This window comes from Tetrao urogallus (assembly GCF_951394365.1).
Source record: "Tetrao urogallus genome assembly, chromosome: 1".
In the NCBI taxonomy this organism is placed as follows: Eukaryota; Metazoa; Chordata; class Aves; order Galliformes; family Phasianidae; genus Tetrao; species Tetrao urogallus.
In genome coordinates this window covers 190,673,473-190,745,561 of record NC_136813.1, presented here as the reverse complement: position 1 = coordinate 190,745,561, position 72,089 = coordinate 190,673,473, and the positions used below count along the sequence as shown (strand labels likewise).

Genomic DNA, 72,089 nt, shown 5'->3' with positions numbered 1-72,089 from the left:
CGGCCTGCAAGCAAACAGCATAGAATTATAGAGCCATAGAATGGCTTGGTTTGGAAGGGACCTCAAAGGTGATCTAGTTCTTCTCAGATTAATCCACTTCAATCACTGTTGCAGGGATACCTGTAGGCTACATGGCTCAAAGCCTTTGCACCTAGTAGAGCATGACAGAGGCCTTGAGCCTGACACTGCACGGTGCTCCCCAGGGAATGTTGTAGTTCAAGTGATTCTCTGCCACCAGCACAGCTGCAGTGGTAGTTTACTCCAAGGTACTCAACAAACCATGACTCTGAGCTTGCCGACCCACCCATAAACACTACAGAATCACTCCAAGAGCTTGCTCCCTAAGGAAATGTGCTTCCCTTACCAGCAAAGCTTTTTTCACTGACAGAGCTTTGCCTTTGCAGAGGACTGAGAGGTGCAGAGCCAGATGCAAACACCGCTCACCTTCCCACCTGAGTCTTCATGGAGAAAATACTCTCCTTGTAACATTCTGTATTCTTGTGCAGAAAACCAAACCTTTTCAGCTTCAAAGTGCAGCTCCTTTTCTGAAGCAGCCAAGTGCTTCTGCACGGAATGACACTAGTAACATGTATATTTCTAAAACTCACCTGTTTTATTCATGAGGGGAACAATTTTCAGAAGCAGGCATCCATCTGAAGTGTTCCAACTAGACTGCTCTCAAAAGTCACATCCACAGAAGTAAAAAAGGGCAGAGGGACATCAGCAGAGTCCATGAGAATATCACAAAACCAGAGTCCTAACTCCTGGAGCAATCACTGATAGAGAACACAGTGTCAGGAACTCCAGGGTAAATATCATAGAATCGTAGAAAGGCCTGGGTTGAAAAGGACCTCAAAGAATATCTAGTTTCAACCATCCTGCTGTGGGCAGGCTGACTAACCACTAGACCCAACTCCCCAGAGACACATCCAGCCTGGCCTTGAATTCTTGTTTCTTCACCTATATAAATAAAAACCAAGGACCACGTACAAAATAGTCATGAATGAAGAAGAGCAGCAAACACTACCATATTGCATCAGAATTTGCTGGAAACATCATCAATGGGATTTCTAACTCACTTTCCCCATTCTGAGCTTTCATAGAGCATTGCCATAGAGTTTGATGCTGTCTGGGCACATGGATCACATTCTGCTCCCACGTGCCCTAAAAGGCAATGCGAGATGAATTTGTTCTTAAGATCAGGGTGCATTTTGAGTTTAAAAATATGGTCCAGATATTGCTTCAGTACCTGCCCTTTCAACAGGCTATCGAAGGATATACAATCTTGAAGGGTTTGCTTTTTTTCTTGCTGCTCTCTCTGTTCTCCATCATACGAAGTCTTAATTGCTCTATATAGTGTCAAGTGCTGCACTGTTGCAAACACTACTGCAGGAGAAAATTGGAAGAGCTTGCATTATTTTAAAATGGAAAAAGAAGCCAGTGATGTAGGTTTATTTGCCTGTTTTTACTACTCATCATGCTTGTTTTATGCTCAGGTACTGATCACAAGTCTATGGGGATGATTAGATCCAGTTCTTGTTTCAGATGCTTACTTCCAGGGATTGGAAGTACCAACATCACAGCTACAGTCAATGTGGATAATAAACTGGTAGGTGGGTGTTCCATCTTTTTGGGTATAATAAACTACTATTACTATTTGGAAACATCCAATAAGGCCCCACTATGAACACCCTTGCTGCCAAGCTTGTTTTCCTTACAGACCTCTTATTCAGCTGGCTGTTCAGCCTGGAACCTACTGAGAGTTCTGACATCTTTTGTAGTGGAAGCTCACACCCTCATTAACTGAGAGAATGAGAAAATACAGCTGTCTTCTTGAAAAGAGACCTTCCATACAGATCTTGTGTTAACAGGAGGAGGAGGGAGATACCAACAGCTGCATGAAATCACTATAATTAAAAAAAAAAAAAAAAAAAAAAAAAAAAAAAAAAAAAAGTGAAGAGAACTTCCCTTTAAATAGATAAGCAGATAGCTGTGGGTGTTCTAAATCAGGGAAAGGTTAATTCCAGCCTCATCTCCCAGCTGGCTCCATGAGGATAGAGGTTAAAGATGAAATTATAAGAACCACGTGTCAACACAGCTTAGATCTCTGAGAAGTATCACCCGGACATTCTCCTGGTGTCAGCCCTAATTAAACCTTTCCCCTCATGTGATGAAGAGAATTTACCTTCCAGCATCCTATAATGAAGTGAAAAAATAAATATTATTAATTATGAATGCTTAAGAGATTGCATCTCTACCTGGAATGACTAATCTCACACCTTAGAAGATTAGTACTGAGAGATCCCTTGGGAGCTCCTAGCTAGACATACCACTGAAAATAACTGGAAGCTGGAGAATATCTGGTAGAAAGTATTTATTATATATGTTTGTCCCATTCGGTCCCCTCCCTTGAGATCTGTTACAGTCATTCTTCTATCAGCTTTCCTCCTACAGAGAGTCAGGCTGCTCCACCAAAGCCAAACAGCCCTTCCTGGAAAGGGGTGAAGCTAGAGGAAGAGGGGAACAATCTGAAGGAAAAGAATAAAGAATGGTCAAAGTGCAGCTGCTCCTGGATGTGACTAAGAAAGTGTTGGGGGTGGAGTCCTGGAAGTACAAGGGCACAGAAATCATCCCTGTCATCACTGGGATCTCCCATTCCAGTAGGCTTGCTTGTCAAGGCTAACAGAGAACATTTGTGATTTGCAGGAGCCTTGGAAAAGGAAAGCATAACAAAAAAATTGAGGGGAAAGCACAACCAGGATCTCAACTAGCAGCTCTGGAGGACAAGCTGCAGCCTGGATCATCTGACATATTGTGGAACAGACACAGAGCAGAGGATGGTGTGAGGCCATAGTGAAAATGCCCATATCCCATTCTTGTTGCAGCTTTTTCCCAATACAAGAATCTTCCAGTGTGCTTGAGTTCACTTACACAGCTCACATATAGCTAAAACCTCCTGGATTGTGAGCTAGGCAACACTCCCTAAATGCTTTAGTAAGACAGAGCACTATTCCCTACTTTGCCAGCAATCACTTGCTCTCATCCCCTGTACTGAGTATCTTCACTATCCACAAGCTCCACACCTCATCAGGGCCTCATAATCCACTCCCTACTGCAATGAGAGGAAATGGCCTTAAGTTGTACCAGGGGAGGTTCACACTGGATATTAGGAAAAATTTCTTCTTAGGTAAGAGTGGTGAGGCATTGGCAAGGCTGCTCAGGGAAGTGGTGGAGTCACCATCCCTGGAGGTGTTAAAGAAAAGGGCAGATGTGGCACTGAGGGATGTGGTTAGTGGGCTTGGTAAGGATGAGTTGACCACTGGACTAGATGATCTTACCAATCTTTTCCCGCCTTAATGATTCTATGGTTTCTCTCATGCCGCCCTTACTGAACCTGCTCTTCTGCCATGCTTCACCACACCAGAAGGTTGCTGTGTTAAAGCAGATATATCAAACCATCACTGCACAGTCTGAGGTATGAGAAGTCTACTGATAGACCACGGGAGATCAGAGAGCTGCCCTTGAAATGACTGCAAGGAAAGCAAATAAATCAGCCACTACACAGGTACAATTGGTAACGGCTGACAAATCAGGGATGCCTATAAGCTGATCTTGTGTTCATCCTTTACAGGTGCTGGATTTTTTCATTTGTGTTTTGTTCTGCTTTGTATTGTGTTTTTTTTGTTTTTTTTTTTTTTTCCAAGAAATTTAAATGGTTCCCTCAATACCAATCACAAGAAACACAATCTAGGTTTGGAGTTTGCAAATCACACTAGAATATAAACACCAGTAGTCTGCAGAGCATAGTGTAGGCTGTGGGGCAGAGTGAAAAGGCATTTACCTAATCCTTACAAAAGTGCAGAGCACCATAAATCCTGTACTTACTTGAAACTTGATACCCTGCATGGGAGGTCTGGGTGACCTTTATCTCTGAAGGTTTCCTGTAGGCTTTCAAGCTCTTGTGCTTTGAGCTTTGGATAACACTAGTCAAGGAGTTGATTTTTTTTTGTCTTTCCTAGAATTTTGTCAAAAATGTTCAAAAATGTGAAGCGACGTTTCCCTTGAAAATGTGTAGATGGTTCTTGAAGAATGATTTGTTGCTGTGGTGGTTTTATGGGTGAAAAGGTTTTGTTGTAGTGATTTTTTTTTTTAATGTGTTTTTTTTGTTTGTTTGTTTTACTGAGATACTGAGTAGGAGGAGAGGGGGATGTTTTTCAACCGAAAAAAAAAAAAAGGCTGAATTCTTTAACTTAAAGTTTTCAGGAGACAACTTCTGATTTCCAAAGAGAAAATCTGAAAAGCTGTGGTTCTAGTGAAGACTATGTGCAAATGTATGTGTGTTTGTGAGTTTGTGCATATGAATGTGTATGTGTGTACATGAGTGAGCAGCCAGATGAAGTAGAGCTGTCTTTAGGTTTATGGCTTCTCAGAGATGTTTCTGTTCCTGTCTGTAGGGACAAGGACAGCCAGCTTGCTGGAAAGTAAAACTCAAAGATACATTCTTATAACATTCCCTTCTACAGCCTCTCAGCCTGTTTAGCCCATCAGACTAGACTGAGGATGTGCAGTTGGGGTTTCTGAGCCTCAATTCCATGTCTGGATCTTTTCTTTCATCCCTCGAATGGAAGGTAGCACAAAATCCAAGGAAAAAGCGCATCCTACTGTAAAAGCATCAAAGGAAGAGGTTATGGTGGATGAAGAAACTGTTTGAAAGACTGAGGGGTGAGCCTGATGATAAGGAGTTAGAAACACTCCTTTTTTTTCATCATTTTGATAGATCTGGTATCTCTACAAAGCCATTCACATTGTAGTTGTAGGTGGTGTTGGCCCAAAAAGCAAAGGAAGAGCCTAAGAGGGAGTAACCCTTCCGGATTACTTGTGATTGAAGAAGTTTCCATGAATAGAAACCTATATTGGGATAAGTTGTTAAAAAATAGAAAGCTATCCCTTGTGGAGAAACAGTTATGATGAGAGAAAAGCCCTCTACATCATCGTCAGGAAAAGGAAGACTCAAGCACTTATACATGGTAAAAAACAATTGTTTCACATGCTACTTGTAGAATTTCTCTCTTAACCCCCTTCTTCCTTTTTTCTCTTCGCTCAATCGTTCCCAATTGTCTGATTCGTTGTTTCATTTATTATTTTGCTCTTTCAGTGTCTAGACAGCCTGATGTGGTTGGCAGGTCTTGCTGTACTGATCAATATGCCTCATCGATGTCTTATAGGGAAGAATCCCACCCTCCTCCTCATCCACATACCTCAATGCCCAAAATATGCACTCTTCAGGGATTGATAATCTTCTCACAGAGTCATTTATCTACTACTCTGGACATAGGAGTACTATGAAACTACTCATGTGTTCATAGGAAAACACCATGTTAATTAGTCTGACAAGAGCATCTGACCTCCACTGCTCAGCTTTCCCCTGGATTCAGATGGTCATTGAGTCAGAAGGACCATGTTAACAACACAGCCTCTTCTCCAAGACTTACCAAAAAGGGTGTGATCTTAACAGAGGACAGAAGAGTTGTGGCAACATGCTCCTTCCTTCCTTCCTTCCACTGGACAACCTGATCCTGCCCAGTCTGCATTATCCCCTCCAGTGTAGAGCTTTAGCTTGGAGAATTAGATAGCATACACTCAGTTTGAGACATCTCCATTGTCACTCTGAAGTGTAGATTTAGAAAAAATGATGCACAGAGTTGTAGTAAAACAACTAGTCTGAGCTGAAGACTGCTGTAGTGCAATGAAGAGGCAATAATCCTGCAACCTCTTTGCAATGCAGTGTAGGGATGAGTACAGTTATGTATCTTCTGTCTTTCATCACCAGCCTTAATCTGTAATATCCGAACCATTTTCATTTTTTGTTCAACTCTGAGTCAGTGCTGTTGTTTTGCTTCAATATAGGAAATATAAATGGTTTGCCTTTTTTTTTTCTTTTTTAATTGAATCCTCAGTAGCAGCAAAGCGAGAAATGAGAACTTGCATCAGACAAGCACACTAATGCTGAACAATAGCAAAGATCAATAAACAATTCAATCCTTTCTGAGAAAACAAGTCTGAGGCAACCTCCGGGAATCAAATAAAGTACACATGCACTAAAACAGCAAAAACCAGCCTTGCTGCATATTAATTCAAGCCAACTGTAGAGTAGAACTTGAAAAATACAAAAAAGTTAATATAAAAACAGAGGAAATTGGCTGGCTTTTCCCAGTCTTCCTTTCACAGCTTTTGAAGATATTTGATAAGAGATCCTCTAAGTCTTTTTAAGTCAGGGACAGTCCATTTCCAATTGGAAGGCAGAGTTGTCATTTTCCAAGGAAATAATGGTTTCCATCCCTGATACATAAAGACCAAATTCCATCTTATGGATCACAACTCCTCTTCCGGTGGGACGATGCAGATCAGAAGATATCTGAGTCCACAGGCAGGGCTTTTCTGATCAAAGGGACTGGTAAAAGAACGTATGCCCAGAGGAAATGGAGTTGTGCACTGATAAAGTGGCCTCTTCTGAAGACAGCTCTTTCATCATGGGCATGACGTATTCAATACTTAGAGCCTCTTTCATCCTCAAGTCCCATTGGCAAAAAACATTTTGAACAGAAGTCTGGCTCCACAACTTGGCTATTTCTATTGATTTCCCTTGGCAGTTACATAGATATTCCAGGGACTGGGGCCACTGAAAGGGCTTAGCTCAGCAGTTCCCAAGATGTAAAAAACCTTAAGGTCATACCCATGCAGTCTGAAGCCATGCATGCAAATGCAAAGATATTTAAACCTGTCTTGGCATCTTTTCCTGAAGCAAGCAGGCAGCTGTCTGGTCACAGACAGCTCAGACAGAACCTGGATGTCTCAGCTTCTTCCATCCTCACTCACAACATAATGCTGACCCAGATGATCTGTCAAGATGCCATATCTTTGCCTTTATGGAGGATGGTACCCTGCTGAACAGCTTAGCTAGCAGAGAAAGTGAGTTCAGGGTTGGAATTTACCCTATGAAATATCTCCTTGTGGCTCATAGCAATATAGAAGAGCTCAGCAGGGAAATTATTACTAGCTATAAAAACTTTTTACCCAAGGTGTGTGCACTCTTAGTAGACCATACCTGGCCAGAGCTGAGTGACCTCTACTCCTCCACTCTGTTCTTAAGAGAACATTTGAACTGCCATGAGGACAACAGTAGGCGTTGCTGATGGAGAGAATATAGGTGTCCAGAAGTTAAAGTTTATTTCTGTCTGTGTAGACAAAGTCTGTTCTTCCCATTGTAGGCAAAGCTTTCAGTGACTATTCTTGAAAAGCATCTGTGCCAGGCTAGCTAGCACATGGTTCCTGGGGAACTCCATAGAGAAAGCTCTTAGAAATTGCCCAGATTCTTCCTAGGGACAGCATGGGCCTCTTAGTTCCCAGTGGCTCGAGTAAGATGATGAATAAAACATCCCAGAGGACCTCCACTTTGTATTGTTAGTATGTGTTGATTTTTCTTCTAAACACACTGTGTTGATTTTTCTTCTAAAATTATTTGCTTCTGATGGTGTGAATGTTGCTCCTGCTGGCCACTGAGCAATTAAGATAATCTTCTGAAGAAGTGGTGACTTTTCATTCCAGCTTTTGCTGTATTTGTATTTAATACACTAGTTCAATTTATCCGTGCTTTGAGCTCATTGACAGAAGTTCTGTTCTCTAAGGGGCCTGTAGAATTAATCATGCCACAAGGAAAAGGTTGAGAAACTCCACAAGGTCCACTTCTGATTGACATACCAAGACTATAGGAGAACTTGCAAGTCACTTGCAATGCAACTGTTGGAAACATTCACTAGGCAGAACAAGACAGAATATTTTTTCAGTTTGAAATAATTTCCATTTAAAAAGAAATGTCTGTCTTAACTGCTCTTGTAAGAGCAAATCCATTTGTTTGGTAAAGATGATGGGGAAGCAAAGTCTCAAGTCCTTATCATAAACTGACCCTCATGCTTATCTACCTTCTTGTCAGGAACTGGTTAAAAGAACACTGGAGGCTAACAAAGACATAGTTAGATGACAAAGATCTTTCACTAGGGTGAATCATCTGCTTTAATAGGGACATATCCTTCCCAGTAGCCCTGGGAAGGACCTGTGTTCAGAAATGTTTTATTTTTTGAGGAAGTTTTTAAAAACAAACAAACAAACAAACAAAAAACAAGGAAAACAAGGAAGGGTAACTAGTGGTAACTATAGCAAGCTATGACATTATAAGTGGGTAAAACTTCTCTCATCAACCCATCATTCGATCTGTAGTAATTAACAAATTGAATGTGTAGTCTTACTGAGTCTTTCCTGAATTTGGCAGGGCTGGCACAGGGCATTCACATAGGCACATACTTGGGGTCATATGATGGGTTGCATTGCTACCAATTGCTAGATTTCCTTATCTCGTTAACACTTCTGTTCTTTTAGCATAATTTTTCACCTCCCCTTCTATGAACAATATCAAAAGCAGTAGAAGAACACTGGCCCTCTTTTTCTGCACTTCATATCTCCATCCATTTTCTCTTGACATTTGCTGTGAGTACCTTCCAGTCAGAAAGGCAGTGTCCTGTTGTGATGAACAGCATTTCATTCTGTGTATGTGTATGCTGTGCCAAAGATACAGCTCTGAATTGGACTATGAGCAACAAAGAGCCCACAAAGGAGATAATTTATCCTTTTCTTAGACACATCCATGGAAGCAAGTTATCTTCCCCTTTAACCGGCCAGAGTCAGAATGTGGCTCTTATCTGACTATAAACCAGACAGAATGGAGTGTGTTGTGCTTTAACTTCACCCCACTGGAAAAAGGAAGGGAAGGGAAGGGAAGGGAAGGGAAGGGAAGGGAAGGGAAGGGAAGGGAAGGGAAGGGAAGGGAAGGGAAGGGAAGGGAAGGGAAGGGAAGGGAAGGGAAGGGAAGGGAAGGGAAGGGAAGGGAAGGGAAGGGAAGGGAAGGGAAGGGAAGGGAAGGGAAGGGAAGGGAAGGGAAGGGAAGGGAAGGGAAGGGAAGGGAAAGAATAAAGAAGTTGAGGAAAGGAAGGAGAAAGAGAAATGGTTTTAAGTTGAATTTTTTTCCTAGCAGCCTGAGGTGTTGGACAATCTGTCATCATGGCAATCACAGGGGAATGAGAACTCAGCCTGCCTTTCATCCTCCTCACAGAGTGACAATCCCAAGCCACAATGAGGGCACTGTTTGCAGGCAAATCCATTCTGCTGCCAAACCAGTACAGCATTTGGAGGGGTTTAGCTATCTTAAGGTTGACATCCACAAATCTACAATTAGCAATGCTAGACCCCTTTTGCACAAACTAAAGAGCTGACCGATATAGTCAGTGGATGAAAAGGCATGATGCATCCTCTGCTAACAGAAATGTCTACCGTGGATGAGATGAATCATATGCCTGCCACCCCTCACTATAGTCCTACTGACCATAATTGGAGCCTTGGTCTCCAGCTGCGAAATGGCCCCCAGCATGAAAGGTGCACAGTTCAAGTGTATGAATCCACTCTTACAGCTCAGTCAGATGAATCCCACCCTGGTGACTCAGAGATAAGGAATTGCATTAATACGTGCATGTGTGATGAAATATTTCCTTTCTCTTGTTTTCTCATCTGACTCAGTAGTCATTTTTTCTCAGTGCTTCCTAGTTCCTGTGTTATGAATAATAGTGAGTACACCTTCTCCATTCCTCCTCTATTGTAAGTCCTAATGTGGTTCTAGAACAGAAACTATAACAATGACATACAAAAGGTATGGATACACCGCAGATATAAGTAGCTCCATGATGTTGCTTTCTATTCTGCTCACTGTTCCCTTCCAGTAATTCCTAATATTCAATTCTCTTGAGCTTTCAGCTGACATTATCCACTCTGATGCTAAGATCCCTTTTCTGAGAAGAAATAGCTACCCCAGAGACTATGTCTGTATATAAACCTTTAGGGCTGCCTTACTTTGCATTTACTAGCACACATTTTCACCTGTCTCTTTGTTGGGTGTTGTCTCAAGAGCTCGAGATGCTCCTGCAGTTTCTGATGGAATATTAGTCACAATTATCATTAATAATTCTGCATCGTCAGTGAGCTTTATTGCTTCTTTATTGTCAATCTTTTCCAAAGGATTTATGAGTGTACTGAAGAACACAGCCCTCACTGGAAACTGCTGCAGGTCTCACCTGTCAATTTTTTTCACTATCAAAACAGCAATTTGTTGTTCCTTACCTCTTAATCGATTAGTAATCCATCCCACAAGAATTTCATTCTCTGTATCCTTTGTTGAAAGATTTTACCAAGAACTCTCCCATTTCCCCTACATCAACCGCATCATCCTAAACCACATGTTCACAAAGTTCCCTGGAACATTTCATTTCCATAATAAAATTTATGGAGATTTATTCAGAAACCAATTGCAAGGGACCAGGAGTTGGACTGGATGATCCTTATGGGCCCCTTCCAATTTGGGACATTCTAAGAGGTGCCTTTTTCCGTCATGAAACTTCTGGCATTGCCAGGGTTATTCATAAACTTCGCAATGACATTGGCCATCTCTCATTCCCATGGATTCCCTCTGGTTTCAAGGACTTTTACATTAGCTTACCTTCATGCTCCCTGACTTGATTCTCTCCTGCTCTTGGTAGTAACTCTTTATCCTTGCTACAAGGCAGGTAACTGCAGGAGGTTTAAGAAAAGAACTTACAAGTAAATATTGAGGCAAAGAAAGCACAGGGTACTGATTTCCATATAAATAGAACTACACAGTTTTGTGGCGGTGTAAAAAGAGGCTGCATCTATAACCTTTTATTGCAGTGCTTTCAATCAGGCACACTCACTTTTAAGGGTAGCTTTTCTGCTCAATACTATAGAACACAGATAAGGAATACCTAATGACAGTATCAGCCACTTGCTTTGGAGTTAAAGCTGTTTTTCTCAGTGTTTTGCAGGGCTCCATGCTTGGTTAATATTAACTTTTTCCCAGACAGCAAGTTGTTAGCCGAGCTGCCTTTATGACAGCTTTACCAACCACCCATCCAGCACTGATATTACTGAGTGGAGGTCAGCAATCTTTTCCTCACCATGGCAGGCAAGACTTCTCATAGAATCATGGAATCATTAAGGTTGGAAAAGACTTCTAAGATCATCTAGTACAACCATCTCATCCACAGGTTGCCATCTGGCCCATGATTCAGGCCCAAAACCTAACACGTAACAAACATACACTGGCTGGAAAACTGAGCTGAAAGGATGTTGGAAGGAATGATGCTGCTGTCCATGCTGCTCGACATTTGCTTAGGACCAGATTCTGATTTTGGTGTAACTCAGCCTTCGCTCCTGATTTGTCATGTAGCCAAATGCAGAATCTGGCTCTGCATCTACACAGGGTTGGGGTGGAAGGAAGGGTAGGACTATCTCATGCTCTCTCAGAGAAGCATATCTGGAGCTCCTGTTTACTGCCACTAATATGGATCAATTTGAACAAGAACAAGGATAGATTTTTGATCTGTTCTCTTTCCACACTGCTGAGTTCCTTCCTTTCCCCTAGCCCTGATGCTGCTGCCTATTACAGCACCCGAAAGCTGGTCTGCATTCAGATTGGAATCTGCCTTTCAGTGCTCTGCCATGCCATGTGCCAGTTTCCCTCCCCTCCTTATACTCCCCGTAATTTATGTTCTCCTACTTCATTGACACGGATGGGATTTTATATTTAAACAGTTCCACCATGTACCAGTTCCTCCTGTAAGTGAATCTCAGCTCCACACTGACTCAGCTCCTTGGCATGAAGGTAATTTCTCCAGCTCCCTCCCATGGCATTCCTCTGCAGTGCCTGCATCTGAAGGATTCCCACTGGAGCAATTAGGTGTCCACACATGTCCTAGATAGCTGGATAGCTTTTCTTTTCATTGCACTTAACCTACAAAGACACAATGTCTAGATTTAATAAAAGTCTCGTGGCAGGTATGTCTTGAAAATCTTGGATTGCCTTTTTTTAAATGTTACAGGCCAAACACCTAATTTATTTTTCACTTATATTCAAATACAACCTGGGAGGTGGGAACAATCCAGAATTAAACCCACTTAGTGGTGACAGTTGTGTCTTGTATTTGAATCCAGACGATGTCACAGAAATGGGAGAGTTCTGAGTAGTCTTTCAGAAAGGATTCGAAGAATAATATTGTTGTGGACTATTAATTGATTAAAAGGTAAGAATGAACAAGTTGTTGTGTTTTAGTAACAAAACATTGACAGGAGCTCTACAAACCCCATGTACAAATGTTGTAGGTCCAATAGTCACAGACAGTTATAGTCAAAAGCTAGAGAACTCAAAGAAACCAAGAAGTTTCCACTGAAACTCAGCAACTGGAAGGAGAATTCAAGAACCTCAGAGACTCATTAGAGGTTGACTCGGATAAGTGATGTACACATGTACCAAAGCCACAACCCTCTTCTTCTGTTCTGCATTGATGCTATTTAAAATAAGCACACTTATCTCTGATGATATCTGCTTGGTGTCCCATACAACCCAGAGAAAGACAGAAGTCAAAGCAGGCCTCTCATCCCTGAAAGAAGCTCAGTGCTCTGATGATGGATTATGAAATTTTCTCTGTGACTGTTCTTTGAGTTGTCTCAGCCTTCAATTAGAGAGTTGAAGTGGATTGGAAAAACACCACAGAGGACAGTGCCAAAAGGAGATTGACATCCCTATAGAGAGAACCAGCCTGGCTTTCAAATCCATTTGTTTCAGCTTTTATTTTTTTCCCAAAACATGTGTTCCTCTTTTTGCCATAGCTGGAATCAGCTTGTGGAAGCAGAGCCAAGCAGAGTGTCCCAATTAAGATAATAATTCACTCCACAGGTCTGATGGCTTTGCGTCAGGATTATGAAGGCAAATCCAAGACAGTTATAAATCTGTGAAGAAATAGCATGCTGTTAAAAAAAAAAAAGAGGAGGAGGATTGCATTCCTCGCAGCTAGGTAGGTTGGTAGCATGGAAGGAAATAAGTACAGTTAGTTCTCTGTTCAGATATGTACATTGAGTTATCTGCTCATCAAAGCACGTCTGAGGCTTATCAACTGAACAGGGCCTTCATACCTCCTTGAGAACTTCTCTGAGCCAGATCATACCTCTGAGGCATGACCTCCATCACAGGTTTGTTTCTACCTTACAGCAGAACTGTTTGGCTTCATGAAGCCAACTCTTCATCTCCCCATCTCTCTTTGCTGTTGTACCGACTATAAGGTCATCATTACTCATCTGGACTCCTCACTCCAAAGGAACATAAGGTGGGCTAATTTTTATTTTTTATTTTCTTTTGATTTCACAAGAGAATCCTCAGGATTTCACCCAGAAGTGTTGGAATCTGTAACAACTACAGCCTTATCCATTTTCAGTCTGCTACCACAACATCTAAAACAGTGTCTTTATCTTCTTTCTTTCTTGAAACGGTAATGGCAGCTCATTGGCATGACTCCAGCAGTCAGGGTTTTGAATACCCACAGGTTCCCTTTTGCCACTTGCCTAAGTCAGCTTTTACAAAGACAAGGGACAAAAATGCAGGCTTATTGTACGTTTATCTGAATGCTGGAAGATCCTGGGAGACCAAACTGATCACAGATATCCTGCTCCTCCAGATCCCATGTCAAGTTTTCTTCAGTATCTTTTGAAGGCAGAATAGTCTGAATTCATACATAGTATCTGAGCAATTTTAAAATATGAATGCTTTGTGAAGGAAAAGTTGAGTCTTCAGCACCAGATATGGTCAACCATTTAGGAAAAATAAAAGTCTTTAAGCACTTTCCCCCACTACCTAGACTGATATAGGGCTCTCAGGAAGAAACACAGAGGCAGTGTGCTATTTGCCAGAAGTATAACATCAGTGCCTGTTTGCTTTACCTTTGTGCAAATGAAGTGAAGATGCTTGCTATGAACCTGACTTCTGGTTACTTTTAATATCCACCTTTGCACTCACTGGAGATCCAATCCCTGCCTCATGCATTAGTAAGGAGATAATGAGTAATCATTGCTGTATGAGTAATCACAATGAAATACCAAGACCCTTGGGTTCAGCTTTCCTCATCTCGTGGCTCACAGCCTGTTCCAGCAAAGGAGCAGGTCAATGCAGCACTTGGTGACAATGCTTGGAAGAACAACACAATACTGAATTACACCCTCTTAGTTTCCTGCATCCACTGGCACAAAGCTAGCTCCCTTGTATCAGGGCAGCACAGCAGCTCCTGGAGCCAGGCTTAAATATTTCTTCCCAAATCTATTTCACCCACTCCTGCAAAGGACCTTTGGTGTGAAGCAGCAGCAGGATTTACTTTTTGCCCCAGTATGGATGTGTTGTTCTTCCATCCTCATGGGAGGAGGCATGAGAGATGTTTAGATTGGTTGAGTTTGGTGACCAATGTCCACTCTATTGGCTACTGCCTCACTCTTCCTTTAACCAAGTTTTGTCCCCTTCTTCTTAAGTTTTCCATCCCATGGAACCCAGGTTTTACCCCTTTCCCCAGAACCTCTCCATCTGACAGATCTCATGGTGTCTGTCAGTTCCTATGTCTGTTAGAAGGGCAATTTCAAAGATTTGCCCACTTTGTGCTTCTGTAACTCCAGAGCAGCAGCTGGGATAGCAAACTACTCACCACAAGACTGAACATCACTGTTCTCAATTTACAAGCAAGAGAAGGCCAAGATGGCACGTGTTTCACCTGGATTGCACAACACATAACAAACCCAGAAGGAAAGCTCTGCTTATTTAGCTTGTCTCCATGGCAAACTACAATTTTTCCTTGCAAGACTCCACTGTTAGATATTCCAAATACATGTCCATGTTTTCGGCACAGCTTGACCACATTATTTTTAACTCCCAAGAGATTTATGTGCTGTTAATCCATCAGTTTACATGCTTCATCCCATAGAATCATAGCAGCCTACCTTCACCCATCACCTTTTTGTGGCCCTCATTCTTTGTGTGTCCAAAACAAGAAAAGAGAACCCATACAGGAAGACCTCATCTCACTCACCTCTTTGGCAGCAGGAAGATGTCTCCGTGTTTCCCTCTTAAAGTTTTCCTCAAGGCAGGGTGTCAAATCATGAGGATGTTACAGGAGTCTGAAAAAGGTTATGTCTTGATTCCTCTGAACTTTGAACTTATTTGCCTCCATTTGCCACGCTGTTGTAGTTATTTCAGCAACCTTCCCCAAACCTCTCTCCTCAGTTCACTCTTCAGCCATATTGGCTATCTAAAACTCATTCTTACTTTCTGCCTCTGCCTGAGTTTGTCGAGAGATTGTCCTTTCAAACATGGGACGTATAAATGGATATAAATTATTTTTCTCCTCATACATTTTTATTTGATTTCATTAATAAAAATTTGTGAAAGTGTAGATATTTCAGTGTTTCTTTTATTTTAATGTACTCATACATTAGAAAGAACATCTTTTCAATTTATCCCAGAAGAAAACTCCAGAGATTACATTTCAGTTTGAAGTTTCTTTCAAGCAGCTTGTATCCACTAATATCCACTAAAACAAAGGCCTCATTTAACAAAGCATTTCATTATGTTTTACAGCTCTCAAGAGGATGTGAAAGTATAGTGAATGCCTTGGTTAAACAAAAGTTTATTTTTAATGGAAGTATCTATAGAAATTATAAAGAACGATGTTCCTTTAAACGTCACTGCCCTTGCCAAAAATACATCTCAGCTGGCATTATACATTGCCCTCAAGCCCACAGACAAACAATGCAGCTCGCGGGCTGCGGGACAGATGGTAACACAGGAGCTGTTAGCTGTGAATAAAGGGGAAAATCAAAGGCCCTGAGAACTCACAACAATAAAGGATACATTAAGCTTACTATAAAATTAAATATCTCAGTTCCAGTGCTTTACTGCAGTTATGTATATTATGTATGAGTATACCATTTCAGGCTCACGAGGTTGCCTGCTGTAGTATACTGTCAGTGGATTTCCATGCACACAGCAAGACTTCTGAAGGAGAAACTATCTGTAAGATATCTCCAGAGGGTCAGATGATGTTAGGAGTTCCACTGTGCAACTAGTGAAGCATCAGCTCGAAGTTGGACAGCTAATTCCAGGCAGAGATAGGAGATTTGCTGCTCAAACTCCTCAGTTGATTACACTCCCAGTGCTGTCAGATGAGCCTTCTGGAGTTTATAGATAGTTGTTTTGCTTGAAAACACATCAGTATTCAAATTTGATCTTACAACAGTTTTGTTTGGCTGTGAAAACCACGTGGTACCATTTAATTATTTAAGTGGAGTACCATAACCTTTAAAATGAGCTTATTGCAGATATACAAGTACACAGATCAATATGGCAACATATAGTACTTCTTTTGGCAAATGAAGAGGCACAGAGGCATCACGTTACCATTGCACCAAACACGTGCTGAATAACTTTTGAAGTACATTTCATTCTGACCTAGCCAGTAGTGTCAAACTTCCTGAGCCATCAGTCTTTTATTTTAAGATCCACTATGACAGAAGTCACTGTAACTGTGAGGAATTAGCTTGCCTCTAGAAGGGTTTGAAACATAGCCCTCTTTCCAGTAAATTCATCTTCGTCACTCAAGATGACTTTCAGTGTCACAAGTATTCTAGAAATACCAAAAGCCTCTTGTCTGACATCCATTAATTTCAATGATGTTTCTAATTCAACCTATAGAGAGAGTCCTAAAAGATAGAGAGTTATCTAAGAGCAAGGATCCACTTCTTAGAAGTTGCTTTCACTCTCTGTCCTGCTTGGCTTTGGGGCTCAAAATATCCTACAAGATGCTGATAGGCTGAAGTTGGAAACACGGCATGTCCTAGAAACAGTTTTCCAAAAACAGTTCAGTGCCATTGGGGCCCAAGTCTTGGGAAAACAGTAGGTTCGGAGTTTTTACATGTGTTGGGAATTCAGTTTCTCAAACTTGCTTGTGGAGCAGGCAAGAACTGCTCCACAGGCAAGAATTGGGATTTTGTAAGATTTGATTTCAAATGGTGCTCAGTGCAGATTCATGCTACCCAGTGATGCAGAAGAAAAAATTCTTGCTATGTATTCTCTAAGTCAGTGATTTTCAACCCTACTCATCTTCCCAGAATAAGCAGACTGTAAGAGAGAATAAGTTACCAGAATCTAAAGGGCGTGCATCATCCTCTTCCCACATTACCTCTGGGAATGTGCAGGCAATACCATCAGGAACAAGGCCATCATCTTCAGTGGTTGGTATAGAGTATGCTACTGGCCTGCCTAGGTTATATTCTGACCTTATCCAAAACAGGTTATTGTGGCACAAAAGTATTGCCTTTTGTAAAGTAGCAAAAATAAGCAGGATTATGCACTAAAGTAGAATTTGGGGGAAAATTCCAGATGTCACAAAGGAAATACTTAGTGTCATTTTGTGTATTGCAGATGGTCTTTCTTACCCTGTCCAAAATAGGGCACGATTCTTTGAGTCCTGTTGTATAGGATCAGCTGTGTAAGTGATGCACATCACAAGGTGGATCTCTTGGCCACGGGCACCTTTCATAACAAAATGAAGACACCTGCATTTGTGTGGTTTCTTGTGAGCTTCTGTGATTGTTAACAGAGATCTAGGGCTCAACTCAATTACGCAAACGTGGAGCTGTAGTACCATCTGAGTTCTAAGATAATTGGAATATAGATAGCTTACAGATATCAGATACCTCACTGAGACAACCCAGATGGTCCAACAAATACATGATTGGGTACCTGAATCGTACCTACTGTGGGTGGCTGGAGGTGTAGTCCAAAGCAGTGATCAGCTTGTGACCAAGAGGAGTGGAAAGTGGAGGATTACCTGCACCGGCTAAGAACTTCTTCACAAAGGGAGCAGAGACAGGTCACAAATACCAGACATTATATGGGATTAGTCTGCATAGCCAGAGACAAGTCCTAAAACATGAGTCTGGATCTCATGAGGGGGTTGATTCAAATGAGAGGTTAATGGCACGATGAGAGGTTTGTCTTTGTCCTTCCTTGTCCTATTCTGCACACCCCACCTCTTCTCACCACATAGGAAGCAGCACCTAAACCTTAGGATGTGAACACTCACTACTACTGTTTTGCTGCTGTCTGTTAGGCACCAGCAGACCCCTGCCAGGGATGGAAACTAAATATAAACTGGCTCACGCTCATAGATTTCATTATCAAGTTCAGAAAAGGAAACACCTGGAGCGAGGGGAGGAGGGGCTGAGCTCTGGTGCTTGCAGGGAATACCCACCCCAGAGGCACTGGCGTTCCCATCACAGCCTCATAACAAATAACAAACAGATTCTGTTTTCCATTCCAGTGGCACATCCCTTTGGAATCAGTGTCCAGCCTCAGGCTGTATTTACTGCAGTGAGAGTCTGCCTGTCCACCAGCGCCAGGCATCCTTCTGCTGCTCATCACACTGGGCTGAGCAAAGCCATTTCTTAAAATGGGACTCGGAAAGGCTGAGTAAAATAGACACAGTCCCCCTTCCAGGCTGGCATCTTCCACTGGATTTCTCTCCCAGGGGACAGTTCAAAGGATGGTTCCCTACCCCACTATCCCTGCAGTCCCTCTATTCGGGGCACAAAGTTTGGACATAACCCAAGCAACAGCAGCTGCATCTTCTGATGGTTGGACTAGATGATCCTAGTCGCCTATTCCAACATAAATGATTCTATGATTCTCCCCTCTCAGCTCAAACCACCTCCTTCACCCCCAGTCTCGTCGCATCAAAGGGCTCTGTGTTGTGCCTCTTGCTCCCACTGAGGTCAGCTCTACAAATTATCCTTTTATTCCTGCTGTCCACCCTCAACACAGCACAGAAGTCCCTGTCCTCCCCTCCACCCACTCCAAGCTCTACCCCCCCCCCCAAAAAAAATAATAAAACATTATAAGGATCAGTTTTTTATTCCCCCATGAAGAACAGTCCACCTGCTCCGACTTTCATTCCCACTTTGCTTTCTGACTTTTCTTAGCATTTGGCTTATTCTCAGAGGAAAACATTCACAATGGAAGAGATCAACGGCGTTGAGGATAACGCACAAGCCGGTATCCATCCAGACAGCTGCTCCTGCTCCACCAGTAACCAATACAGATTTTGTTTTCCCCTCTCCCTTCACATGCTAATCACCCAGCAGCGGTTAGAGCTGCAGCCTGACTCTAAGAAACAGAGCGAGGGGCCGAGAGGAATTTTTCAGTGCTAAGCAGCACGGGGGAGAAATTGGGGGAGGAAAAACACAACAAAGCAGCAACAACAAGACATGCAAGGATGTGAAGAAGCCTCATTGCTTATGGTTAGTCACGTTCAGCCCTTTCAGCTTTCACCCTCCAAGTGACCAGGCAAGGGGCCTATTGAAGATCCCTGCTTTCTTATTAGTATTCCTCTTTCCCAGCCGGAGGAGGTGGTGAAGGGAAGAAAGTGAGATGGAAGTGGCTTTGGGGAGGGTGCTGGGAAATTCCTGGCATTTTTCTGCCTTTGTGTCTGGGGGCTGAGCTGAAAGGGAGCGATGCAGAACTGCCAGGGAGGGCAAGGGCAGAAAGACTCCTGCACCCCCCCCAGCAGGGAAGGGATCGTGCTAGGAGAACTGAAAGCCTCTCTTTGCTAGTCGCTTTCTAAACAAAACCCCAAATCTCTACACTTTGCTGTGTGGTGGTTGTTTTTGTTAGTTTTTTTTTTTTTTTCCCCAGACTCTGAGGTCTGCCTGCCATCTTCCTTGATAACACAAACTTCTTTTGATCCCCAATGGGAAAAGCCTGTCCAGATCTTCTCCCTACAACCCTGGGGACATAATATCTTCAGGTTTTTGTCTGGCTTCACTTCAAAATAACTATCTGTCAGGGCTCCCCTGTCTCCTTTCCTGGAGATGATGCTACACTGCTTCATTTCAATGTCAGATCCCAGCTACTGTCACGTTCCCCAAGGCATAGCAGCATTCAGTATCTAAAGGAGGGCTATAAGAAAGAAGGGGATAGACTCTTTAGCAGAGTCTGTTGTTATAGGAGAAGGGGAAATGGTTTCAAACTAAAAGAGGGAAGGTTTAGAATGGATATGAGGAAGATTTTTTTTTCTTATAGTAAGAGTTGTGAGGCACTGGAACAGGTTACCCAGAGAGGAAATGGATGTCCCATCCCTGGAGACATCCAAGGTCAGGCTGGATGGCGTTCGAAGCATCTGATGGAGCTGTAAGTGTCCCTGTTGAATGCAGGGGAGTTGGACTAGATGACATTTAAGGGTCCCTTCCAACTCAAATGATACTATCATTCTATGAGCAAAAAGCAAAGCTTGGTCTAGATCACTGTTGTGCCCTACAATTAATGAGAGGTGGCTAAAGAGGGAGAGTAGGCAGACAGGAATATTCCTAGGGAAGACCATGAGAATTGCAATGATAAACAAACACCGCAGGAACTCCAGCACAAGGGTGCTATCTAGAGCACCATGTTTTTCTAATTTTTCTAAAAATCCTCTTTAAAATTAATATTACTTATTCACTCTTTTGGTTTCCAAAGCATCCTGAGGCAGTGAGAGCAACACCTGCACTCTGCCCGGCTTTTGTTCGGTGAGAGATGCCGCCCAGTTCCCAGATTACGGGAAGGAGCAAACGCTCCTGCCTCCTCCCACCCCTATCGCTACGGGTGTTGTGGCCCAGAGACTGTTCTCCTGCTCTGCTTTCTCTTTTGCAGACAATGGAGTCCCAGTCTATTCCCTAGGCAGTGCTTACAGAGGTTGTTTGGGGGCCTATGATTGTTCCTGGTGCTTTTACCTTTTCCAGTCCCATTGTATCCAGTCGAGGTGAGGGGATCAGCATTGTGTACATCATGCAAGAGGTCAACACCCCAGAGACTTACTCAGTGCCAAGGTTGTTAGGCTTTTTTTTAGAAACCCCAAACCTCTAAACTTATATTTATTTTCTTTGACTCCGGTTGAGTGCAGTGATGACATTTCACTCTGCTTTTTCCACTGATACAAAGGTGTCTAATGGCTAATTGGGACCCACATATTTCCAAGCTGCTTTTTGCCATGTGCAGTTACATTTAAACTTTCCAATATCAAATGTGAACTGCCCGATTTCCCAGTTACTTGCTCCAAACTAGAACATCCTTCTGCAGTTCTTCATGCTGAGCTGCATAAATTACTACTGGCATCATTATTCACCCTGTTGCCAGAAAAGATTGATCTGAACAAGCCCAAAAGAGGCTGGAACCTAACACATCACATCCCTACTGGGAAAATCAGCCATCCATTCCTGTTCTTTGTTCCCTAGCTTTGGACTTCTGATTAATCCATGGCAGTTAATGAATAATCATGGTGGGATAATCTTCTCTGGAGCTGGGTCAGTCCAATCAGATTGGATCTGACCCACTTGCCATCTCTTTTTTTTTTTTTTTTTTTTAGTAGATCCCAGTAAAAGAGACCAGAAAGACCATAGTGACAAGATGGCTTCACTCTTGATGATCAACTTATATCTTCTTATTAGCCATGAAACAACCATCCCACAAGATACTTCCTAGTAATCCAAATGATCCCATAAGAAGATGAATGCTCTAGCACAAGACTCAAGCATTGAGATATTCCCCTAAACTCTCTCCAAAACAACACCTCCTGGGAGATTCATCTTGTCTCTTCCTTTACCCAGCTTTCATGCAGAACACAGCTGTCAGCCCTTTTCCCCTCCTCCATCCACCTGATGCCTGGGGGGAAAATTCATGGGGCTTTGCATCATAGAGAGCTATAAACTACATCCAGATCTGTCACACGGAAAAAATTATGATGAACCAACACATCCACACGCCATCTGATAGCTAAAAATAGGGAATGTCCACCCAAAATCAGAGCCCCGCCTTGGAGCACCCATGGTGTGCCTGGCAGAACGTGTGCTTGTTGCAGCACAATGCAAAATGGTGAGTGCTAAATATAGGGGTGGTTGCTCTTAAGCACGGGAGGATGGAACGAACAATGTGTTGTGTCAATAGCACAGCTTTTGGCTAGAGCAAGAAGGTCAATGACAGACAAGAAACTGAAGCAGGAAGAAGTTCATTTATCCACGAATACATGCTGGCTTGTGCTATTTCCTCCTGTCAAGAGCATCTCGAGGAGCAAGAGAGCTCCTCACCATCTCCTATACCTCTTCCTCACCAATTCTCTTATTCTTTTTGGCTGGGTTGGAAGGATTAGCTGGCCCCTCGGTTGTCTGTGCTTAGAAGATGCACAAGCACTGTGCATTGAGATCCACAGAGAATACCTCTTGTTGACAAAGTTTCTTGCCAAAACCAGTGCTCTTGAAGAGGGAAAAATCTGTGGAAACAAATGGGAGTTTCAGGCTTCCATTTTCTTCGTCATTATTTCTAGTGATTATTCACCATGCCAAGCAAGCAGGAATTGTTGGTTTTACCTCACCTGGTAATACAGAGAAGCAAATTTCTCAGATTCTGACACAGTCCATCAAAATATGTAAGAGAGATAAGTTTGTGCTAGTCATCACTGAGAATTAGTTCTCTGGTTCTGACTTATTCAAGGTAAAGCTCTTAACAGTGGCAGTTAAGTCGGGAACATGCTGACCTAAGTTTGAGGGTGAGTCCAGGCCTCCCATATTTTGTTTTGCTATCTGGAGAAACAGATATTAATTAAATGTTTCTTAGACTGTCTTTCATCCTAGTCTTCCAGGACAATATGTATACTGTCACCTTGAAGGACTAAATGCTGTTCTCTGATACCATCACATGCAGACACATCAGAGAAACAAAGAAAGCAGACTTGGAAGAGGGCAAACAGTTTTCCACCATAGAAGAGAAAGTAGTTTTCTTTTTCTCATTCTTTGGACTGTAATATTATAGCATCAAGCTCTTCTTCTGACACCTGGAAAAGCATCATTAAAGGTGCTTTATCAAGGATGGCATATACCTTGTGACTTCATTTATTTTGAATGAGGTAAGGCTTTTCCTGTAGGGAAGACTCTCCCAGAACAGCAGTTGTTTTCACATTTCTTGTTTCAGAATTTTTTGCCCCACAATGTAGTAGGCAGTTTGCATTGGTCCATATGTAGCCCTGTGCATTAACTGAAGGGATTCCTGGAGTCCAGATAGGAATTCAGTTCACTGCCAACATCTTTGAGCCCAAAGGGTTGGAAGCTTTTGCAACATTATCTGATTCTTCCCAGTACTGCAGTGCCTTTCATGCCCTTGTGAACCAAAGTATGAGTGTGGCTGCTACACATGGATGGGCAGCCCTGCCTTCACCAGAGGTATTCAGTGGTCTTCTCAGTGCTCAAGCCCCTTGTTCCTTAGAAATATAGAAACAGAGTGAACTTACAATTTCTTTGTTGACTCAGGATCCTAAATATCTCCAAATATCCAAGGAATTTAGCATGCAACCACATTCTGGGGCTTTACAGAGGGATGCACAGCAGTTATCAATTGGGTGTTGACTAAGACATCTTCACTTTGACTGAGATCTATTGATTTCTCTTGGCAAGTGTGGGACCTAGTTCAGATGATAGGGTGGGTTAATCAGCCAGGGCAGAGACAGCATGCCCTCTTTCTTCCCAGCTGCCAAATCCATGAGCCCAGTCACTCATCAGAGCCATGGGATCTCTCCAGTATGGTCACTGATGGTGGCGAGTTTAGTTCTGGCTGTTTGCAAGCCTGTCAGCCTCTTGGGAAGCACTTGCAGGTTTTCTCTGAGTGGATTTGTCATTTGTCAGCAGGTGAATAGATCACCCTCAACCTGCTGCAGAGCGGCCAATTTTTTGTGTGTCCTTTTGCATCTTTTGCAGATGTTCTTTAAGTGGACCATAGCTCACTCACATACAGGATGCAGCGACATTATGTGAACTTCCTCGGGTCCCAGAAATTTCAGCAAAGTGCTCCCCATGAAGTGGGTATTCCCACCATGTTTATTATAGAGCTGGCAAGGTTGTTGGACCAAATCCAGCCCAGCCCCCTGCTCTTCCTGGAATTTCCTTTTATTGTTAATATCAACAGCATGAAACATAGACCTCAACTGAGCTTTTCCCTTGACTTTCAGTTTTCACACCAGCAACAATTTTTTGCGGTCTATTCCCTTCAGTGCAAGGAGAGATTGAAGCTGCCTCCTTGGTAAACTTCTGTTTTAACCAACGTAGGAGAAGAAGCATTGCTTTGCTGTGCCCCACCTTGTGCTTGGCACAGATCTGAATCCTGCAAAACCCTCTCTGCATTGCCTTCAGATCTGCTGATCTGTTGTGTGCATGCAGGATTGCATGGGTTGCTTCATAAAAATAATTCTCTCATGTGTAAAAATGTGCATAAAGGGCAACATCATTCACCTTCAGGAATAGGGGATGTCCCTCTGGTCCTTCCAATACATAGAGCACGTGCTTGAGAAGATAATCCAGAGAATTCCCCATGGATTCCCACTATTGCTCTAAAAGGGCATGTGTATCCTCTGGGTGCTGAGAGGCATCTGCCAATCTAGATGAATGTCCAAAAATTGAACTACACTCCACCCCCAAGTTCTGCTGCAGAAACAGTTGCCTTTCAACAGAGGGCAAAGGGCTTTGTTGGATGTGATGTGTACCTTCTCAGGTTGCTAGATCCATATAACTGCAATGACTCTGCTGCAGGTGGTCAGTACATATACTATCTGGGACAAGAGAGATCACAGATTATTGGGGAATCTGTAATCTTATTTGTTCATTTTCTTCTTTTTCTCTTCACCCTGACCATTAACTCTCCCCCCTTTACTGTCTTAGTGGACCTGCAGTCTCTTACACTGTATAGCTGGGAGTGGGTGGGTGCACACATGATGGGTGCAAAGAATGGGGATGTAGAACGCCCTCCTTCAGGCTTCTCAACCACAGATGAAAAACTGACACTTTTAGGACAAAGCAACTCCCCTAAAAGCACAACCTGGATCTGCAAACTGAATTCCTCCTCTTACAGCAGCAGAACGCTTAGAGGTGTGTGCTGTAAAAGGCAGGGTAGTGTCTGATGCAAAAATAACAAGGTGAAGTGTTGTGAATGCTGCTAATTCTCCCTTTCAGAGCCTGAGAACAGTCACGAAATGCCAACTCCCCAGGTACCTAATTAGCATCCTTCTCTCAGCCAAGAGGACTTGCCTTTATCCTGTGCTGGGACAGAGGTGAGCTCCAACATTTGTTTGCATGGCATTTAGCAAAAGACAGCTTTGAATCCATTTGAGCTTTCCAAAAGCGAAGCAAAACACAAGAACAAATAATAATGCTCCTTACCTCTAGTATGACCCATTTCATTGCCAATATCTCTGGCTAAAAGAAGACTTTGGCCTTTTCTTTTTGCTTCTGTGAGGATGTAGGCAGACTCCCTCCATGCTGGCTTGGTCTCAAATGGGTGAAGTTTGCACACAAGGTGGTCTCCTGGCAACAATTTCCCAGCATCTGAGAGCTAGATTTGGAAGTGGCTCAAGATGAATCAACAGTGACTTCCAGCACACTGGAAGACTTTGAGGAGCCCTTTGAATGTATGATAGATCTCATCGAAGCAGGTCTTTCTGGTGCCGGTGGGCTGGAATCCCAGAGGCGGTGGCCACTTTTGGTGGGACTGAGCAAGCCCAACCTTATGATAATCTAAAAATAAAGAGTTTGGTTTTTTTTCTCACCTCTTCCACCCTACTGTAAGCATAGGATATGTTGGATTTGGGATTCTACTGAAGGCAAAGATAAGCATGAGTTTTGGGGTCCTGCCCTGATCTTCTCTTCCTCTTTCAGTACGAGCTTCGTGCAATTGCAGTTAAAAACTCTTGTCTGACTTGTCCTAGTCCTGAACACCAGGAGGATCCAGAGGGAAAGTTAAACTCCATACAGACCATCAACGCCCATCTGCAGCTGAGGAACTCATTGTAAACCTTTTCTGTAGTCAACATTTGATGGTTATCAATCCAGGTGTCATATATAGAGATGATGACAGGGCCTCACCCCTTCAAGACTTCTCCCTTCCCATCTTCCAGATGGCTCTGAGATACATTTTGTTTTGTAAACACCAGATGAAAGTGTCGAGCTGGGATTGTGCTGATATTGCTAGTGCATTCTGCCTTGGAGAAGAGCACAAACAATGGTGATGGACAGAATGGACTGAGATTTTCCCTGTTATTCTCACTCCATTTCCATTTTTCCCCACCACACACCTTGCAAATGCCCTTGGCAAAGCACATAGATGCTCAGTTCCGTGCATTTCAGCTCTGGTCTCTGCAGAAGGACTCCTGCCTACACTAAAATCAAAGTACAATCAGTCCCTATTTTCTGTTTGCATAAGCAAGCTAAACATAGAGAACTCCCAGCTGCTTATTGTGGTGGATTCTGTTGCAAGTAATACCCATGATACAAAGCTTCATCCCTTCTAGTTTAAAGTATTTTGGACACATGTTGTGATGCAAGCATGAATTTTCCTGTGTCATCTGCACTTGTACAGCAGGGAAATGGGGCTGGTTTCTCCATCGTTAACAATCTTTTGGCAATTTTGCATTAATATAAAAATGGATTTAATTTGTTCTCCTGCCTCTGAAAGACACTTTCCTAGCCAGAAGTCACCAGCTACGGTTAAGATCCATGCCAAGGGGTAACTCAGAATATCTTACCAAAGCTGTTTGGTGGTGCTGTTCATTAAAGATGCCAAAAAAACTGAAATGTGCTACGATTTGTACTTACTTTTCTTAGGTTTAGGCAGATTCTTTGTGAAACCAATACCCTTCTGTAAGTCCCATTACTGCTGATGAGAATGACTCATTTCCACTAAATGGATGAATGCCCCTTAAATTAATCTTCACTAAAACATGGGAGTAGGGAAACAAAAGGGAGGCAGTGTTTCAATTAGCTTCCAGATTGGTTTTATTCTTGTTTTTAAATACAGAATACAGATTACGTGTAAAATATAAAACAAAATAAAATGAAATAAAAGCAAAAGAAGGAGACCAAATGAGTTTTTCTGTAAAAATTTTCAGTTCTTAGAAATAACATTTATTATATCCACAGTACATTCTCTCCATAAATGCTAAGACTGCACAGACACAGTCCACATTGCTAATAGTCCATTACTGTCTTGATAATCTTGCTGAGATATGGGATGCAATTTACACTGGGAAACTGAGGCACTGGATGAGAAAATTACTGGTATTACTGAATTATCATCACTACTGGAACTGAGAGGAGTGAGATTCTCCTCATCTGGCTGGTGTAGGTGATTCCTTTGACCTAGTTGGGGTTCCAAACAAAGAGCTGAATTCCCCCTGTAAAAAGCATTTTTCTCCTGTTAGTCTACCAGAAGTAAATGCCAATCCTTCCCTTGTAACTAGGACACATTCCCCCTCTAATAGACCACTGTACTCAATAAAACCTGACCCCATGCTCTCAAATCTGTAGGGAAACCCATAGTCATATTCCCACGGATCCCTCTTGACAACGTTGAGCAGCAGGATTTTCCACAGTGGCCGGGGGCACCATTCATCTAAATGGGAACAGAGCATTTCTGGTGCTGGGTCTTGGCTGTCTTTCTGAGAGGAGAGCTGGTGCTTTGTCTTGGCATTGAAGGATGTGGAGGGGTTCTGAGACATTAAGTTTCCATTTAACCCCCCTTTTACACTTTATTTTTCAATCATACTGAAAAAAGTACAAGAGGAAGTAGAACACACCCTGAAATGCTCACAATCCAAAATGAGACCAGAAGACAACACATAGGACTTTCCCAAGGCTATCTGACCCAACCTGGCCACTAGCCCACCCACCCTGACTCCTAACTCATTGCAATACTCAGTAACCTCCACAAAGCCCTAACCAAGTCCTAGGCATTCCGTGTTATCAGTGGACATTTCATGGAGAAGGCCCATAAAGAAAAATCACGTACAACAACCTGTTCCCCATCTCTTTCCTCATTCCAGGCTCCAAATGATTTGCCTCATCTCTAATAATTCAATGGGCTTTGTTATGACAGCGCAATGCAGTTAATGGAGAGTGAAATTGAAGAAGAATGTGTGGAAGTTGCAGCTTTTATCTATAAAACAAATAGTGAATTCCTCGAGGCGGCTGCAGCCTGAGCAATGATCTGGCCTGTGGGGCTTTCACTTGCTGCCCTATTAACTCCCAGGCTGTTGGGGCAAGTCTTTCTCAAAGAGCAAATAGAATGTGGCAAAACCTATGGGAAGAGATATGCAAAGCCAAGTGGGAAGCCTGTAAGATATTTGTGTTGGAGGTACATGCTGCATATAATGCAATGGCCTGAAGGACCATCCTGAGTAAATCTCACCTAGAGGTTTGGGCTCCCAAGAAGTTCCCCTATCCCAATTGGAAGGAAGTAAAGCTGGTCCATCATTCAGTAAGAGAGAGAAATCCAGCACAGTTCTATTTTGGAGGTCTCCACTATCCCGCAGACCTCCGTAGGATGTGTGGGAAGGCTGAATGAGGGGCTTTGGGGCAGCAGTAATACAACTCTTCTCTCTGGGCTTGAGAAAAGAGGTGCAGACTGACAGGTTTCCACCAGTGGCTATTTCTAGCAGTGGAAAATGTGTCTAGCTGATTTCCTGTCCCTCCCAATGGGCTGTTTGTTTTTTCTGTGGCTTCTCTGCATCCCTCTGCCTTTTCTTATAATAAAAATATTATGGAAGATTTGTACGAAGAATGATGCAAGGCAGATGCGTATGAAACCTCGAGATACAGATGTGAATGTTTCTTAGCTCTGATGGGAGAGTTCTGCTTCTCCACATTGCCCCTCCATGCACCTACCATGCAATTGCCATTAACATTATATGTTGCAGCTCCACATCTGTATGCTGCCTGAGAGAACGGCATGGAGCTGCATCAGTGGAGGTCAGTTTGGGGATTAGGAAAAGATTCTGCATCAGAGAATGAAGGGCATGGAACAGGCTTCCCAGGACAGTGGCACAGCCCCAGGCTGCTGGAGTTCAAGGAGTATTTGGACACCACTTTCAGACATAGGGTTTTATTACAGTGTTTAGGGGTTTAGAGGGTGATTCAACAGACCTGGTACATTTGTGTCCTTCAGGCTGATAAGAATGGCTCTTCTGGCTCTTTGGAGGAGGGATAGGATTCAGCTGACTAAATGGAGCCTGTGGGGTGCAATTTTACACCCTGCAGTGTAACATCAACTGGTCTATAGCTGCTCTACAGGCACGCAAATATGGGTGCCTGCTCAGGATCCAAATCTAACTATATGACTACATGTATGAACCCACGTGTGGTTGAGGTTGCTAGCAAGCTTCTAGAACATGTGCATCTGGAGAGTCAGAGCTCCCTGAAAATGCCATTACTTACTTCTTTCTCATTAAAAAATAAAATCAAGAGAATTAGCAATTATACTTGTCTGAGTGGTCAAGTCCAGTAGAGGATCAGAAGTGTTATTGATCCTTAAATATAGGATCAGAGCTGAGATCAGGAGGTTATTTTAGACCTGTGAGCAGAAGCCAGACTGTAGAAGTCTTTGTCTAAAATGTTAAGTACAGGAGTATTTTTACTTCTTCTCACACACAGGTCGGGAAGCCATGGATGGCACTCTAAGCGTTTCCAAGATTGTTCTTAACTTCCTCAACACAACTCTTGCTCCCAAGGTAAGGTGTATCTTGGCCGTGTGCACCACAAACTTTTTCCTTCTTTCTGTTTTTTCTTTTTTTTCTCATGAACATCTTCTTTCCCTCAATTTGGATATAGCTACAAACTTCACTCCATTAATGGCCCCACTACCTGGAGGCTATCTGTTAGGAAGGCATCAAAACACCTCTAGCTGGAGGGAGGATAGTCAGTATTTTTTTTCCTTTCTGAAATAGCCACAGGTGATCTAATCCCCAGGAGACCCAGTGCTGTTATTCATGGTTGTGTTGTGTTTTTTTTTTTTCTCACACCAGAGGTATCAGCCCTGTGTGCTGCTGTTCATCTTCCCATCTTAATCCCAAATTTGAATTCCAAACCTTCTTACTTTGTGCCTCATCGCACAAGGAAGATAGGTGATGACATTCAATAAAATTGGATTATTGGCAACTTAAATGCTCCTGAGCTGGATCTCAGCCTAAGGATTTTCATGCTGCATAGGCTTTCCTTGGTTATTTTCTGTGAAAAGAAGTAAATATTGCAAGGATGCCTGGAGATGCCAGTCAAATGTTACGGCAAATCCGAAGACAGCGGAGAAGGAATTACACGGTCGAGAGAATAGTGAGCTCTCTCTGTGCATTTACTCCAGGACTGTGAAGCACAAGAGTTTTTCCTGTGTTACATTTTCTGTTCCTTTGTCCAGTTTATTCCTAAATGACAGAATAAGTGGGGTTTTCCTAGATTCTGAAGGACAATGAATGCATCTTATGATGAATTTCCCAATGATGGCTCAATGTCAGGATGGAGATCAGTGGGGAGTGGTGTCAGCACTGGCACCGATGCTCAGTAATTTCATCATCATCAATGGCTTTAACAGTGGGATAAGTGGACACGAGGTTGTTAGGAACCAGGTATATAAGTCTGTGTGCATTATCACATCAACTTCAAGACAAGAAACCTGAGTTAGGTCCATGAGAATGTTTAATAATAAAGATCAGGGTAAATTGTTATCTTTTCAGTTGCTGTTTCTCAGGCCAATATACAGATTATTTCCCAAAAGGTTTCTTTGCAACTCCAAGGCATACCTTTGTGTTCAGAACTGAAACTAAAATCTCTGATGCAATTTCCTGGATGCTGGTATTTTGGATAACCACTGGAACAGGGAGGCTTGCAATAAAGCCCCTCCTAGCAATGCTGTATGTATTTGACTGTGAAAGACTGGTTTTGTGTATCTGTGAAGCACCAATGATTTTCTGACACTCTGTGTTTAGGCCCACAGATTAGATCTTTTTCTGACTTTTTCTCCCAGCTGATCCCTAGGCACCTTCTTACAAACATCTAGCTTTGGAAACAGTTGTGCTGAATATCCCTTTCTTTCTTCCTTCAGCTGCTCATGATTCATAGCCTTGATCTGACACCCTCTTGGTAATTATCCCTTGCAGCAGAGGCAAAAGGCAGACCTGAGATGCTGCAAGCAGATGCCTGCATCCTGCTGCCAACCAGTGGACACAGTACAGCTCCTCCCATTACCCTCTTTGTAAAGGAGGTTGAACCCAGAGTTTCTACATGGAGTTCCCAAGAAGTGGAGTTCATACTGCTGTTGTAGCATAAGTTGCAAGATGCCTTCTGATAATTCAAGAGGAATTCTACCATCCAGATCAGCAATTTAGACATATTAAATGCTCGGGGAGCGAGGTTCCCTCCTTCCTGCACAAAGCCAAAGGAACTGCAAAGCTCAGATCTGCTGATGGGACCAACCAGATGGATTTATCATAGAATCATAGAATGGCTTGGGTTGGAAGGGACCTCAAATATCATGAAGTTGAATCCCCCACACTGGGCAGGGTTGCCAACCACTACATCAACCACTAGACCAGGCTGCCCAGGGCCCCATCCAACCTGTCCCCTCCAGGGATAGGGCATCCACAACCTCTCTGGGCAACCCGTTCCATTTATTTTCCTTTAACTCTCAGAACGACCATAAGCATAAGTGCAACGGCTGTTGAAGGCAGCCTGATATTTAAGCAGATCTCAATGTGCCAGCTCTTACTGCAGCCAGAAGCTTTCAGAACATTCTGCTTTCCTACAGCTCCTGAAGTCATTTTAAATTATTGCCAAGGGAGCTTTGCTCCTGATATTCTTGCCATTGTACTCATTCAAAATAGAGACCCATCAGACTCTGTAACACTCTCAGTCTCCCAGTTACCCCACAACAACATGCCCCAGGGGGTGTTTTTTCAGTGTATTATTGCTGCCTGTGCAGCAAACAAGTGAGAATCACAGAATCATAATTGTTTGAGTTGGAACGAACCATTAAACATCACCTAGTCCAACTCCCCTGCAATGAACACCTACAGCAAGAACAAGTTGTTCAGAGCCCAATCCAGCCTGACCTTGAATGTCTTCAAGGACGGCGCATCCACTTCATCTCTGAGCTTCAGAAGCTCAGCATCACTTTCTTCCTCTCCATCCTTGGGACAACTTTATCCTGATGCAGCTCAGGATTTTCCCTAGACTGCCTCGTCTTGGCAGCTAACATGGAAATATGCTGATTAAAGAGCGTGTAGGGGGGAATGTGATCTGTTATTAAAAAGGAGAAATATTTTGCAGGCAGAGAAAGATCTGCCTCTCTCATATTGGCGAGATTGATAATGTGCATCAACATCATCTTTCATTTATTGCTACTCTAGTTTCATGGCTTTTAGGTATGCAATGCAGTCATAGCAAAAGCAGAGGAAGGACAGGGGAAGTCTCACCCAGCGGACAAAATCAGAACTAGGAGCCTCTTCTAGGTACAAAGCAGAGCTGAATGAGCTAACCCAAGCCTCCCCTGAAGCATTCTCAAGGTTGCAAGGACCTTGCAACAAGAAGAAAGTCAATTTTTAACTGAAGACATCAAAAGTACCAAATCTGGAGAGCCCATTTTGGAGTGAGAGCTATTTTCATCACCTCTGGGTCCAGGCTGGGAACTTTCATGGTTCAGCTGGATCTGCCAGTGCAAGGGGGAGAATTTGGTGCAAAGTTCTGAGCTTATTTTAAGCTTCCTCCTAGCTGCTCCTTGCCTGAACACAAGTAAAAAAAAATGCCAGTACTCTTTCTTCTTGCCACAAAAAGCACAAAAATCTGATAATAATTTAGTCCTTGTTACACTGTAGTGGTGGAGTGTTGACTCTTCCCTTCACCATCTCCTGTTCCAGGATCTCCACATGTCACTGGAGGGGAAGAGGAGGAGACAGGGGAATTTTGCACCATGGGGACATAGGCAGGGAGGCAGTAAAGCTGAACAGAGAAAATCCCAAATCCAACTCCCTCTGGGTAAGAGTCCCAAATCAGTCTCCAGTCCTGGTGAGAATCCCAACTCAAACTACCTAGATGAAAATCCCCAAACTCCCATTCAGTTGAAAACTTTAAATCCATTCCAACTCCCTCCTCCAAATTTAACTCCCAAAATCCTAATTTCAGAATGAAAATCCCAAATAAATCCCCATCCATATGAAAACCCTAAACCCAACCTTCATGCTGAAACAACAAAATCTCCGTCATGCAGCTGGGAATTGCAAATCCTTCCCTAAAATCCTTATCTAGATAAGAACCTCAAATCAGCACTTCAACTTCTTGCAGGTGAAAATCCCAAATCCAATCACACCCTGATAAAAATGGCAAATCCCACAGCCCTCCATTCTTGTGTGTTTGATGAAAACACAAACCTCCTCTCCAAGCTTCACAAACCCTCCATCTAGCCTCCTACAGGGGGTTGGAAGTCCCAAATTCTCCTCCAAACTGTATCCCAGTAAAAATCCCCAATCCCCCAAGTTCCCCCACATCCAGATGGAAAGCCCAACCCCCTCCAAACTCTACCCCAAAGAACCATTGCCCATGTCTTATGGCAGGTGGGGAACACAGACATTCTCCCAGAATCCAATCTCAGTAAAAAACCCCAAATTGCCCAAAGCTCTCATCCTGATGAATGCCCCCAATCCCACCCACTAAGAATCCCTGCAAACCCCTATCCTGATGAAAACCCAAACTCTACCCTCAAGTTCTACGAACCCCCCAGTTCACCACCTGTAGAAGGGTAGGTGAGAATCCCAAATCTTCCACCTACCCCTCAAACGTCCATCCTGATGAATACCCCAAATACATCCACATGAAGACGGAAAACCCAGCTCCCTCCAAACTCTATCCTAAGAAACCCCCAAATCTACCCTAACCCCAAATCACCCCTTATGACAGCCCAGATCCCACCCCAAACAAACATCCCAGTAAAAACCCCAAATCTCCCCAAGCACCCTTTAGACAAAATCCCCAGATATATTCCCATGTAGAAAATCCAATTCCTCCTAAACTCTACCCCAAATAACCCCTACATCACCTTCCATAGCATTGAGGAAACCCAGACATCCTCTCTCAGACCCCCATCCCAATAAAAGCCCAGAATGCCCCTAATCTCAATGAATAACCCAATCACTCCCAAATTCCTCCAGATTTTATCCCAATTAACCCCCAGATCACCTCTTATCTCAAGCAGGAACTCCAAATTCCCCCCAGACTCCCACCCCACTAAAAAAAAAAACCCAAATCCTTCCAACCCCTCCTTGCGACAAACATCCCAAATCCCCTCCACGCATCCCAACCCCTCCACAAAACTCCGCCCGGACAACAAACCCAAATTCCATCCTCAAATCCCCTTGTATCAACTGACATCCACAACCCCCCCTCCAACCCCAGCCCCGGTTCCGAGGGGGCGGAGGCGAGGGCGGGCCGGGGATGCTGCGCACCTCCCCCGGCTGCGGAGGGGGCAGCGGGTGCGGGGCCGGGGGAGGGCAGCGGGCGCCCGACGGGGAGAGCGCAGGGAGCCGAAGCGGGGACGGCCGCACAGAGCACCATGCGGGCACCGCTGCTGCTGCCGCTGCTCCCGCTGCTGCTGCACGGTAAGTGGCACCCGGAGCCGCCTCGCTGTTTTGCCTTCGCTTTGCTGGTTTGTTGTTTTTTTTTTTTTTGCTGTTGTTTTTTTTTGGGTGATGCGCACATCCAGCATCCTCCCTCTCTGCTTTCTTCTTTACTCGTTGGAAGCAATTGGGGAAGAAAGGTGTAAAAAAAAAAAGCACTTGGGGTGGTGTGTGCGTGAATCTGGCTTTATTCAGCCTCTCGTTTAGAAACTAAGTGCAGGAAAGCATTCGAATTGCCAACCGGCAGCTCAACTTCGGGCGCGAATCTATAAGGCAGCACGCCGCAGTGCTCGTTCCTTTATGCAACGCTGTGAGCTGAACGCGCTGCTTCTTCACAAAGCCCTTCAGTGGGGCACTGGAGCGGCGGTATGGAAAAGAGAGCATGGAGCACTGAGCCTCATGCAGCAATTTTGGGGCCCCAGTTGTGGTCGGAGTTTGGGTTGGTGTCGTGGCTTGGATGTTGGGTTGGCATCATGGTTGGACTTTGGGTTGGAGTCATGGTTCTGCTTTAGGTTGGAGGCATCGTGGCAAAGATCCAGAGTGCATGGTGCTGTCCGGATTGAGCCCGTGCCTTTGCTTTGTGGAGAGGTGGGAAAAAGATGAGGAGAGATGGCAAAGTCAGTGTTGGAGGTGGAGTGGTGGAGACCCTTTGCTGGGAGGGATTGCGGAGGTTGGGGAGCGGAGGTGCGGATGCTGTCTGGGGTGTTGTGAGAATGGCTGTGGGAGGGATGGTTTTGTCAGAGTGATGGTCTTAAATTGCACAGGCAAGTAGCGGGGAAATGAAATGCACGGATTGTTTTTGAGGGGAATAAAGGCAGGGAAGAGTTGGGGGATCTCTTGATTCAGAGAGAAATGGGGGAAAATAATAAAAGAGGAGGTGAAATCTTGCTCTGGGTCACATCGAACAGCGAAGCCTCCGGGGAGCTGCACAGGCTTTGATTCAAGGTAACAAAAGCTCGGGATCTCTCTGGAGGTAAAAGCAGAGTGAAGGGAGGGCCCTGGGGTCTGAACTGCAGGGGAAATTACTGGCCGAGGTCAGGCTGGAATCTGCCTGCCCCTGTTTTATTGTCCTGCTGCTCATGGGTGTTACTGTGTCACCTCGTGGCATCTGGTCGTGGTGGGCATGCAGGTGGGAAGTCCTCGTCTCCTCCTGATGCTGACGTGGGCTTTGCAAGAAAATTCTCTTGCTGTTAAAAGGGCTCAGCCTCATTAATATTGGCATAAAGCATGAGTTGTTAATGCAGTTTTTCTGACGCTGGCCAAAATTTGGCTGAATTTGGCTTCTTGGAAGGTTTTGTGTTGTTTTTCAGAACAGAGTGCAGAGTGGGACAAAAACAGGTTTCAGATCCAGGATGGTGCCCTGGGAAGATAGAGGGACCTGTTTCTACAGCACTCTCAAGTGATCCTATTACATATTTCTCGGAAATTATTTGATTAAATCCTTCAAAAAACAGCATTTCCTTGCCATTAGTTGCTGCTCCTAAGGTTTGAAATAAGCTCCTTAGAGGTGCTTTTATGTTGTTCCTTGGTTGCTGGCACCGGGATTTTCTTCCTTAGGGGTCGAAATAGGCTTCCTTTGCAGCTGGGTGTTTGGACTTGGGCATGACTGCTTGGCCAGGTCTTGCTGCTGGTCCCAGCAGTGCTTGTCTATCGTAACCCTCTGCGTTACTCAAATAGTGCACTTCTTTTTCCACCAAATTGGACAGAAGTCGAGTTTGTAAATGAAACCAGAAGTTTTTTTTTGTGGCTTAAAGGAGTAACTGGGATGGAGCTCAATGCCACTTGTGCTTGTTTTCTGTTTAATTTGGATGTGAAACTCATGAGTGAGCAGGGAGCTGAGTTTTGGGATGGTTTCTATTGCCGTGATGAAGAAGGTGACAAGGTTGTGTTTGGGGCAGAGCAGAATTGGACTTTAGTTCTTAAGAGCAGCTCTTTGAGGTACAGCTGTTTTGCTACGAATGCTGCTTCCAGGTTTGCAGCTGATTCTCAAAAGATCCCCCCCCCATTTCTCTTTTGCCACAAATCAGAGTAAAATCACACTCAAACAAAGCACAGCCACTCCACACAAGAGATGCTGCACGTAAAACATGGGGCACATAACATCTTGAAATTCAGACAGCTTGTGAGGGGCCCTACGGAGTTATAGCATGCTCCCAGGGTATTTTATTTATTCCTCCTACTTATTAGATCTTCTGTCCCACTGGGGGCACAATAGCAGAATTGCATCAGGAAGAGTAAAACGATATGTTTTATCCTCAGAGGATTAAGAAGAGCCCCAAGCTCAAACCTGCCCTAAGGGCAGGAGCAGCCCTTACCCTTTGTCTGGCTGTAAACAAACACATCTTCGGGCTGCTGCCAAAACAGCCTTCTTCATTCCCAAAAGCTGCTCTGGTTCCCTGGTGCTCGGAGCTCGTGTTTGTCCAAGACAAGCTGTCAAAGACGTGCATTCTTAAAATCCATCTGATTCATTGGATGCTAATGCTGAGATGGGCTGAAGCAGGAAATTGGTGGGTGCCAATAGGAGGAAAAAAGTCATTAACTGAAGCGTTTCAAATTCAGCACTGAAGCAGAACGCATATTCTCATACAGTCACTGCTGGAGGAACTTTGACGGGATTTTTGCAACTCATTTCCAACTCTTGCCATTTTAGCAGTGCAATACCTTTGATTCCCCGGTGGCAAAACAGATTCAGTAATGATACCCCATGGGTCTGTTTTAGGAGGCTTAATTAAAGGCTTGTTTGTAAAGCGCTTGAAGGTCCCTGGATGAAAGGAGCTGGAGCCATGCAATACACTGATTTAATTCCAGAGAGTTGCTTTAAAGGCTTGTGATGAGGAGGCTGGTGATCACTCATGTTGGTGGTGGCAGGAGACTGGCTGCAAATATCTGCTCTCAGCATTTGCAGAGAGGTTTGGGTTGCACTTCAGTTATTATTTCCCTTTGAATCCTGCATCTTCCATCCCCACTTGCACCCTCCAGATGACATAGGAATGCCAACACAGTGCAAGCAAGCTCTGGAGTGTTTTGGGACAGTGGGATTTGGAAACTAAATTCCAGTCAGTGAGGATCCCTCAGGCTGTGCAGTATCCCCTGTGTTATTCTGGGTGTTACATCACTTTTCTAGAGCAGAGATTTGCTATCAGGATTTACATACAGGATGCATCCATCCCACCTGCTCACATCTGCATTGCATTTTGCCCCCTTCTTGCTCAGCTGCAAGTCCTTCACCAAGTGGGCCCTTTGCCTTATCCCTGAAGATCTACCATGGCACCCAGAGCCATGGTGCCTTCAGTAGCTCCTTCCACATATGGTCCAGGCAGCTGGGACCAAGCCTGGTGCAAACCCACACACAGGGGCACAGAACACCCTTTCCTGAACACCAAGCCAAGCATTCACCTCACCTTCAGTCCTAAACGTCACAGAAGGGCTTGAACTCTGCAGGAATCCAGGTGGCCCTGTTTGGTCCATTCCCCATGTGCAGGCATGTGTAATCTCACAAGCTCTCTGGAGTATTTTCTCATGCCCCTACCAATTTCCTCCTCAAAAATCTCTTTGTGTGCACTGATGGCCTGCACAGCTCCTTCCATAACCAGCCAATCTCTGCGTAACTATGTTGTTCCTGAGTTGCAGTGCATGCCCTGCCTTTCAGAGAGCTCTTCAGCAAATTTTGCTTATGTTATTATTGTTATCCTAGAAGATGCACACAGTCATCTGTTAATCGTAGAATCATAGAACAGTCTGGGTTGAAAAGGACTTTGAAGATCGCATAGTTTGAGCCCCCTGCCATGGGAAGGAATACCTCCCACTAAATCCAGGTGTTTAACATCACAGCTGTTGTTCTCCAGCCACCTGTGCTCGTAGAATCATAGACTATCCCGAGTTGTAAGGGACCCGTCAGGATCATTGAGTCCAACCCCTGGCTTCACAGAGGACAAACCAGGGTGCATCTTGCTGCTGAATGTGTTTGGATGAGCTCACATGCCATAAAGTGTGCTAAGCACCCATAAGATGGAGCTGTTGGGGTTGAAACCATGGAGTATTTGGGGCATGGTTGGTTGTTTTCTGCACAGGTGTTGCACAGCCATGTCAGAGCTGTGTGCTATAGAAACCTGTCTTGGGATTCTTTGATGGGAGACAGCATTGCAGCTTGTGAGACAACCAGCCTTGGTGTTTGTGGGTGTAGTTCCAACCCCCTGCTGAATCCTTTCTATTTGATGGTCACTTTCAAGTGCCATTGGTGCTTGACCAAATAATTGCTCTTTTCCCCTAAACTGTGGTGGTGTGATGGTGTCCCATACCCAGAGGTGCTTTGTCATGCTGAATTCTTCATTATTTGGGAACTTCGTCAAGTTTAAATGGTTCTAATTGCACATATTTCTGCTGTAGTGCTTGGCAGAAGCTTTGCTGTGCTTTGCTCTGGAGGTCCCTGAGAAAGATGGAAGGAGACAGGAGAGAAGTGCTCTCCTCATGTCACAGCTCCAGTTTTGAAGTGTCTAAGCAGTGGGACTTTTCCATATCCAAAACCACATTACATTAGATTTTAAACCCACCTGAAGTCAGCTGCCTGTTTTGAATTGCAAATAGTGCTAGAAATAATGAGTGCTCTGGAGAGTCCTGGAAAATGCCAGTAGTAGCATTCCTGCTACTACTATTTGTAGTGCAAAGCTTTGAGGTGGGATATTTGGCATGAGCTACATGGTGGGCTGCATGGATACTGGACTTGAGCCATAGAGAATCTCAAATCTCAGGTCTTTGAAAATTGCTGAGGCCCATTGGCAACCAGCAAATGCCAGGATGCCTTCTCAACCCTATTGTGAAAAAAACCTCTGTGCTTCAAGATATAAAGTGAAGTTGCTCCAGACCCTTAAGGCACCATTATTCTCCACTGATCATTTGCTTATCAGAGCACAGATTTTCTTGCTGAAGTTTTCTCATCACCACATGTGGCTGCTTTGCAAATCACTGTCTTTGCAGCACATGCTGCTCCACGTGCAGCGAGTACCTATTGCTTCCCATAAATAATGCACGTGTTGTGGCTTTCTTGGTCACAGGCCAGGAGTGCTTACTGTTGTGTGTGCTGCTGGTGACAGTTAGGTGACAAAGTATTGCAAGGAGGCAGTCCGTGCGACGCCTCAATGCCCGGAATAGAGCAGAAGGGCAAATGAATGGGAAAGAGCCTTCAGCTATGGTACAGCACCTGGTTTTAGATATGCATCCGTAATAAACCAGCTGCAAAAAGGCAGTGTCTGAATGCACTGTGCTCCCCACATTGTGATGTGGCTTTTAGCACGGCTCAACTTGTACATGGCTTGTCCAAGGCACCACTGCTCAACATAGTGATGGGGCCACTATCCCCTTATTCTGGGGAGAATTCAGGTGTGTAAGGAGATGAGTGAGTCTGAAAAAGTGCAGTGTAACTGTGAATGTTCTGGAAAACAGGTCATATGCAGAGGGGAATTGGGATTGTCCAGCTTGGAAGAGAGGAGGCTCAGGGGAGACCTTACTGTTGTCTACAGTGACATGAAAGGAGGTTGTGGCGAGGTGTGGGTTGGCCTTTTCCCCCTGTTAACAGCAATAGAACAAGAGGGAATGGCTTTAAGTTGTGCTAGGGGAGTTCAGGTTGGATATTAGTTTCTTCTCAGAAAGAGTGATGAGGCATTGGAACAGGCTGCCCAGGGAGGTGGTAGAGCGGTGTTCAAGAAAAGGGCAGATGTGGCACTGAGGGACGTGGTTAGTGGGCATGGTGGGCATGGGTTGATGGTTGGACTGGATGACCTTAGTGGTCTTTTCCAACCGTAATGATTCTATGATTTAGATACTAGAGATTTGTATGTCCATGGATGGTGCCCTACAGGGTTTATGTTACACCAAAAGCATCCAGGATCTGCCCTCAGAAATATTGATCTTGCTTAACAGTATCTGTTTAGAAACGTCCAAAAATGTGGGTTTGGAGATGTGTTCTTGGTGGGTCAGGAGCTCACCATAAGGACTGCAGCTTGTAAGGCAGGTGGGAAGAGCAGTCTTTGGGTTAAAATCAAGGCTGTGTTTGAACCTGAGTGCAGGATGTGTGCCTTAGAAACAGGCAGGTGGGATTTGCAAGGAGATTTCCAAAATGGAACAGTTAATGTTTTATTTTTGAGTTACTCCCATTGTAGTTGTTGCCCTGAGGTTGGCTTCATATTCTTAGCACCCAAAATAAAAGCTGGATTAATCCAGCAGGTTTTTTTTTTTTTTCTTTGCAAATTCAATCGCAAAGAATTGCAAATTGCAGCTTTGGTCTTCCAGCACACGTGCATGGTGTTAGAGAGGAGAAGGTCATTTTGCAGTGGTAGCATAAGGCCTTAGTTATTAATGACAAAGGCTGAATTTTTCTCTCTCCGCCTTAATTGATTTTAGTAAATCCAACTGAAGGAGATAGAAACTGGCTTAGAGTTATTCAGCTGTAGTACTTAAAGATACATTAAATCTGCGTGCTGGCTATTGTAAGAAAGGAGGAGACACGCTTATCAGGCATTTATTCTAAGTGGTTTCTGCTAAACACAGTCCAAGAGAGAATACCAGATTTCTAACTCTGGCAGAGTGAATTTGAAAGGGCTTGCAGGTTTTGGAGAAACTGTGTTTGAAAAAGTCCTTTCTTTGAAGCGTGATAACAAACACGTTGTTTTTTTCTTCCCCCCCAGAGTCTAAAGGCAGAAGGGTGAGATAAGAAATTCCACCACAAATGCAGTGAGGAAAAAAAAAATGTCCAAAGTTTAAATGATACTGCCTGGATGGCTTTCAGGGTGACTATTACACCTTGCTTATCACGGCACTGTGTTCCTCGACTGTGAGAAAGGGCAGAGTGGGCAAAGCGGTGCACTGCATTCCCCAGCACGTATCCAATTGGCATCAGCTGTATTGATACAGCTTTTCTCTGGATAATCACAAATGGTTGCACCAGTACCAGGAGCTGAGGTGGACCCACGAGCAAGAGACGTGCTGCATTCCTCAGCTCTTCTGTAGCTTTCTTAGAGAGGAGCCGAATAGACTTGATGGGGATGATTTAAAACGTTTAATCAGTTGTTTTAAAAATAATTGAATGGGTTGTATCTAAAAAAGTCACCCTCCCAGCTGACTGCAGGAGGTTGTGTTGTGTTGAGGGACATGGTTTAGTGGGAGCTCTTGGTAATAGGTGAACGGTTGGACTGGATGATCTTTTAGGTCTTTTCCAACCTTGGTGATTCTATGATTCTATGATTCTATGATTCTTAGTTTTGTAAAAGGGGGTCAGCGTGAAGTTAAAGGTTTGATGGGTATGAAGCATGTATTTTTTATGCTCACTTCATTGTGTCTGAGGCTTAGCATTGTCAATGGCAGCATGCAAGTATGTTCAGAGCTTCTGAGGAGTGTTATTAAATATATACATATTCTAAATAAGCAATTATACCCCTGTATCTGGCAACCTGCTCCAATAAGGGTGGTGAAGCACTGGCACAGGTTGCCCACATTGATGGTGGTGCCCCAGTTGCAGGGGATTTGGACTAGATGGCTTTTAATGGTCCCTTCCAACTCAAACGATTCTATGATTCTGCAAATTATAGCTGTCCTTGTTCATCCTTTCTAATTTATCAACCAACAGAAGAGATGCCTAAGGCACAGTCAAGGGAAGAACGTTTTCTAGCATGTTCTAGGTGAGCTACTATTAAGCCTTTTCAATAGAGATTGCTATTGCACCACTTCCAACCCAGCATTTTATTTCATGAAATCTTTTGGCCGTGTTCTCCCTCTCTAGCTGATGGTGACCTGATTTGGTTTCAGAGCCTGCATCAGTTTGTTCCCACAGGTTTCTCTCGGCAAGATGGAGAACATAATAACTCGCAGTAAATGCACAAAACAGCTCCCACCCTGCTCTTTTTTTTTTTTTCTTTTTTTTTAAATAGTGCTGTGTTTTCAGATGGGTCAGTTCTCTGATCTGGCTCAGCACACTGTGACAGTGTTCATATTCTTGCAGGGCAGCGCCTCTTTCAAAATGCACATGGTTTGATGCCAAGTTAAAGCAATGCTATAAGCACACCGAAAGCATCCATGGCAATGGAAGGTTGGATTGCAGCAGTGCAGTGTGCTACAAATGGAATGAGCCTGCACCTGCCGTAGGGCTCTTGGCAAAGCCAAGAGGCAACCGAGGCAAACCATGAGCAAAACGAGACGTGACATCCGATTGGATGTGAGGCCAGCAGGCAAATCACCCTCTTGACCTCAATTTTCAAGCACGCAGAAGTTAATCTCAGTATACCCCAGTGACTCTTGAGATCATCAGTGCCTCACTTGCCTGAGCCTCGGGTAATTCACATGTAGATGCTGACCTCTTTGGTACAGGTGATAAATTTTCCCATCTTGGATAATCATGTAAAGTATCGTAAAAAAGATGCATTCTGAGCTTCTTACAACACCCTACTATTGAACATGAGTTCTTCCCAGACGGCTGAAAAAAAAAAAAAAACCCTCCAAACTCTCACTCTGTGCAATTTGTAGGCTTCTAAGACAGGTCCTTGAGGTACCAATGAATCCCCATTATCCACATTCAATACAGGAACGTGCTTTTTCTCATTAAAACCTCACAAAGGGTTCAAAACTTCCTTTTATTGCAAAGTGCTTTGATTTAAATTGATGTGGCTTAAAGTAGGAATTTCAATCATGGTTTAAAATAAGGAAGCAAAAAGTCTTTATTGGAATGATTTCATTTTAATCATGCTTTTCATTTCCAATTCATAGCTATATCCCTTACGCAAGGTTGATTCCCCTTGGTTGCTCACTGTAAAACATGGAGATTTACAGCCTGCTGTTACCTTTCAGCTGTATTTTCTAACTGGGTAGTCACACTTTGAACATATTTGTTTAAACAGCTATATAGGCTGCCACCACTCTGTTTTGATTTTTAATGTGTACATCTTTCAGGTCTCCCTAGGAAGTGATGAACGGCGCTAACTTTGGGCTCATTGCAGGCAATCACTCTTCACTCATGAGTGAAATTTCTGTTAAACTGACAGATGTGAAACAGCATTTAAAATTCTTTTAAGATACATCAGGCAACCAAGGACTTGGATACCTAACACATACACTTTTCAACACGCTTTCAAGATTAAAACTAAGAAACGTATTGAGCAAATCTGAAGTGTCAATCTCAGATGGAGTTAGTGACTGAAATGAATTGTTTCTTGTCCCTGGGGGGTTGTGAATAAACAGGAGTTGTTCTCTTAAATCTCACTTTTACTGTTTAAAACAGGAGAGAAAGCTATTTTATTTTTCAGCTGCCAGTTCCCAGTTGCTTTCACAGTTTAAAATTAACCATTGGTGGAATTGCTGAATGTGTCTTTCTATTATATGCAGAGAGGCTGGGGCACTGGAAAAAAAAAAGAAAGGGAAAAAAGGGAAAAAGAAAAAAAAAAAAGGTTAGGATTAGGGTTAACTGTCTTTAATTGGCTCACCAGTTTTTGTGTTGCATCCAAATCCCATCTCATTTAGTGCTGAAAAATTCCAAATCCCCAAGTATCATGGATGTTCCATTTATACTTAGCGCAGCGTATTGTTTGTAATGTATATGTATATATTTCCTGTTTGATGCTATTCACATCATCCTTTCAAAAAATAGGAGTTGACCTCACCTTGCCAGGACAGTGACCCATGGCAGTGCAGGTCTTCCCCATGGAACGACAGCTTGGAGCTGTTCTTGTGTCCAGGAGAGCAGTGTAGCCTGGCAGATCCTGGTGAGCTCCCACCCAGGCACACTGCATGGCCATCATGGGGATCTTGGAAGCACAAGGAGTAGTAAGTTCAACCCCCTTTCTTTTTTCTGAAGTAAAACCCTATTAATAGACAACTGTGTGAAACCTGGGGGAACCTGGAACCTCTCAGCTGGGCCATTTAGATCCATCTCTCTGATGATCCTACACGAGAACACTTTCTCCAGTTGGCTTGATGATTAAACATCGTGTTTAAGGTAACAAACACACAAAAGGAAAACAATTTGATGATATGATATTGCAGTGTCTTGAGCTCCTCACCATAGGAAGATGCTCTCAAAGGATGTTTTCATTAGGAGGCTGTTCAGCATGATCATTGCCACCAAGATGATTGTGGTTGCTGCTCATGCCGTCACTGTTCTGCATGTATCTGTTGCAGCTATTGGGGTATCAACTCCATTGTATGGAGGCATCTCTGCCAAGATACATCAGTTAAGATTGCTAAAATTGCCTGAAGTGTCACAGCTGGAGGCAGCTCAAGGCAAAGGATGCACTAAGATCATTCAGGCCCTGGGCTGGATCTTGCAGCCCTCACTTTGTGCTTCTCCAGGCCAAATCCTTCACAGGCTATTGGGGGTATCAGTGTCTCAGGATGGCCATGCTACAGTGAAGTGCTGTCATGCAAACCAGTTCTCAAAATCTAGCCTGTAATATACCATCTCACTAAACTGCTTTTTCTGAGGCAACAAGGAGAGGGCTGATAGCAGATTGGGTGGTGTTACCTAATGAGGGCAAGGATGGCCAATACTTCCACCACTGTGTGCTGTATGATCAAAGACAAAGCCTACCATCCATCAGTATCCACATTTGCTTTGTTGGTGTTCCTCCCAGTCGTGGCCTCAACTGGTGAGGGCAATTTAAGGCAGCTAACTCGGGGAAAATAAAGCTGTTCTTTCTGCCAAGGAAGTGACACAAGAGGAAGGGTGGACTGGTGGTCAATGAAAGGTAGGCATCTAAGGCTGCGTTGCAGCAGGGTGTGTTGTCTCCTGAGGGTCATATAATTTGTATGGTCCAGTAATGGGGTGAGAAATGCAGAAATCTGAGCTGAGAAAGGAAAGAGCTATTTCTCTGTTAAAACAAAAAAAATTTTGAAAATGAAATCCAGCTCTTTTCTGCTCTGTAAAGTCTGCCATGGGTACCTGCACAGGGTAAAGTTTTGGGGGATCTTAAGAGTTTCTGGTGGCACAGCCAGCCCCTGAAGGTGCAAGGCTGTCGTTCCTCTGGTCCCATTAGAAACAGAGATTACGGCGGCTCATCCACACTGCTGATAGAAGCACAGAAGCTCCATCTCAGAGCACAGAGCGAGCAGCTCGATAGGCATCAGGCTGTGTGCAGAGCTGCATCGCGGTGCTTATGAAGGAGAAAGTGGAGAAGAATGCAAGGAGCTGCGTTTTTGACACAACTCGAAGATGCCAAGCTCTGAGCTGGCTGGTGATTGCTGAGGGCCTTACTGCGTTTTTGATGAGAAGAGGAAGGAAAATTTTGATGCTGGGCGATTGCACTCTGCTTTTCCAGCTTCCTTTTCTAATTGCCTGCAAGATTTTTTGGCATAACGATCGCAGAGGTGCCTCCAGCCCTAACCTCCAAATGCCCACAGGATCTTGCCCCAGGAACAGGGCTGCTATGGGCTGAAAGCCCTCAGCTAAGATACAGATTTTGTAAACTACCAAATTCACGCGTAGCTTGTGAACTTGGTGAGAAGTACTCCTAGGAGAGCCCTGCCGAAGGAGTGCTGGCAGTTTGGTGTTTGTGTTTGAGCTGGAGGAATTCGGTGGTAGCTCTACGCTTTGTCTTCCCACGAGTGTGTTTTGTGGGGCTGCTCCAATCTGTAGTGATGTAAGCTGCTTTCCTTGCTGGCAGCAGCGCCGAGGGCTGCCCCCAGCCCAGCTGGCTTTTTCGGGAGGTTTCCTGCTAATCCAGCTCAGAGGGCAGGGCTTTGTTTCCATCTTTACTGACTAAGAGGGGGGTGAGGAAGGTGCAGCTCTTGAGTCGTTTATGTAGGGATTTTGGTTCGGTGTGAGCACAGCAGGCAACAAGGGAATAAGATTTTGCCTCTGCTCAGGTCTGGCAGGAGAATATACTTAGCAACAGCCACAGTTTTGTGCAACAGGACTATCCTTTTCTGTGATGGACAGGTGATTATGAGGTGCCTGTAGGCAGGTTTCATGTATTTTTCCCATGTTTTTCCCCCCATAAAACAGGGAATGGCTTATTATAGCAACTCACTGCCACTTGGACCTCACTGTGTATCCCTAAGTTCAAAGTCTGCAAGTTGTCTTGGCCCTGTTCAACTCATAGCTAAACCATGAAGCCTATGAGACTGGGAAAAGAAGGTTTGCTCTTCTTGATGACATAAATTCATAGAATCATAGAATGGTTTGGGTTGGAAGGGACCTTTCAGATCGTCTAGTTCCAACCCCTTTGCTATAGGCAGGGACACCTCACTGTAGACCAGGCTGCTCAAAGCCCCATCTAGCCTGTCCTTGAATGCTTCCAGGGAGGGAAGACTACAGTGTTTGTTTAATAGCAATAAATGTCACCTTTTGGGTACAGCTGCAGCTGGTGTGGTGTGAGCCAGTTTCTTTTCTTAGAGGTCATTTCTTACCTTGATGATTCTATTAGGGACATGCTTTAGTGGGCATGGTTGTGATGTGTTGAACTTGATGATCTCATGGTCTTGGTGATTCATTGATTCTGCATGGTTCTTCTCCTATTTGGAAGAGCAGATGACAGGCTTGCTAGTTAAGTAATTGTATATAACAACAGTCAATACCAAGCATTGCTAAAAGTCACTGTTTGCTTTTGAAGCCTCAGCTCTCCCTTGCTTCCATGATCAGCATGTCCAATGCCTGATTTCGGAGAGCTGTCCTGACTGAAGTCAAAGGCTGTTTTGCCCTGATAATAATAACCAGATACATCTGGAGGAGCTGATGATGCTTTCCTTAAAGTGTGTGTGTGGATTTTCAGTTGTCTCTTCTGCCCTTCTATAATTGAATGTGCTGGTTTTCTTGTGTCTCACAGAGTAGTTTTTGCAACAAGACTGCTTTGAATTGGCAGTGATCACTTGCAGACAGAATTGTTCAAACAGCAGCAGCCTTTTCTGGTGTACCACATGCCCAGCATGCGCTGCATTTGCTGTCCCTCTTTCTTCCCATTACTGCTCCCCAGGATTACCACCAGTAGTACCCAATGAATCCCAGCTCAGTGCCCCATCCATCATTCTTCTGGTGGCTTTCTGCAGGTCCCATCAAAGACCCAACCTGCAGTCACTCTTTTTTTCCCCATCTGCCACTCCATCATAACTTTAGGTCACTTTTCTAAAAGAAACACCCAAACTGATTTGTCAGAGCTTAACTGCTGTGCTATAAGCAGTGATCCGGTCTCTGCAGTTCCAGGAGCAGAGTAATTTGGATAATATCATCAAGCCCAGCACCAGTCCTCCTTTTCTGCCCACTGCTCTGCCCTCTTCGAGGTAATGAACCAGCATGGTGTTTGCAGACCTGACAGCTTCTGTAAAGCGAAAGGGGAGGATGATTAACAACAGGGAGGGGGTGCAGCTCCTTCTTCCTTCCTGCTTCCTTTACTCCCTTTGCTCCCTTCCCTTGCCCTGTCATGCCTGACTGCTGCACGACTGCCAGACATGGCCATGCCACTTTGCAGCCAGGAGGGAGAAGGATTTTGGTGGCAGGCAGATGTCACTGAAGCCCTGAGCTCCAAAGCTAACACAGATGCAGATTTTTTTCCATTCAGAGCCCCAGGAGTATGGGTACTGCGAGCTCTCCTTTCTGCAAGATGCCATGTAGTATTTCTTCTCCTAACCAGTGATTGTATTCATGCTCAAACCCACTACCTAGACCTTCTGGTCCAGGGACAGATGTTGAGTTTTTGAGGAGCTGAATATGACCCCTGTTGCATGCCATACTTGTATTGTATTTTTCAGCATACAATAATGCCACAGCTTGTTTGAACTGTGTGCAAAATGCTGAATCCTCGACCTAGTGACATCCTACAACTTCCCATGCTCTTCTGCTTGGCTCTAACCACACAGGAATCCCACTCCTTGCTGGGAGAACAACATTGTTCCCCTATTGACTCATAACAATGAGGTCACTGGGCTGGAAAGACAATGTCACTCAGCAGCCAAGAACCCAGCTGGCTGGTCCTGGTTGTGTCTCATCTCCTATGACAAAACCACATTTGATTTGACTAATTAAAACTGTTGCAGGCTCTGTCTTGACCAGAATGTGCATTGTTTTTCATAAGCATCAAGTCAGGACAGTTGGCCAGCTTATTAGTGAGAGCTGCCTTCTTTCTCCATCATTGCTACTTGCTGTGTAAGCCTATATTCCTTTTCCTAGCAACGGACAAACCATCTCAGAGATATGCCACCATATGCTTCAGAGCCTGATACATGTTTAAAGAAGGACCTAAGGCCATCAAGACATTCCATCCAGAGCCCATTCTGCACCAACATGAACCAGCTCAAACCATTTTGGGATGGCCAGTCTGTATTGCCATCCAGCTTTAGTTGGACACGCAATATTTTGGTGTCCCTACTTTTGAGTTTGGTATTGCACCTCAATCCATGGCACTGGGGTGCTTCCATGTCCCATATGCCCCACGAAGGACAATTTGCCTGGCCCATGCACCCAGTGGATGGACCAACTTCAACCCAGAACTGTCTGCAGACAAAGGATATATTTCTACTCGCTTATGAGTCATCTTTTCATCTTTCCCTTTATGCACTTTTTGGGTGGTAAAGGCACAGTACCCACACATAAACAGGGAAATGTCCAAGCACTGTGCCAGCAGTCTGCACATCTGCCATAAATCTCAGCGTCCCTCAACTGCAGTGTCAGGACCAGGGGCTGCAGCCTTCACTGCTTCATAGACAAAGAGGTTTTGAATGCCCGAGATCAGTGGGCACTTCTGCTGTCATCATTTCTTGTTCTTACTGCCATTCTGAGTGAGATTATCCTGTAGATACAGAATAAAAATGCCCTAGGAGACTTCTCAGAATAAATACTGTTTGGTGCTGCCAGGTTACGATTTCCATTAAAGCCCCAATTTTATTTTTTTTTCCTGTCCACAATGCAATTGTCTGAAATGAGATTTATCTTTTTTTGCTGCCCAGGCCCAGCTGAGCAGGAGTGCTTGGTGTATGTTTACCTCGACTGCTGTCCCAGCCCTAAAGCACAGCAGCCGCTTCTTTTGAAGAACACACAAAGCAAGGAAGAGGAGCTATTGTTTGGGAGGAAGTTGAATTATAATGTAATAGACTCTCATGGGAATTAGTATTATTAATTATTTGTATTGCTGTGGCACCCAACCAAGATTGGGGCCCTGGTAAGCAAGGTGTTAGACTGGCCTGTAAGTGAAGACAGCTCCTCCACATGAAATCCATATGGTTTTGTGTGTAGGGATGGGGAAAGTGTGGGAGGGATAGATTAAATATGTCACCAGGGTAATTTTGGAGAGCTATGGCTGAGCAAGGATGAGCAGCGCATCATTCTTAGAAGAGCATCATTCCTCTTGGAGGGGAAATGGTTAAGGCTCATCTGCTTTCCTGCCCACAGAAGCAAAGAGAGAATAGCATAACAAATATGCTGTGCAGAAGAATCCTCCATCAGGAAAGTACTGAAAAAGGTCATCTCTCCCTGTTTGCATCTTTCATCACTGATTCCTGTGATCATGTGTTTTATGTTAAGGACGGGGAGAGCAGGAGCTGCTGAGTTTGAAGAACAAAAGTTCTTCAAGTGGAAACTGAGTCCCAACACACTTATTAAAAAAAGTAAAAATAAAGGAGCTGAAATGGATGTTCTTTTTACCCTATAAAACCAATTGCTTCTGGATAGTTAAATAATGAGGCAATTACGAATTTGCCAACAATAGAAGTTGATCTGATTACACAGCTTTAAAGCCACATCGTCTCTGGGGCCACTTGGTGGGAAAGCAACTCTGTACCAGTCAGTCTTTAAATAGTTTTGAATAGGAGGGAGGGTGAGATGTGTCCTTCCCTTCCTAGACTCTCCCCACTTAAAGAATAGTCCCAAGCCTCCTGCCAAGGGCGTCGTGTCCAGCCATTGCCCAAAGGCTCCACTTGCATGCACAGCTATACAAATGTATGGACATACGTAATGCGTGTGTATACATGGAGCTCCAAATGATCCGGGAAGACCCCACCCAGAGGGAGTTGTGGGTGGGAGCTGAAGAAAAAAGGTGGGACCTGAAATAGCACGGACACACAAAGGATCACAAGGAAATGTGGAGCCCTCCTTGTGACGCTAACAGGAAATCTCCAGGCTGCTGGTTCCGTAACCCTGGCTTGCCAAGGTCATGGAGAGGATTGAACACAGCAGAGGGGCTGATCCTGATGTCCAGCTCAGCTCCTCTAAAAAGAGCACTGGGAGAGACCCACAGCCAGGCTGGATGGGACCCTTGGCATCCTGATCTAGTGCTTGGTCTAGCAGTCTGCAGCCTGGTCTGAGGCATGGGTTGAACTAGGTGATCTTTGAGGTCCCTTCCAACCTAAGTCATTCTATGATTCTGTGCGGTGGCAGCTTTAATGTGGGTGAAGGTTTGAAGATACTCCATGAAGTGTTTGTGTAGGAACCAATCCCCGGCACAGTCAAAAAATGCAGCAAAAGCAGAAAGCATTGAAGAACTAATGCTTCACTAGGAATCACACAAATTTTTACCAAGAGAAGCTGAGATCCGTGAGGATATCACTGGTGCCTCCTGGAGGTGGCTGCCTACATCACTTGGCATAATCTTCATCTACTTCACATCACAGCACCCTTTACCAACTTCAAGCCTCGATGGACCAAAGATGGATCCAGGTCATCACCTTTGGGTCCATCCTGGCTTGGTGGTGGGTGTTGCATGTTGACCCTGAAAAGGTTAAAAATAAAGCTGGTTGGAGCACAGCAGAGCTGAGGGCATAAATTTGGGCTGATGGCATGACTCACCAGAAACACTGGGCACACAAAGAAGGGCGAGGCTGTGGGTCTTATCACAGCCTCCCATCACTCTTCCGCTGGCCATTTTCACCCTCAGGGTGAGCAAGCATCCATGTCCTGCCCTGAGCAAGGCTCTGCCAGAGGCTTGAAGCCACTAGGAGGGAGTAGAGGCTGTCCTGGGAGGGGGATTCCTGCTGTAAATCTTAGGGTGGGTGGGAGGAAAGGGAAGTGCATAGAAGTGAAGACAGCACTTTGCGATGCTGCAGTGGTGCCATGTGCCAGCACAAACTGACCTCTCCATCACCCACGTACTCTTTATTTCCTTTACACTGGGGCTGCTTGTGGTGAGGCTGAGATTTCCTTGTTCCTCTAGCTTCGCTGTTCTCATCCTTAAGGTTGCAGATCAGACCTCCTCTGCGCTGGGCCTCCAGCCTCTCCTAGAGGCTGATATTCTCACTTCTGCAGCATTCATCACTTTGGGAGACCATCATGGCCTCCGTCTCTCATTGAGCAAATCCAGACACATAGCCAATGCATGGCACCTGAGTGACATTACCTGAGAAAACACTTCAGTAGTGCTGGCCATCTGGCACAGTTTCAGATAGCAGGATAGTAGGGCCAAGTCCTAACTCATCTTGCTCAATATGAACCCAAATATGAGTCTAGCCAGCTGGAGAGGAAGGCAAGACAATGAGTAGGGTAAGAAAACCCACCTCTGCTGACATCGGAGCAGGAGAGGAAGGTGCATCCCATCCCTGATGTTTGGTTGGTATTAGTGCCAAATATTACGTCTGGGGGCTTGCTTCTGTGGAAACCATCACCAGATCTCTCCTAAATTAGCATTCTTAAACGGCATCTTCCCTTCCCCCCCACTGCATTTTGGCATTCAGGGCTAAGGAGACTTTAATTTGATTTAACCTACTTCATTTTGGCTAAATGGAATGAAGGTTGATTTAAAGCTGAACAAGAGTGGCCACCTGGTGGGTTGTGTGCACTTTGATTAATCCACTCTGAAATCATGCCTTCTTTTAATTTTAGATTAATTTTCCTGAGTACTTTTGTGTAGACAAGTCATCAGGCTGAATGAAAATCAGTTCCTATCTCACTGGTTCATGTCCTGGCTCCCTCTGAAGTTGTCTGTAGTAGTCTTCCACGAAAAACAAGGCAGGGATGATTCAGTTTTCTGGGATAGAAAGCACAGAGAGGAACAACTTCTCTATTTCAAAGAATAAAAATGTCCCCTTGCCATCCTCACACAGCCTTCAATCCTCACTGTAAAGAGTTGTGATGTTGGGAGTCAAGTCAGCATTGCCAACCTAGTAGTCTTATCCAGGCTCTTGGTCCTCCCTGCACACCTCAAATGCCTATCCAAATTGAGACAAGTTTAGGCTTTTAATCTTGTTTGTGTTTTTTTTCAATAATTAGACTTTTTAGCACTTACAGAATCGAAAGAATCAAAAGAATAGAAACCCAGTTGCTTAGGTTGTAAGGCACCTAAAAGATCAACTGGTTACAAACTTGTTGTGGGTAGGGATGCCACCCAGAGCTGAAAGGGCTTCTTAGAGACTTAAAGCTCAGAAACTACACAAGAAGAATCCCAAATGTTTTCTGTATAACAAGGTTATGTGATCTTATGGCATTTTTGTGATTTTCAGTGTCATTTTGATTCATGGCCACTGTTCAGGGCTAAAGGTAGCTGGGTTCTACCCTGCTGCAGAGCAACTGTTGTATCCCATTACTCAGTGTAAACCTTGAGTTTCTTCCAAAGGCCCTGAGTGACTTCTGCAGAAATAGAGAGCTAAATATACCAGGCTTTATGTCCTTCAGCCACTGGCTGCAGGTGGAAAACTCTCCTGCGGAGCTCTGCGTGAAAGAGACTGATGCTCCTTTGATACAGGAGGTCATCTCACTGCCACAAATCTTGCTTCAAAGAAACAAGGCCTTCACAGGATGACTCCACTCTGATGGCACAGAGGAGGTATGAGAAGGACAGGAATACGGCTCTGAGCTTCAGAGCATCCGCCTGGGCTGAGACACGCAGCTTTTTTGGCTTCTGCTCCCGGTGTTTCCGCTCCAGCAGCTCCACTACAGCTTCCTGAGCAATGAGGCATTTCTGCATGGGCTGCAAAGGGCCCCTGTTTCATTTTGCAGCCTGGGAAAGGTGTGGAGATGGAGCAGATCCTCTTCCAAATCCCAGCAACCCCAGTGGAAAGAGGATGTTTCCAAGCTCAGTGATAATGTCAGGGAGTAGAGTGTGTCTGTGTATCTGTTTGCCTCCTTGGCAACCTTGTGTGAAGGCTTTTCATTTTCCACAGTAGTCTTCCTGTCTGCTTTTGATTGTTTTTTCCTCTTCACTTCCTAGATAGCTACAGCCTGTCCGTGAGAAGAGTCGTGGAGACACATGGCCTAAATTGGATGTTCAAAGACATGCTCCTAAATAAAATGTGCCGTGTGTATTCGTGACAGGCTGAACTGGAGCTTGGTCCTCCCCGTTGCCTGTGTCTGGAGGTGACCATACTGATGGCACTACCTGGAATGGATCAGTTGGATCCTCTTAGGTGGAAGATGCCACTGTCCGATCCCAGTTTCACAACAATACCCAGTCCTCAAAGGGAAACTCAGGAGAGGACCAAGTGTGATGTGAAGGAGAACTTAATGAGAATGTTTTTGAGAAAACAGGATTGTGAAGTGCTGAGATCCTTCTGCTCCACCAGTCTGCAGTCATTAATTAGCGTGGCAAAGGAATGCGTTTCTGCCTCCCAAAATGCAGTGTTTAGAGAGGCCAAGGGAGTGAAGAGGAGAGAGGCCGGGATTGCAGGGGAAGAGCAGTGTGTCCAACAGGGAGACATGCCTTTGAATGATCTTTAATATTTGTCATGCTTCCAAATGAAACAGCAGACAAGCTGAGCTGGCTGAAATTACTTACAGAAAGAGCTGATGGGGAATTTGTTAATGAGGCATATTTCTCATCAGAAAATGCCAGTTCATCAGAACCTGCATTTCAGGGGCCTGTGTCACAATCCTGGCACTAAAGATGCCTCAGGACACAGGTGGATTTCTTGGCCAAAACCAAGGCGGTTTGTCAGTATTATTGCCTTGATTTCGTGGTCACTCACATGTTAGAGCTAATTTGCACCAAATTGCAGGGTTGTATCAATAAAGCCTCCCCACAGCAGAGTCAAGGAGGTTCCCTGCTGAAAACAAGCCTGGTGGTTTTAAACCAGAGTCCAGCAATGCTCATTTCTTTCCTGAGCAATGCTGCAGTGCTGATTAGACTCAACCATCAGGTCTTGTCTTTAATATTTTGAAATGCAATGCTGTCAAGAACGTTCTGCAGCCATTTTTCTTCTGGCAGGATTTTGGAGAAGATAAAAAGCCATGTATCAGCAAATTGGATTGACAGATGAGTGTCTGAAAGTGCTCTGGCAGCAGCTTTTGGACCTTTCCTCATCTTCTCACCTGGGAAGCCAAGTTGCTCTTTGGCCTGACTGAAAACATTTTGCAGTGTTGATGGTGAGATCAGCAGCAAAGCAGGCAGGCAGTGCCAGCTTCAAGAAGGTGTGTTGTTCTGATGACAGAATCACAGAGTTGCAAGGGCTGCAAGGGACTTCTGAGGATCATCAAGTCCAGTCCCCGTACCAAAACAGGCTCCCTGCAGTGGGTCATACAGGAGGGTGTCCAGATGGGTCTTGAATATCTCCATGATATCTCATGATGTTGAAGGTACACCTTTGCCAGGAGTAAAGTGATGTGAACTCTAACAGCACCCTTACTGTATCCCTCACCAAAATCCCAGCTGGCAGTTTGGAAGGGTGATGCTGTTTGGATCCCATCTTGCCCTAAACAAAGAGTTAAAGAGCCCAAGAGCCATTAAACAAGCAAAATTAAAAATCCCAGCGAAATGACCACTGGCTCTGGTAGCCCAGCTGAATTCCAGGATAAATAACTACACTGTGATACTCTGCCAATCTGGTCACCCTCACAGTTTTAAAAGGAGGTGACAAATTTCCTGTCCACTGCAGTGACTATGTGCTGTTCCTGCTCAGACAGGGCTGCATTTTTTCAGGGATAAAACCCTCTTGATCAGGAGCATCCTCACTGGCTTTGGTCCATGCAGTCCCCTGGCAGTCCCCTGTAGCCTCAGCCCTGGCTCTCCCTTTGACATGCACAACCTGTTGCCCCTATTTTATCTGAAAAAGCTGCAAAAGGAGAGGGAAATAGGAACTTCCTAAAACCTGGCTCATATCCCCTCCCCTTCCCCCATTGTGGGTCTCTGCAGCTTTCTCATCCCGCCTTGGGAGGAGCAGGAGCCGGCTGGAGCGAGGCTTTGAGCTGGGCTCAGCCCACCGGCATGGGGTGTGTCACCCACCATTTCCTAAGTTATTCTTTCGGGCTTCCTTTTCTCACTATTAATAGATTTTTAGCCAATCTGAGCCATTTCAAAAAGGTGTTCAAAGCGGGGGAGGTGTTCCTGAAATAGGAAGCGGGAAGCTCTTGCGAAGGGAATTAAATGAACCAGAGGAGCTGCATGGAGAGGTGGTGGCTTTGGATGGACAGGACATGTCCTTTCACTTTGCGTTTTGCACGGATGTGTTTCCTTTTTTGTTTTGTGCTCCAACTCGTGGCCTTTCCAAACAAGCTGCTTCCCTCCATGCTTCTTCAGTTTGGATATGAGGAAAATGCTCTTCTCAGAAAGAGTAGTGAGGTATTGGCAAGGCTGCCCAGGGAGGTGGTGGAGTCACTGTCCCTGGGGGTGTTCAAGCAAGGGGCAGATGTGGCTCTGAGGGATGTGGTTTGTGGGCATGGGGATGATGGGTTGGACTTGATGATCTTGGAAGTCTTTTCTAACCTTGATGCTATTATTCTGTGATTTTCCCCAGCTTGCAAAATACCATCTTCTGTGACATGGTGTTGATCACTTATGCATCACTTTGTGGCATGGTTGGTGATGGTTTCCGACAGATGAAAACTGTCACCCTCAATTGATCATGCAATGAATTGCATTGGCAAAAGCCACCATACTTTTCCCTTCATATTTTAGGTGATTTTTCACATCTTAACCAAGCATTCCAACAGCAACACCATCCAGAAGCACTCAGGGGTCTGATTCCAGCCTCCCTTGGGGACAAGCAAGCTGAGCTTCATAGCTGGCAATAACAGAAAGTTCTCCTCCCTCCGGGGCTGTCCCCATCATGAATACACCATATCACCAACACAGTCATGGGATGCATATCCGGAAATGAAATCATGTTTTCACAGTGTATTCATTTCCTCTAGGCCATTTGGCCACCATGCACATTGCTTGCACTTTTCTCCAGTGGGGAGACATCGGGTAGATTTCTATTGCCCAGCACAGAAATGCAAGGTTTTGTGGTTTTTTTTTTTAAAGGCATTTAGAAGAAGAGAGATGCAACCTCATAGCTGCTGTGCTTTGCTAGTTTTCCTTAAAATGAAGAATTGATGATGGTCCAAAAAAGTGAAATCAAATAATCATCTTTCCCCCATTAAAATGCAGCCAGGAAAGTCACGGGCAGATAGGATTTCATCTGCCTTCTTTACAACAAAGGTGAAGGACCCCGGCTGAAACTCAAGTGAACTTTCCTCCAGGCTGCTGGGTGGGATCCCATGCTGTTCAGGGGTGTGCTAGCTCAGAGGACTTCTCCTCCATTCTCTTTCTCTCTCTTAGCATGCATTAAATCCTTTTATCTCTGGGGCTCATGGCGTGAAAGGATCGTTCTTTTTCCACAGAAGGACATACTGTATCTTTTGTGACCAGTCTTCATGCTGAAGGGGTGCTGAGCATAATCCTGTCCTGTCTGCCTTTTGTTGCTGTCAGCCCGTGGTTGCAGGGGTTTTCTCTCTTACATTTCAATCAAATCCTATTCATTTCTTCTGCTGAGGATTTTCTGCTGAGTCATCAGGCAGCACTGGCCACTAGCTCAGGAAAATGGGCTTATTGCCACTTATTACCCCCAGGTCCAACACAGAAATTTGGAACGAGTGAGGAGGAAGAGATAAGAAATAGTGCTTAGAAGTCTGAAAGGGATACAAGGCATGTGGAAGGAAAACTGTGCCTTGTGGACTTGCATGCTCTTGCTGCCTGTTGTGTATTTATTTCTACTTGGAGATTAATATTTGCTAGGCTTCTGAAGGACTTGAAGCAGAGTCCCTGGACAAACAGCAGATATTAAGCCCTGGGCAATAAAACTGCAGAAAGCTCTGCAGCCCAAGAACCACAGCAGCATCTGGCACCGTATGTAACTGCAGTGAGAAAACAATTTAATTGAATGCAACAGGAGAGCAAGGGTAAATTTCACTGACAGATGAAGACCCAAAAATCTATAGGACAGATGTGGGGGTGTTTCAGGGGAGGTTCAAGCTGGATATTATCTTCTCTGAAAGAGTGGTTGGGCACTGGCAGAGGCTGCCCGGGAGGTGGTGGAGTCCCCATCCCTGGAGGTGTTCAAGGAAAGGGCAGATGTGGCACTGGGGGATGCGGTTAGTGGGCAATGTTGGTTGGACTACATGATCTTAGTGGTCTTTTCCAATCTTAGTGATTCTGTGATTCTATGATAATATGAGCGTGGATCCTCCGTGGAAGGAGGGTCTCACTCATCTGTAGCTGTGGAAGATATGGCAGCAGCCCAGATGAGCTAGTGTGGAGGTTAGTATGGAAATGGTACTCTCAGGTCAAGTTTGGAGTGGGAGATCTTTCACAAAGGGATTTCCAGCATCCATTTGCTTCTGGGACAGGGATGGGTATGAAAAGGAAGTAGCGCTATGGGAGATCTCCTCCACCTTCCTTCCAACCCTTTATTTACAGCTCTTTTATATTTTATCTTTAGAGTGTGGGTGTTTTTTTCCCTTTGTCATCAAAGCCTCTTACAGCCTTATTTATGGGATAGATTCATTTTCTGCCTGATCTCCAGCTTAGAATCATAGAATCGTAAGGGTTGGAAAAGATCTCTAAGCTCATCTAATCTGACCATTAACCCATTCCCACCACGCACACTAACCATGTCCCTCAGTGCCACATCTCCACACCTCTTGAGCACCTCCAGGGATGGTGACTCCATGACATGGAGTGACTCTCATCAGCCTTTTCCAATGCTTCACCATTCCTTCTGAGAATAATCCCCAACCAGCAGTGGTGTTTTGCTTCCTTTGCTCTTTTTCTCCTGAAGATGATGGTCAGTCTAATAAGGAATATGACTTCTCTCTGTAAATGGTCTTTACCTGCAGATGTGGTGGGAATGTTTCCTTACAAGCCCAGGTTTTCCTAAAATAATTGACACTGCTGGTTTGCTCAGCTTAAATCGTAAAGGTGTTTTCAGAATGGCTGCTCCTGGTGGCTTGGCTTGGCAGGGTTCGTTCAGATTAGATTTTCCCAGTGGTATGAATCTCAAAAACTTGAGCTTCCACCAGATCTCGGACACATAACCAGTGCCAATAAACAGGCCACGGAAGAGAAGATGTCTTATCAACATGCCAACATAGAGAAACGAAGCAGGTCTCTGGAGAGCAGCATCCAACCTTGCAAGTTTCCTGCTTTGGGCAGTTGGGAACAATATACAAGGAGGGGCATGGGGGAAAAAAATAGCCCTCTTTTGTACTGTTGTCAAATGGAAGAAACGCCCCAGAATCAGTTGGTTTCTTTTTACTGCAGACAGATGCACTGATGAAGTGACTCAGTGGAATCTGCATTTTCTGAAAGGTGGAAAATTGGTCGAGACTTTCCTGGGGTGAAATTGAGCAGGTGCCCAGAAATGGGAGCTCCATGTGCAATGGGGGAAGATTATCTCTGTGGCAATTGATGGAGCTCCTGCTGTGATTACAAACAGAAAAACAGACCTGAATTTTATATCCAGTCTCATAGTGAATATACCATGTTTCAGTGTTGCAAGATGTTGCTGCTGTTGGAGACTTGTGTTCTGTTAGGCAAGCTGTCCTTCAGAGTGTGCCCCTCAGAAACACCTTCATAATTTTAGAATTTACATTACTCTTCAGAAATTAACTGCAGATCTCATTCTGTGTCATGGACAGCCCTCTTTGCACAGAGAACAAGTTTTGTACCCACCAAGGTAATGTCAGCTCTCAGTAAAGCTCTTTATAGCTTTCCTCAAAGAGTATGAGCTAATGACGAAAGTAGCATTTTTATGTGATGTTTCAGGATGTACAAATGTGAGTTACTGAGGCTTTTTATAACAGTAAAAAAAACAATAAGCTGAGCAAACAAGTAGTTGTAATTTGGTGATATATTTGCAATGGACAGCTGATGAGAACATCCTTGAAATTAAAATTATGCCGTTTTCCAAGTAAATTCATTTTGTGTTTAACTGCAAGATCTACCTAGTGTTGACTCACTCTTTCAGAACAAGTACAATAAATATGCTTTCCATAGATCTCCTAGTTCTTCCTTCTCATCCTCTGCTCTGTTTTCCACTGGATGCATTGATATCAGAATGTGGCACTCAGCGAGAATTTAGAAGGCACGAGACAAGCCCTGAGTTAATGACCTGTGGGTTCTGATCAGCATTTGTTTCTGCAAATCATAGAATCACAGATATATAAAATACCTGTTTGGGGTGGAAACCAAGGGAAGTGTCCCTAATTCAAAGTTTATCATCTTGGCCTTTCTGCTTTTGCCTAGGTGTCAGCTCTGAAGATAATGGTTCTGCTTCACAAATGACCACAGCGAGCCCAGAAGAAAGTAAGCAGACTACTGCTGTAGTCACCACCACCATGGTGCAAGAGAGCAGCTCTGCAAGCAAACCGAAAATCATACTTACCACCACTGCAATGTCCTCCACCACAGCTCAAGGGACAGCCACAAGCAAACCACGTGGCTCTTCAGCACCATCCATCCCACCATCACCAACCACCGCCACCCAGAGGATCAGCACTGCAAGCCCACAGGAAAACACACCACCCACTCCTGCATCGACACACAGCTCATCTCAAACCACCAAGACCACAGACAGACCAGATGACCCATCACCTGTCTCAGTGGCATCAACCAATGCATCTCAGCAGGTCGGCTCTTCAGCCAGCTCCACAGCCCCAACAGCCGCCTCTGCTGCCATCTCCAGTGCTACACAGCAGAAGACGAGCCCTCCAGACAACTCAAGAAGCTTACTCACCAAACCCAGTGCAAGTCCTAATTCCACTCAAGTGACCAGCCTTTCATCCACCCCAGTAGGCTTAGCGTCTGCTGTCTCAGCATCTCCACACATAGCAGGCAGTGGAAGCCCTGCTTTGGACCAGTTGAATAGCACTGTGTCAAGCTCTGGAGTCTCAGCAAGCAGCCTTGTAGTCAAGGACCACGGTGTCCCTTCTACTACATCTGCTACCAACCAGCATCACCCTTCTTCCACTTCTCCAGTCCAGAAAAGTGAATTTACCCCTCATAGTGGATCCGTGTCCTCTACCAGCAGTAAAACATCTCTGTCTTCACCATCTGGCACCACAAATAAGGCCACAGTCACAACCACCGTGACAACTCCTAAAGCAGGTATCAGAAGATTAAAACAGTGATTTCTTGGGTTGGGGAGCCCTTTGGTGGTCTTTTCCTTTGGGTACTCCATCCACCTCCCTGTCATTATGGGTTACTAACGCCTTGTCCAATTTTAGGACTGTCCATCGTAGCTGTTTCCATGACCACCAGTTGTTTATGTCCCTGTTGCCATCAGTGGAGACTGAGTCAGCAAAATTCAAGGCAAGGGTCATCTGATGAAACGCTTTCAGATGGAGCAGGCTGTGCCCCAACCACAGCTGACTGCAGTGACTTGATCTCCAATGACTGCAAAAGGGAGCGATGGGTTCAGAAGTAGTGTGACATTGTAGAGTTGAAAGCACCCCAAATGCTGAACACGAAAGATCCCTAATACAGCTGACAGCTCGGTGGGCATGCACAGAAAATAAGCTTTAGATGACTTAGGAGATTTTGTGTGTGTCTGTAACCTCTAAGAACTCGGAGCAGTTGGTAGGATTTTTATCGCTGCTGCTGATGGGGTTTTGGCTGATGACTTTGTAATAGCGTCCATGTGGTGTTTCGGATCCAGCTGAACACCATTGGTATGCTTTTTCTATACCTCCAGAGCTTTATGGAGTTATGTTAGTCCACAAGTGTCTTGGCAAGGCACACTTCAAACGTCCCTTTGGTATTTTGTCCTGCAGCATTTACAGGGAGGAAATCCCACTGTGGGAGTGTGAAGCTTTCAGACTTCGGTGGGATTGTGAGTTGAGCTCATCTGGCTGCTCACGGAAGCTTGTGATGGCACTGAAACCCTTCATTATCCTCCCCTGGAGAACATATAGTTGACCCAGTTTCCAGTTACCTGCCACTCAAAAAAACCCATCTCTCTCAGCCCTCCAGATCCTCCTTGTTGCCAGCATCACCAAATGGGTCATAGCCTCAAAGCAACACCTTCTTCTTTGACTTCCAAGCCATGTTTCAAGAGTTTTAGCAGCTAGGATAGGTGAAATGACTGTCTTCGTACAGAATACCTCAGGTTGGGTATGAGGAAAAATTTATTCTTAGAAAGAGTGGTGGGGCATTGGCACAGGCTGCGCAAGGAGGTGATGGAGTCACTGTCCATGGAGGTGCTCGGGAAACATGGAGATGCGGTACTGAGAGGCATGGCTTAGTGAGCATGATGGTTTGGGGATGGGTTGATGGTTGGTCTTCATGGCCTTACTGGTCTTTCCAACCTTAATGACTCTATGATCCCATGATTCTTTGATTCTTTCCTCTCAGGCTCCATAGAATGGTTCTGCATTATAGGGTGAACTATGAAATTATATTGATTCAAATTTGGCCTCAAACAGTGAGCATGAAAAGGTTAAGAAATTTTGCATTCCACTGTCAGGTGGGAGAATGCATCATAAATACACATTTTTGAAATTAATCCACTCTCAGAGCCTACAGAAGGTGTGCAGGGAGAAAAGTGTACACCTTTGCTGTAATAAAGGCAGGACTCCCAAAAACAGAGAGGCTGTAAACAGGATGTAGCATTTTAATTCTCTTTGTCACTATTTAAGGATCAGTTAAGAAAAGAAGGATGCAAATCCTTAAACAGATCATGGAAGTCAGAGGCTGCTGTTTTCCATGCACTGTTCCCATTGCAGAAGAAATCGTAAGATGCTGTAGCAATCAAGAGCACCACAGGCTGAACTCTGTTAGCTGGGTTCAGCATCTCACCAATGGAGCTGTGTCAGCTGTATCCTTTCTACTGTCTCATTGACTGTCTGCTTTTTTTTTTTTCCCCTGTATATTGGAGACCCAGCATACACAAGCCAAGGAGACAGATCTGTGACACACAAACCTGGAGCTACTGCTCAGAGCCCCACCAGTGCATCACCACAGGCACCAACCCTTGGAGACCAGATGGAGAGCAAGAGGCCTGACCAGCCACACCTGAATGTGTCTCTCCAAAATGAGGTAATGTGACCTACGGAAAGGTGGGCACTTCCTAATGTCCAAAACAAAGCTAAAAAGGGCACTGAGACTTCCTGAATGGCCTCTGTTGAGATGGGAGCATGATCAGGCTGTTCCCTGGAGAGCGCTGGCAAGGCACATCTGTGCAAATAGTCTTTTCTGGGTGGAATCTCATAGCAGGGAGCTGCATTTTATCCCCAAATTACACTAATTTTTAGCTGGAATTGCATGCAGATGTAAAACTGCGGCTTATCTCACTGTATGTGCTTATTTCAGAGAGAGATCTGTCTTAGGAAATAGAAAGTAGCAAAATAAGAATGGATAAAGCCTTCTTTCACGTAGCTTTCCAGAAACATGGAAGATGGAGGTGAAAGGAGCTCTGAGTGCTGAATAGGGGAGAACAGAAATTTGGGAAGAGAAGTGTAATGGAGGGCAGGATTTGCCTTGGGGTGGACTTGGACATGATGAGAGGGCAAAGACTACAATTCAGCATAAACCCCACATGGATAATAAAAGCAGAAAATGGCTTGGGAAGGGCAGGGGAGCCTAAAAATGCAAGCCAGGATAATGAAAGATTCCAGTGCTAGGGGGGAGGGAAAGGGATCTTGTTCTTCAAATGTTCATTATTTGTAGGGTGGAACTGCGTCATGGTTCACATGCATGGATCTTCCTCCTGTCCATGCTAATTCCTAGTTTGTACTGCAAATGCTAAACCTGCTTTGGGAAGCATATTAGCAAATGTTCTCCAGGCAACCCTTTGAGTTACCCAGGAGAACTCGTATCACACAGAAATGGTTGAGTGGAGGAATAGAGGGCCTGACTTATTTTGATAAAGCAGATCAGAGCTTTGGTTGAGTTGTCTTGTGGTTGTATCAACGGTGGACTGTCCTTCAGCCTACAGCAGTGATCTGACGGTTGCTTTTCTTCTGTCTTTTCAGGTGATTTGTGAAGACCAGATACAAGAGATGTGGCCCATCATGAATCTGAGAGAAGCAAAAACTTGTGTAAGTATGGGTTCCATTTGTTTTCTTCTGCAGGGCAAGCAGCTGGGGCTGCTGACAGAGATCAGCTTATAACCTGCAGCACTCTAAGCATGTGAGCCTACAGAGATGACACTAATTGCTTCAAAATATGCAAACACTTTGGGGATGTAAAATGGTAAATGCAAGCCTACACCCAGCAGTATCTCTCAGTGGGAGACGTAACCAAAGCAGATGTCTGTGTCTTATTCAAGGGCAGGAACTCAATCAGTCAAGTCTCAGAGAATGAGAAGTTCTAGAAGGTGAAACCATCGTTCAAGAGCTAATGGGGAAGCTCTGCCTTTGACTTCAGAGGGGCCTGAAGTTCATCCCCAAACCCCAAAGCATTTGAGGGTGGCTTGAGCTGCAGAGCAACTAGGAAGCACAGCGGCCAGGATGCTGGGGCTTGATTGGTTCCTTGATACTAAATCAGCTCTCAGAAAATACAAAGATAATAAAAAAGCTCCTTTTCATTTGTTTCAAACCCTCTGTGGGAGCAGCAAGTGGTTAACTGTAGTTCCAAGATGAGGGAAAGGCGAACCCAACCCAAGAGCAGACACCAAGACTCCTTATCCTGGAGGCTGTCCACATTTACTGCTGGCTTTTCTGATGAATACTGCAAAAGTATCCTTGTGGGAACAACAGGTTTATTGTAATAGATGGGATGAGATGGAATGATTAGATGGCATTTTTGAGTAGATTGAAGTTTTTGCTTTATGATAAAGAGCAAGAGCAGATGCCAGATCTTGGCTTCTCAGAAGGCGTGTTGAGGCATTGGAACAGGCTGCCCAGAGAGGTGGTGGAGTCACCATCCCTGGAGGTGTTCATGAAAAGGGCAGATGTGGCACTGAGGGGCACGGTTACTGGGCATGGTGGGGGATGGGTTGATGGTTGACCTTAGTCTTTCCAACCATAATGATTCTATGGTGATGCACCAGTAAGCTGTGGGGTTAGTGGACATCACAGCTTGGCATTCTCAGTGCTTGCTGGTGAGCCAGCAAGTCTGCCGCACTGCTTTCCTTTGGTTCCTCTGGGTGTAATAACCATCAGAAATGGTGTTAGTGCTAAATGCTGATTGCCTCTTGAAACAGCTGCTGAAGAACTGCAAGAGTGCATCCTCCTATAGCATCCTTCTCTGCTGTCAAAACACCTCCCACCCGTCCACTTCCCATTCGGCAAATTCATGAAAGCTCTGCTACGTTTTGTGCCTCCCAAGCTGAGCAGATATCAGAAATGGCACTATCTGGCTTCCCTGCTTTGTAGGCTCAGTAAACGAATCTGTAACCAAAGCTTGACAGCAAAGTGAAAGAATCCTTTGCATTTTGCAGCCCGTGGGAAAACAGGAAAATGTGCACTATAAGGAGAAGTGTTCCAGAAATGGCTCAAATCCTGGTCTGTAAGATTGAGCCAGCAGTGGGAGTGCACTGTGCTGAAAGCTCGGCTCCATGAGGAGCTGGGCAAAGTGAGGGCAATGCAGGGCTAGGGGATGTGTCCATGTCACACCTGGCAGCAAAAGTGGCATTGCAGACCTCCCCTGTGCCCCTGTGGCATCAGCAGTGGGGCAAGGAGGGACCCTGGCAGAAGGTTGGGAATCACAGTGCTGCACTGTGGTTTCTCCAGATGCAATAAATTCAGAAATAACTCAAAATAATCATAGAATCATAGAATGCTCCAAGTTGGAAGAGACCCACACTGACCACTGAGTCCAATTCTTGGCTCCACACAGCAGCACCCAAAATCCAAACCTTATGTTGGAAGACAGTGTCCAAATGCTCCTTGAGCTCCAGCAGCTCAGAGCCGTGCCCTCTGCCCTGGGGAGCAGATACACAGTTGGTACATGCAGTTGAGCAGAAAGTCTTTTACGGATTGGTTGCTTCCCAGCATCCTTCCTGTTCAGGTGATGCTTTTAACTGGTGCTGAACATTTTGGTCCAGGTTGCTCCACACTCCCTGTTACCCTTTCTTGTTTCTTTCACGACAGCAGGATCTTAATATGTTTCCTAATGAGACTCATTAGCTCCATGCCTTGTTTTACATAGGTGATATTTCCAGTGTTCAGCTCGTGTCATAGAGTCATAGAATGGTTTGAATTGGAAGTGATCCTTAAGGATCATCTTGTCCAAATCCTCTGCAATGAACAGGTATACCTACAGCTTGATCAGGCTGCTCAGAGCCTCATCCAGCCTGACCCTGAATATCTCCAGGGATGGGGCATCTGCCATATCTCTGAGCAACCTGTTCCAGTTGCTTCACTGCTCTTACAGTAAAAAAAATCTGCAGCTGCCTTTTTGTTGGCTGCTTGGGTGCCCTGTTCCTCATCTCAATCCATTAGATGGAGTAGGAGGTGACAGTGCTGGAGGTGACCTGGAAATGGTGATCAGCTCCAGCTGAGCCACACAACCCTATGGGAACCTCGCAGAGAGGTCACAGACTCCTCCATCACATTCCCAAGCTGGGATGTGCCCAGTGAGTGGATTTGGAGCGTGCTGGGAACACAGAAGCCACTGTGCGAGCTCCCAAAATCTATCTTCCACCTCCAGGCTGGGGACAACAGGACAATCCCCAAGACACCGAGGCTCCAAGTGAGGTCATGCCCCAGCTGTCGGGACAGGTTTATTGACACAAGTGCCATTACCTCACTCAGGGATGTTGGTTTTAGGTCCCTGCCAGTGTGGGAACCGGATCTGCACTGCTCGGCAGCGCCTCTCAACTCCAGCCAAGGAATGCGAGCGGCTCCAGAATGGAGAGAGCGTGGGGCTGGGGCATCCCTATGGCTTGCCATGGCCCCTTGCCATGCTCTGAGCTGGGAAAGGGCAAATCCCTCGCAGTCAGCCTATGGAGGGGTTTAACATCCAGCAGTGTGGTGCTCGTCGCCCTTGGAATGCAGGAGTTTGAGCCCCCGCAGCTCAAAAATAAAAAAAAAGAGCATTGTAAATGTCTGATGTGTAGGGTGGTGGGAGGAGTGATAGGGTGCTCAGGTGCAGGGGAAAGACGGAGAAAAGCCCCAGAGAATACAGCTGCAGGGAGGCAGCAGAAGGTTTTAAGGCTGGTGCCAAAGAGAAAGTGTAGGGAATGGGGAACTGCAGGATGTGCGTAGTGTAGGAGCACAACCCAGCGTCCAGAGAGACACAAAACACCGCTCCCTGTGAGCTTAGTCCTCTTCTCCCTCTCCTGCTGCCCCATCCTGCCACTTGCAGCTTTTTCCCAGTGCTGCTGGGTTTCCAGCTGGGTCAGTGCAGGAGGAGAGAAGTTATTCCCCCTGTAAAGCCAAAGGGCAGGTGAGGGGCAGCTGCAGTTCCCAGGATGGTTGGGGCTTGCTCCTTTTGGAAGCTTGTTCCAGTAAGGTGTGCATGGATAATTGCTGCATGCAGGATGCATGCATGCAGAATCTCTGCACGCAGCGTCCCTGCACATGCAGGATATTTGCATGCAGGATCTGTGCACACAGTTCTTGCATGTGTTGGACATACACACAAAGGATCTCTGCATATAGGACTTGTGCATGCAGCTCCTGTGCATGCAGGATGTGTCGGAACTATGCATGCAATGCCTGTGTATGCAGAATCTTTCATACAGTTTCTCTGCTTGTCAGACCTGTGCACACAGGATTTGTGCATGTAGGAGCTGTGCATGCAGCAACAGTGCCTACAGGAGCTGTGCATGCATGACGTATGCATGTAAGAAGCCATGCATTCACACATGCAAGAAGCTATGCATGCTATTGTACAGCTCCTGTGCAGGATCTGTGCATGCAGGCTGCTGAGCATTTACACCTACTTTATTGTGCTCCTAGCGGTTGGAGGACATTGAACAGGTGCAGAGAACCTCAGGATCATCCCACTGGGGCTGTGGACTCCATCCACCTCTCCACCTTCATCTCTCCCAACACTTCCCCAGGCTCACCTCTCCAGGGATGGTCCTATTTGTACAGAAACAAAATTCTTTCTCTTGCCTCTGTAGGCAAAACTGAACTATGGGGTATCCTTGAAGGGCAGAAATGCAGGTGGTGGGAAGGCTGCAGATGCCCTTAGGGCATGACAGCCCCATCCCGTTCCCGTTGCAGCCTCAGCCTCCACACCCCACTTCCCCTGGGGACCTGCTATTCCTGGAACACCAAAAGCTGCGGCTCTCAGATAAGGGCCCCATAAAGGAACAGCAGCCAAGAGCTCGGCTTTTTGTAAAGAAACAACTTTTGAACTTTTCCTGTTCCCTGGGAAGGCCAGCAGCAAGCGGATAGGGAGGGGGGTGGCCACAGCATCCTATGTTGGGATCTCAAGTAGTGCCACGGGGGGTGATTTAGGCTGGACATTAGGAAGAATTTTTCTTCATGGAGAGCGCTCACGCACTGGGATGGGTCTGCCCAGGAAAGCAGGCATTCTTGGAGGTAGATGTGGCACTCAGGAACGTGATGTTCTGATGGGACTCTCTTAGTCAAATTGATGGTTGGACTTGATGGTCTTGAAGGTCTTTCCCTTTCTCAATGACACTATGATCCCCAGGTACCCTGGGGAAGGGATGTGATGCTTTGGGGTGCTGGGTGTGGGCAGCAGTGCCAACCCCCTGTTGTCACCACAGGACGACTGGAAGAATGCCAGTGCCAATGAGTCCTTCTTCGAGTTCTTCTGCTCAGGCAGGCGGCACGCATTCGACAGCAAGAGAGACAGGTGCACGGTGACACTGGCCTCCTCCAATCCTCATCGCTGGGCTGTGCACGCCGTTGTGCATCGTGAGTATGGGCCCATGTCCTGCCCAGGGCTATAGGGTGGGACGAGAGTTGGGGACACGGTTGTGATACCAGATGGAGGTCTAGTGAGGTCTACCAGAGGTTGGGTGAGGGTCACCTTTCCTTGGGTTGCCTCTTCTCACTGGATCAAGCTTGGACATTTGTCCCATGGCTCCTTTGGAGAGATCTCCAGGAACAGCTTTGGTCATCAGGGCTGTCCCCTGGCCAAAGAGGTCCCAGCTCCTTGGATAGCTTTAGAGAGCCGTGAAGGCTTGGCTCCATCCCCACACAGTTCTGTTTGCCTCTTCCATTGAGCAGGAGCTGGTGCCACAGCCTTTTCCCTCTCCACTTGTGTCTTCCCCCAGGCCTTCTGGACCCTGAAGCAGTCTTTGAAGAGCTGAAAGAAAAGAGGAATGAGTTACAGAAGGTAAGAAGGTCCCCAGGATCAACGTGGGGGATGTCCTCACAGAAGGGTGGCATAGGGTGGCTATCCTTCCCATCCAGGGAGCCCTCCTTGGAGCCTGACCCACTCCTCCCCTGACAGCTTGGCATCACCAACGTCACCTACCTCAACCAGGAGATGGAGGAGGAGATCAAGGATCAGTTCAGCACGCCTCTCATTATCACCATTGTCACCCTGGCTGGCTCCCTGCTGCTCGTCGCAGCCATCTATGGCTGCTGTCACCAACGTTTCTCCCAAAAGAAGAACCAGGTATGGTGGGAGTTGGGTGGGATGAGCATCCCAAAACCTCCTTATCCCAGAGAAGATGAAGACCATCAGGTCTTCACCTCTGCTGGTGGAGATATCCTGGCTTACTGTGCTGGCACCACCTTCGAGTATCACTCAAGGGGCTGCAGTGAAGCATCACAGTGTAGTGATGCTGAGTGCTGCAGATGCTTTAAAGGGGCAACGGTTGCCCTTTTGGGGTGCTGACAGAGCATCAGCCACGGTGCAAATCAGGAGAGTGAGGGGCAGGTGGTGCACGGATTCAGCAGGGAGCAGCAGCCATCCCTGCTGCCTCCAGGCCAGCTGAGCAACATCTTTGGGTCACAGTGTACTTTTGAGGAAAAAGGCTTCCTCAGCCCAAATCCTACCTTCAAAGCCATCCATTCTTCCCCTTCGCCCCCCAGAAATACCCAAAATATTTATCACAAAAATGAATGTGGCACAAAGGGATGTGGTTTAGCAATGGAACTTGGTAGGTCAGGTTGATGATCTCAAAGGTCTTTTGCAGCCTACGTGATTCTATGAAAAAGGCCTTTGGGAGCCAGGGAGGACATCAGAAGGGCATTGACACCACGTGCTGCAGTCCTGGAGGAGCAGGCAGCAACGTGATGCTCTCGGTCCATAGTGTTCATAGAGCAGAAAGAAATTGGGTATTTTAAGTGACTGGGATGCATGTCTGTAAGTAACACGGAGCAGAGTGACAGGTACGATCAGCCTCTGGCCATAGAGATAGGGAGCAAAACTGAAGCAAGCCATGCAGTTTCTTTGGTACATCGATGGCCTCTTGCTAAGAGCATGGGAAAAGATCTTTTTCTGACCGATTACAAAAATGCTTTAGGAAGTCAAAAGCATTTCTCCATTTTGTGTTTTATTTTGAACGTTTTCTTCCTCTTTTTGTTTGTTTTCCTCCTGCTTCTTTTCAAGAATGACTTGAAAGTTTTGTTCTGTTTTGTTTTCTCTGTTTTTTTTTGTTGTTTTTTTTTTCCTTTTATTTTTCTCCTTCCCCTTATTAAACCCCCTCCCACCCCTCACTCTTGTTTCACCTGGGAAATAACCAGCACATCCACCCTGATCTCCCCGGGTTTGATGATGGACGTGCCATCCTGATCTTTAATGTGAGTGCAATGAAACGCAGGGAGCGGACGGGCGGGCGCCGCATCCATTCCCCCCTTTCAGCTCTCCCCCCTCCGCGGTGGTCAGCAGCTTTTAACAGGACTAAAGCCTACTAAAGCTTGGGAGCCCCCCGCCACTTCGCTGCACGTGCCGTGCCGCAGGGGGGAGAAAGAGCTGCCCCAGCATCCCTCTATAGCAGGGGGGCTGTACCAGCACCCTCCCACACCTCGAGGGCTCCAGTGACCCCTGTGCTTCTGAGCATCCCTCTGGCTCCGCCGTCCCCTCCTGCAGTGCCTGCTAGCTCCCAGCCCTGCGGTTCCGCTCCTCCATCCTTTTCCTTCTCCCCCTTCCAAGGATTTCCTCCCACACCCAGCTCCCAGCATTTGTTAGGAGCAGTTAAATAAATCAACTGTAAAGCCAGGAGGATTTTCATGGGAATGCAAACAGAGAGCCCTAGGAAAAGGGACAACATAGGAGTGCAGCTCCTCTATAAATCACTGTGGGGTGGGAATGAGTCGCTGCAGTGAATGCAACATTGGGATGAGGTAGGGATGCTGCTCACGCTGGAGATGAAAAGGGAGCCTTTGTGGGGCTGAGGTGCAGCTAGGAATAGCATGGCTCTGAGCACTGGCTGATTCATTGCCTGATGCAGCACTCCCCAGGGAATGGGGATGGCCCAGCCACAAGTGTGCATTGGGATATGGATGGATAAATGGAAACTGGTTTCTAACAGGAGCTCCAGGATAGGGCGTGGAGTTGATGCTGATCTGGAATAAATGGGCCAGCAGAATCTGCAAGCTGGGAGCTGCCAAGGGCTGAAGAGGAGAGTAAAAACCAAGCAGTTAAAGAGAAACAAGGGTGCAGAGGGGGAGCTGGGGAGGCAGAAATACGGATGCAGAGTTGAGGCAAGCCAAGGATGCTCTGCCTCTGGTGCCGGCCTTCTCCCAGGGGGTGCTGTGGGGACACAACCCCATGACCAGACAACTGAGAGGTTTTCTGCACATCTCTGGCTGCTCCTTCCTCTTTCCACCATCAGCAGTCTCTGTTTCCATCCAGCTCCATGCTCCTATCTTGCTGACTGCAGCCGCAAACTCAGCATGGAGTCTCTCTCATGTATACATGTTGCAGCCTCATCAGGCTGGGAGGTGATAAATGCTGCGCATATGGCACAGCCAAGGCTCTTCCTTATTGGGGTTTTTGGGTTTTCTTTCCTCATAGCAGCGCCTGACAGAGGAGCTACAGACAATGGAGAATGGCTACCATGATAACCCCACACTGGAGGTGATGGAAACGGGCTCTGAAATGCAGGAGAAGAAGGTGAACCTTAACGGGGAGTTGGGGGACAGCTGGATCGTTCCTCTTGACACCATCATGAAAGAGGACCTAGAGGAAGAGGAGGACACGCATTTATAGGGTGCAGTATTTGAGAAGGCAAAAAACAACCCCCTGAAACACCTAATCCCTTTCCCTAAAAAAAAAAAAAAAAAACAAACGTGACCCTCCCATACACATACATGATTCCAAAAGAAGGCAGAATTCCCAACAAACCCCAGAAAACCCCTTGTGAGCTAATCGCAGCCACCACACGGGGTGAAGGACGGAAGGGAAGGACACGAGAAGACACCTCCATGGCACATCACCAACACAACACAGTGGCCACATCCAGTCCAGTAGCTCTGTCACCCATGGGTGCTCCTGGGGACCTGTCCAGCAGATGGGCCAATCCTAGCAGGGATGGCTTTGCTGCTCTGCTGTCTCCAAACAGGGATGCTTGAGGCTTTCTAGCAGCAGGGATGCTGTATCCCCTCCCATTTCCCATCTGAGTGCATCCTCCAGCTTCCAAGTGACTCAT

General features: G+C 45.2%; 1 protein-coding gene across 1 annotated transcript; it reads left to right on the top strand.

The window, feature by feature from the left end:
- Positions 1-34,417: 34,417 nt before the first annotated feature.
- Positions 34,418-71,710, top strand: PODXL (podocalyxin like; the record flags this gene model as incomplete). The annotated part of the gene is made up of 8 exons (XM_079544889.1): positions 34,418-34,463; positions 59,870-60,730; positions 62,505-62,659; positions 63,595-63,660; positions 68,250-68,400; positions 68,763-68,824; positions 68,942-69,109; positions 71,456-71,710. The coding sequence occupies 8 exons, from the start codon at positions 34,418-34,420 to the stop codon at positions 71,648-71,650; spliced, it is 1,704 nt and encodes a 567-aa protein (XP_079401015.1). The 3' UTR covers positions 71,651-71,710.
- Between the last annotated feature and the right edge of the window lie 379 nt (positions 71,711-72,089).